Raw genomic sequence first — 72,089 nt, forward strand, 5'->3', positions numbered from 1 at the left:
CCGGCATTATTTCTGGAGAAAGAATGAATGTCAGCAGACCTGAGGAGTTAACTAGACATGCTAGTTGGGCCACAGCTCCGTGAGAGCTCAGTCAAAATGGATGCCCAGGAAGAGGAGAGCTCTACGGAGTGAAGAAGACTGAGTGGCAGATGGAGGTGCCATTCACCTCATTTTCTTGATTTCCTGTTTTTTCCCTTTGTTTCCTTTCTCACATTCTTTTTCTGTGTTGTTTGCAGGCTTCTGTTCCTGAAAGACTTGTTGCAATTGCAACAAACACTGTGGTAGAAGGTGCGTTCGCTCCAACTAAATAGTGAAAAGGAACATGGTCAGGTTTCCAACCTCCCTATCCAAGTAAAAGAAGTGAGGCTTTACCACAAGCGTACTGTGTCCAGACCACGCTAAAAAACACTATATGCTCCACTTGGTTAGACACTCACTTCGTCAAATGCTGCCAGTCTATGCAACAGGGTCCTACAGGTCCAAGGTTAGTGAAGCTCCCCTCTGTAAGGTATTTTAGTGACAGCTGAATTATAAGATACTTTAACGCTGGCACATAGTTAGAAGGTGTCCTGCTACTTTCTTATCGGTCGCCCCCAAAGCTTGTTGTCCCCCCCCCCCCCCAACCTAGTCTCCTTTTTATTTTCTTCTCCTGTAGCAGCCTTGTTCACTTCAATAGGGAAACCTGTCTACAATTCAATGGAAGATCAAAATCCTCAAGTTGGGCTTTCAAAATTGTTTAAAAAAATCCCATGTGCCTGCACTAAATGCTGCTACGAGAAAACAAACACTAGACAACTCAGAGCTAATGCTGCACTATCAAGGGGGAAGGTGGGATCCAGGTGAATAGCTGATTTTTTTTTTAAATCATCCATCAGTTGTCATCTGTTGGAGGTATTTATTACATCTCGATCTCGAGTGGCTAGCAGACAGTGCTCCATTACTCTTGTTCCTGCCTAGTTATCTTTTATGAGCTCGGCAACCATCATAAAACAGCAAAATATGTCAAAAATGCTGTTGGAAATTATAGAAATCCGGAGGAGTTCCTGGAAAAATGGAAGAGAAGTGTAAATCTTCCATGAGAAAGATGGTTCCATTTGTGTTTTCAGGATATCAATATCCTCACTACAAAGAGAGAATTATAATACTGAAATGTAATAAAGGTAAAATGTGATCAAAGCATACTGAAATGAGCTCAATTTTCTCATTTACAAAATGCAAGCATTTCATATACCAGCATTTTACAGCACATTAATGGGAAATATAATTAATGTTGAATTGCAATAGTAGTTCCATAAAAGTACAAGGCACATATGACATCCACAGGAACATCAAATTGTTTGCAAGGTAGCCTGGCAATTAGAATGGATGCCAAATGGATTTATAATGAAAGAGGACTTGAAATACAGTCGTACCCATTATATTACCATTGCAATTACCTATGATTGTATTCACTTTAATGATGGTTCTTTGGGAAGAATACTAACACCTTATTCCGAATTTTTGGCTAAAAAGCTCATACTTGGGGTGTTGAAATAAAATTGGTTTATGATTATTATGGATATTAATAGTTTCAGGATCTATATTGTAGAGAGGAAGACAGTGAGGGCACATTATATCAATAAAGTGTTTGAGTGCATTATTGAAATACTTCAGTAAAATGCTGTTTATGGTAATGAACAAAATTGCTATTAATTGCAACAGTAATTTCCTAACATTAACAAATCTGGTAATTTCAGCAAATGGCAAATTAAATATATTATGCATTTATCAAGAAAATATATAACATCTTTTTAAGTTGCCGTTAATTTTTTTTCCAAAGAAAGACTCTGTTTCCTTTAAACTAGTTGCAAAGATGCCGTGTACAATTTGTACCACAAAGAAATGCTCCTATTCTGTGCTACTACATTCGATCTTGCACATTTTAAATTTGCAGTTGAATGGAAACTCTTGAAATGTAGTATGAGTTGTAAAAACAAAATTATTTTGTTTCAGCAAGATTGGCCAGAGAAATTTTCTGGAAACCTAATAATGCTGAAAGATAAAAACTTCGCTATATGTTGCAGAAAATATGGTGTAATAGGGGAATGATAGGATGCTTTTAAATTTGTGTATTTAGAATTTTTTATTTTTGTGAACAATAAAAATTTATTGATATAGTTTCATTGAGTTTCTAGTAGGTTTCCTACTGTTTTTCTTTTTATAAGCTAGTATAGCTTTCTTCACTATCTATAATACTCATTAGCGTTATATAACCCTTTTCTAATTAGAGTATGTATTACTTTACTTTGAGGCATTTTATCATATCAGCCAAACAAGTAAATAGGCTATAATGGCATTATCGTCATTCCCAATATGAATAGAAGCAAACTGATTCCATTTAAAGGGAAGATGACATGATAGATTACTTTGGACATTATGTATGTCAACTGAAAGAGTAAAAAAGAGAAATAACTGACTCCTATTGCTTGTTGTCTTTGTTTCTTCTTTTCTCCAAAGCAAGGAGATTTATTTCAATAATTTCTGAAGAAATCAGACTGTGTTCTTTCCTCTTTCTTCTGTCAGGTATCTGTGATTTTTATAGTTTCAATTCTAATCTTTCCACACATTCCACTCTGTCCTTTATAAAACCTAATGTCCTAGCAGTTTTCTGTTGCTTATTATTTATCCAAAGTGCTGTCTTATTTCCTTCCAGTGGTTCCAGCAAACAACTATGGTCATACCGCTTATGACCATGACATTGGTTATTGTGATTATTAAGTATCTAAACATTCAGATTTTCACATAATTGATTTCAGAATGAAAAGTACGATTTTGGAGTTACTGGAAATAACTTACTTTTCCTTAATAGCCTTGTATATATTGAATTATAGTGCTGAAGCATTCATTTTTAACAAAATATATAATTCGGACTTTTTATTTTATTTGACCAACAGTGGAACAGGAAATAAGTTTGCTTATTAAGCTTTGACACTGTATATGTTTTTGAGTTTAATATTTCTGAAATGATCCAATGTATTTGAGGATTTTTTCCTTACATATTGTGCCTTTAAGGTTGGCAGAGGTGTGCAGTGAATTACAGTTCATTCAGCATGACTCCAGCCAACCAATAAGCCTATCAGAATGCAATGGACAGGCTGAATAGAAAAAGTAGAGGGCAGATAGTTTTTGTGGTGTTTGTGTGTGTGTGAGTGTGTGTAGCACTGGATAGGTAGAGGGTTGGAAGGAATTATGTATAGAGGACCTGGAACTGTCATGGTCAGTTTAGAGAGGGAGTATGAAAGACATTCCTTCCAGATCCAGCCCTTGAGCAGAGCGCGCCTTGGCAACAGACTGAAGAGCACAAGACAGAGTGAGCTACCAAGGTAAGGAGAGTTTGGCTGCAGTGAGGAGGATGCCGAGGGACTAAAATCTAACTCCTAGAAGGGCACCAGAAAAACTCCCTAGAAAAGAAACGTGGGTGGGGAAGGGAGGAAGAGGGAGTTGGAGGGGGGAACCTATACATCTAACAAACATACTCTAAATTTAGGCCGATAATCCCCCATCCAAATAATGGAGAAAGAGAGATTCATAGAGGAGACTTTCAGGAACACAATAGAATTATCCCACCCCTAGTCTGACAGTCTCTGTGGTGTCAAGGAAGATGAAAGTCTCAGGGAAGGGGACCATGAAACTAGAGCTGAGGGAAACAATCCCATAGTTGGGACCCTCCTTCCAGATGATGGCCTGCAGGCCAAATTTAAGGTAAAAGATTATAATCTACTTCATGATAGTATTCCCTGAAATGCTTCCATTCCACATGCAGCTCCAGAAAGACGGGCAGAACTGCAGGGTTTCAGTGCATGGATGAGATGATGGTGAAGGAAGGAGGGAAGGTTTATTAGGAGCTGGGGAACGTTTTGGGACAGGGGAAGCCTATATAGGAAGGATGGCTCCTCCTAAATCAAAATGGAGCCAGACTGCTGGCTTGTACAATTAAAAAGGTTGTAGAGGATTTTTTTAAACTCAGGGCTTGGGGAAAGGTGACAGGAGTGGAGGAACACATGATTCAGATGGAGACATCTCTTAGAGATGAATTTATTAAAAGGGCAACTCTATAGCTAAAGTACAGGTAGGAGCAAGTGAGGAACATTCATATATGAGTCCCATTTAAATATAAGACATGAAGGCAAGCAACTGAGTATTGACTAAATGTACAAGTGCTTTTATACAAATGCTGGAGGTCTAAATATTGGGATGGTTAAACAACAGTGTCTGGCATTAAATGAGGCTATTGAAATAGGCATTGCAGAAACTTGATAGAATGAGGATAATCAATGGGACATGGTAATACTATAGTACGAAATATCTAGGATTGACAGGGAAGGCTGTGCTGGTGGGGAAGTGGCACAACAGGTGAAAGAGTGTAGAGTCAAATATAGTAAAAATCTTAAATTAATAAAACTGTGCAATATAATCTTTATGGCTAGAGACTGCATGCTTGACAAATAAGAATATAACAGTAGGAACATACTACTGACTACATGACCAGGATGGTGATTGTGAAATGCCCAGGAAGATTGTTGAAATCCCCCAGTATTATTGCACTATCCTCATATTGACTGGGCATATGTCACCTCAGGATGGGATGAAGGGAGAAAATGTCTAGACACCATAAATGTCTGTTTAGTGGAGCAGCTTGTCCTGGAACCCACAAGGGGAGAGGCAATTCTTGATTTAGTTGTAAATGGAGCACGGAATCTGGTCCAAGAGGTGAAAATAGCTGAACTGCTCTGTAATAGACACTATACTGTAATTATATTTAACATCCTTGTAGGAGGAAAAATACCAAAGAGACCTACCACAGTAGCAGTAACTTCAAAAAAGGGTTACTATATAAAAATAAGGAAGCTAGCTAAAAAGAAATTAAAAGGAACAGTCACAAGGCTGAGATGCCTGCAAACTGCAGGTAGACTATTTAAAAACATCAGAATAGAGGCTCAAACTAAATGTATACTCCAAATAAAAAAGTAAAAAATGGTAAAAGGACCAAAAATGCCATGATGGGTAAACAGCAGAGTAAAAGAGGCGGTTAGAGGCAAAAAGGCATCTTTTAAAAATTGGAAGTCAGATTCTTGTTAGGACAATAAAAAGCACAAACTCTGACAAGTCAAGTGTAAAAATAAAATAAGACAGGCCAAGAAAGAATTTGAAGAACAACTAGCTAAACCGACAGAAACTAACAGCATTTTTTAAAAGTACATCAGAAGTAGGAAACCTGCCCAATAGTCAATGGGATCACTGGACGATCTATGTTAAAGGAACACTCAAGGAAAACAAAGACTTTACGGATAAGTTAAATGAATTCTTTACATCAGTCTTTTCTGCAGAGTATGTGGGAGAGTCACTATATCTAACCCATTCTTTTTAGATAACTGATCTGAGGCATTGTCACAGACTGAGGAGGTTTTGCAACAAATTGATAAATTAAACAATAGTAAGTCACCAAAAGCAGATGGTATTCACTCAAGAGTTCTGAAAGAACTCAAATATGAAACTGTAGAACTACTAACCGTAATCTGTAACCTATTGTTTATTCAGCATCTCTATCAGATGACTGGAGGGTAGCTAATGGAATGCCAATTTTTTTAAAAGGGCTTCAATGGCAATCCTGGTAATTATAGCCCAGTAAGACTAACTTCAGTACCAGGCAAATTGGTCGAAACTATAGTATAGAACAGAAGTATGAGACATATCAATTAACATGGTATGTTAGGGAAGAGTCAACATGGCTTTTGCAAAGGGAAATCATACCTCATCAATGTATTAGAATTCTTTGAGAGTTTCAACAAATGTGTGGATAAGGATGATCCAGTTGATATAGTGTACTTAGATTTTCAGAAAGCCTTTGACAAGGTCCTTCCCCAAAGGCTTGTAAGGAAACTAAAGTAGTCATGGGATAAGAGGGAAGGTCTTCTCATGGAATAGTAACAGGTTAAAAAATAAGAAAAAAAAGGTAGGAATAAATGGTCAGTTTTCAGAATGTGGAGCGCTAAATAGCAGTGCCCCCAGGGATCTGCAATGGGACCAGGGCTGTACAATATATCCATAAATGATCTGGAAAAGGGGGTGATTGGTGAGTTGCCAAAATGTGCAGCTGATACAAAATTATGTAAGACAATTAAGTCCAAAACTGGCTGTGAAGAGTTACAAAGGTTCTTACAAAACTGGATTACAGGGCAACAAAATGGCGAAGGAAATTCAATGTTGATCAGTACAAAGTAATGCACATTGAAAAAAATAATCCCAACTATGCATACAAAATGATGGGGACTAAATTAGCTGTTACCACTCAAGAAAGAGATCTTGGAATCATCGTAGATAGTTTTCTGCAAGCATCCGCTTGGTGTGCAGCAGTGGTCAAAAAAGCTAACAATGTTAGGAACCATTAGGAAAGGGATAGATAATAAAACAGAAAATATCATAAAACCACTATATAAATTCATGGTATGCCTACGTCTTGAGTTCTGCATGCAATTCTGGTCACTCCATCTCAAAAAATCTATATTAACTTTGGAAAAGGTACAGAGATGGGCAACAAAAATGACTAGGGGTATGGAATAGTTTCCATACAAGGAGAGATTAAAAAGACTGGGATTGCTCATCTTAAAAAAGAGGCAACTAAAGGGGGATATGATAGAGATATATAAAATCATGAATACTACAGAGAAAATGAATAGGGAAGTCTCATTTACATATTTCACATAACTCAAGAACTAGTAGCCACACAATGAAATTAATAGGCAGCATGTTTAAAATAAATGAAAGTACTTTTCATCATACAACACACAGTCAACCTGTGGAACTCATTGCCATAGGATGTTCTGAAGGCCAAAAGTATAACTGGGTTAAAAAAAGAATTAGATAAGTTCATGGAGGATAGGTTAATCAGTGGCTATTAGCCAAGATGGTCAGGGATGAAAACTCCATGCTCTGGGTGTCCCTAAACCTCTGGTTTCCAGAAGCTGGGACTGGGTGACAAAGGATGTATCATTCCAAATTGCCCTGTTCTGCTTATTCCCTTTGAAGTTTCTTGCACTGACTACTGTCAGAAGACAGGATACTGAACTAGGTGGACCATTGGTCTGGCCTAGTATGGCCATTGTTATGTTGTTATAATCAGAAAGGCAACTGATTTGTGTAGTGGATAGAGATGCCCTGGTGAAAAGAGTGATCCTGAAGGGACTGGCAACAGAGAGAAGGGATTTCCAGTGTTATCAGCCCTCACAAATTTATTGCAAATAGTGTAATTTTTCGCCCCAGCGTCAGACAGTTTTATGGTAATGTGAAAATGTTCAATTTCATGAGATTTTTGGGAAGGAAAAAGGGATGATGAGAGCAGTTCTGTTGCTTTGTGTCCTGTTGCCCAGTATGATGTGTATGAAACTAGAGATTGTGAGTTCTAATCCCGGCTCTTCTACTGACTGTTGCTAGTATTTCTTTGCTTTTATCATTCGTCTGTGTCATCCATTAGCAGCTCAACCACACAGAGAGGTTTATGACTCAGCTAGAGCTTCTGTGTTAAGAGATCTGGCTCTTCATCTCAGAGAGTGGTGTCTCATGCTTTTACATCCAGAGGGCCTAGGTTCAAGTTCTCCAAGGTGACCCAGACAAGGGCCTTGTTACATTTGGCTATGTTGTCACTACAACACAATCTGCTCCCAGAGCTGGGAAGATAAACCAAGAATCCTAATGCCTATCCGTTGCAGTCTCACAAATTTGTAACTCACTGGTAGTAAGTGAGTTTTCTTCCTCCCCCCACCCCCCCCGGCTGGTTTAGATAGAGGGTAGCAGTGTGACTTTTTCTTACTAGTTATTCCTGATGCTGACATGGGTGCAGTCTGTGAAGGTGATGAATTCAAACACTGCTTATGGAAATGTAAACAATAATAATTTGTATATGAAAGTTAATATAAGGATCCTAGAAAAATTGTTAGGCTGTTTTTATATCACAAAATATTGTATTGAGAAGTGAATTTGGATGTTGTGCTGATATTTATTTTACTATTTCATTTTTATTATTTGTGTTTGGTTAATGGGAGCTGTCCCTTTAAAAATAGATATCACACCCTGAGATTGCATTTGAGTGTGACAGCAGTGTATGGGAGAGTTTGCCTGTGTCCAGAGAGTAGAAGGTTCAAAAAGGTCAGAACTTGGTGTAATAAATTTATCTTTTCAGAAAGCAAGCCTTGTTTTCAAAGATGTAATATCAGTGCTTAGGACAGGGGACAAGATTCCCCAGAACATTGCTAATGAGCTATAGAGCCTCTTTCCCATAGGTTACCAGTTTAAATCCTGCCAAGCTCAGCAAGGAGTAACAACTGTTGTCATCTAATAGATATTTAGTAGCCCTTAGATGAAATGAGCTTGGTGAGTTCCAGTTCCAGCTCCCATCCTACAAACCCTCTACCATGATTTTCACTGTATTGACTCAACTTCATCCTGATATATATTAAACTTACACTTTTATGGACTAGTACTGGGAATGCTAGTAACCAAAACAAATATAAGGAAGGAACAGAACAATAAATTAGGGAACAGGGACAAACTGATGGGTTGGATTTTAGTGACATGTAAAGAGATGTGTAACTTGTAAAATCATATAAATAATACCAGTTGAAATATGTAACTTGGGGAGCACACCTTCTGCGTAATCACTGCACGAGATGGCTTCTCAGAGACTTGTATAAAACCTTTTCCCTGTACTATATTGATAAACCTGACTGACATTGGTTCTTTGGTCTTTTGAGTATATTTTGTAATGCACCAAAGTGTGGTCAAGCAATTGACTGTACAACTATCAACAACTAGGTTGTAAGCTCTTCGGGGCAGGGACTGCCTCAGTATTTGTACAGTATCTAGCATAATGGGGCCCACTTCTTTGTTGGGTTCTCTCATGAGAACTTCTGAAGCAGGTGCCAATATCGTTGTATTCAGCATAAATATGTGAGTTAGCACTACTGTAATTATTCTACACTCATTTGAGGTGGGCAGGGGGAATTAAAAAATCAGAAGATGGGCCAGAAAAATGACTGAATCTTTATTTTAAACCCCATAATTTTCAGGGTGTCCAACTTGTGATTTTTGAACTGGAGTTAGCCATGCTGGAGCTGGTTACAGAAAGATACATGTGTAAATTTGAAAAGGAGAGAGAGATGGGCTCGGAAAGTAGACCAAAGGAAAAAAGTCTGTCACAACAATGGATAGAAGGCTTGACAGTGGAAAGAGGGGCTTTGAAGAAAGAGGGATCCTTAAAGATGGGGTGAGAAATTGCTTAATGCAAAGGTTTTCAAACTGGGGGGTCATGGAGGAATGTCTGGGGAGGAGGTGAGCAGTGATGCCAGGTAGCTCAGGCTTTAACCCGCTCCAACGGGCTTTGGGGAGGGAGTGCCACTTCCACCCCAGACTCACCTCTTTTTGTCTGGGTTGTGGGGAGGGGGTGCAACCAAAAATTGTAACTCAAAGGCAGGAGGGGCTCAACTCAAAAAGTTTGCAAACCGCTGGCTTAACAGTTAAGGAAGAAAGAGACTGACAATGTATGACAATGCCAAGGGATTGGGTTGGTCAGGATAAAAAGGAGTCATTTTAAGGAGACAGATCTATTTAGTTGTCTGCCATGGGCAAGGAAAGAGTATTATAAAGGGAACTAATATTGTGTGATCTGTCCAGCTAAAGTGGATATATGTCTGAGTTGTACATTTTCCATTTCTGTCTATGACAAGATGTAATCTATATAGTAAAATAGTTCTCATTGCAATTCATGTTGTCTTCAATAGCCAAAGCAATAGGTTTTGTTTAAATTGTAGAATAGCTAAGATTGTTGTCAAGGTTCTGAAATGATTTAAGAACATACAGTTTCACACTTCATCCAGCCCTTTGCTTTTCTTTCCACCTCTCTAAGCTCTGTCTATCATGGCCTTCAGAAAAAGCAAAAACTCCTGCTTGCTTTGCTGTGGCCTTCTTGTGAAATCCTTATGCTTTTATTTCTCATGAAGGTTATTAATGCAATTCGCTTTTTCTTTTTTCTATTTTTTAACAGAATTTAGTGCTAGAGAAAGATACTGAACTGTCAGTCCTTGCAAATAAAGTGTTCTGTTTAGGTAGAGTGAAATTTGCCTGTATTGCCTGCACACCTCCTCACTGCAAAGGAAAGGGTCTCTGTGTTGGTCTTATGTAGGTTCTCATGGAAGGGGGTGAAGCAGGGGAGAGATTATGGGCAGGGATGCACTTAGACAATCTGAGGCTCTAGGCACAGGGACCCTGTAGTCCCATCCCTGCACTGTGGCCCTGCTGTTCACTAAAAGTCAGGTACAGCCCCCCAGGAGTGTCAGCAATCCCCTTTCATTTCAGAAACACCAGGGAAAGCAGTACCCCTGAGAGGTAAGGGTGGCAGCAGAAAGGTTTCCCAGTACTAACTCAGGAGCTGAGACCTATCTGGTTGGGTATTTGGATGAGGATATACTACACACTTCCCTCCTACCACATACAGAGTCCTCTGCTGGGCTGGTATTGGTGAGATCACTCAGAACAGTGGGACTTGGAGTAAACATCTCACTGAGATACATGGGGTCCCTCTCACAGCTATTGCTTCAGGGTCTCTTCAGACTCAGGCAGACTATTATACGTGAGGTATGTTTTCAAATTCTTTCCAACCAGGAGTGCTAGAAACCTACTTTATTAACTTTAAATGAAAGCTCCTGGTATTCTGATGTATCCGGGTGATTCCAGGAGCTCTGGCAAAACAGCTCCTGTGAAACAGAGTTGAAGGTGCTGCTATTTTAGCCACAGATGGGGCCCACACAGGAAACTTGCTACCTGTCTTTCGTTTGTGGGAGGAGGATTTCAGCTCCCAGTCTCCTCTGCATTCCATACATAAAGAGCCTGATTACTCAGGTTTTATGCTGGTGCAGTGGTTTTCACCCCTACAGAATGGGTAAGACATGTTCAGGCTTGTTCATCCTACCCCAAGAAAGTGCCTCAACATAGAGCTGGAGGGACTGCCTGGAGAGGTAGCTAGCTCAGTCTCCATGCTCCTCCATGGTCTTTAGATAGAGACCTTCAGTGGGTCTGCATGATAGATCTGATCCACAGCCCACATTACAAGGAGTGCTGAAGGCAGAAGAACTGAGCATGCAGGGACCAGAATCCTTGAAGGACATAGTGATAGAATGCATTAATATCATACAATGAAAAGAAGGGGTTTAATTTTTCAAGTTATAGTTTACCACTACCTGCTACTTAAAGCTGCCATCAAAATGATTTTAATGGTAAGCGTTTGAAAGTAGCTGGACAGAACTTTCAAACTTCACCTGCACATAAAGAAACATGATGTGTGCTGTGGTTTGTTGAAATTTCTTTTTCTTGTCACATTAGGAATATAGAAGCCAATCCAGTGCCCACGGAAGTCAGAAGAAATGCCATTTACTTTATAGGCATTGATTGGATCAGGTCCAATGTCCATGATATAGGAGTAATCAATGCAGCAAACAATGTTTTGCAGTGGTCAGATGTCCCCTTCCCATTGGTATCTAAAGCCTTGTCTACACTACGAAATTAGGTCGAATTTATAGAAGTCGGTTTTGTAGAAAGCATTTTTATACAGTCAATTGTGTGTGTCCCCACACAAATGCTCTAAGTGCATGCAGTCGGCGGAGTGTGTCCACAGTACCGAGACAACCGTCGACTTCCGGAGCTTTGAACTGTGAGTAGCTATCCCACAGTTCCCGCAGTCTCTGCCGCCCATTTGAATTCTGGGTAGAAATCCGAGTGCCTGATGGGGCTAAAACATTGTCGCGGGTGGTTCTGGGTACACATCGTCAGGCCCCCGATCCCTCCCTCCTTCCGTGAAAGCAAGGGCAGACAATCATTTTGCGCCTTTTTTCTTGAGTTACCTGTGCAGACGCCATAGCACGGCAAGCATGGAGCCCACTCAGCTAACCGTCACTGTATGTCTCCTGGGTGCTGGCAGACGTGGTACTGCATTGCTGCACAGCAGCAGTTTATTGCCTTTTGGCAGCAGACAGTGCAGTATGACTGGTAGCTGTCGTCGACGTAGTCCAGGGTGCTCTTTTAATCGGGCGCCTGGGCAAACATGGGAGTGACTCAGCCAGGTCATTTCCCTTTTAAGTTTCATCTCATGGCGATTGAGTCCTACCGGCAGTGCACTGTCTTTTAATCAGCAGCAAGCAGAAGACAATGGCCAGCAGTCATACTGCACCACCTTCTGCCGAGCACCCAGGAGATGACGATGGCTAGTGGTCATACTGCACAGCCTGCTGCCAGCAAGACGTATAAAGATAGATGAAGTGGATCAAAACAAGAAATAGACCAGATTTGTTTTATATTCATTTTCTCCTCCCTCTCTCCGTGAAATCAACGGCCTGCTAAACCCAGTTTTGAGTTCTATCCTTGAGGTTTTGAGTTCTATCCTTGAGGGGGTCATTCTGTTTCTCGCAAAGCCACCCCCTTTGTTGATTTTAATTCCCTGTAAGCCAACCCTGTAAGCCATGTTGTCAGTCACCCCTCCGTCTGCCAGAGCAACGGCAAACAATCGTTTCACGCCCTTTTTCCTGGATTGCCCGAGCAGGAGCAGATGCCATAGCACAGCAAGCATGGAGCCCGTTCAGCTCACCACAGCAGTTATGACCATTGTAAACAACTCGCGCATTATCGTGCAGTGTATGCAGAACCAGCACCTGAAAAACCAGGCGAGAAGGTGACGGCAGTGCGGTGATGAGGACATGAACACACTTTTCTCTAAAGCCGTGTTCCCCTGCAATTTGGAGATCGTGGTGTTAATGGGGCAGGCTCATGCCATGGAACGCCAATTCTGGGCCCGGGAAACAAGCACAGAGTGGTGAGACCGCATAGTGTTGCAGGTCTGGGATGATTCATAGATTCATAGATATTTAGGTCAGAAGGGACCATTATGATCATCTAGTCTGACCTCCTGCACAACGCAGGCACAGAATTTCACCCACCACTCCTGCAAAAAACCTCACACCTATATCTGTGCTATTGAAGTCCTCAAATCGTAGTTTAAAGACTTCAAGGAGCAGAGAATCCTCCAACAAGTGACCCGTGCCCCATGCTACAGAGGAAGGCGAAAAACCTCCAGGACCTCTTCCAATCTGCCCTGGAGGAAAATTCCTTCCCGACCCCAAATATGGCGATCAGTTAAACCCTGAGCATATGGGCAAGATTCATCAGCCATATACTACAGGAAATTCTTTCCTGGGTAACTCGGATCCCACCCCATCTAAGCCACCCAGTGGTTCCGAAACTTTCGCATGCGTAAGGGCACTTTCTTGGAACTTTGTGACTTGCTTTCCCCTGCCCTGAAGTGCAAGAATACCAAGATGAGAGCAGCCCTCACAGTTCACAAGCGAGTGGCAATAGCCTTGTGGAAGCTTGCAACGCCAGACAGCTACCAGTCAGTCGGTAATCAATTTGGAGTGGGCAAATCTACTGTGGGGGTTGCTGTGATCCAAGTAGCCAATGCAATCATTGAGCTGCTGCTATCAAAGGTAGTGACTCTGGGAAATGTGCAGGTCATAGTGGATGTCTTTGCTGCAGTGGGATTCCCTAACTGTGGTGGGACGATAGACGGAACGCATATCCCTATCTTGGGACCGGACCACCAGGCCAGCCAGTACATAAACCGCAAGGGGTACTTTTCAGTGGTGCTGCAAGCACTGGTGGATCACAAGGGACATTTCACCAACATCTACATGGGATGGCCGGGAAAGGTTCATGATGCTCTCGTCTTCAGGAACTCTGGTCTGTTTAAACGGCTGCAGGAAGGGATTTACTTTCCAGACCAGAAAATAACTGTTGGGGATGTTGAAATGCCTATAGTTATCCTTGGTGACCCAGCCTACCCCTTAATGCCCTGGCTCATGAAGCCGTACACAGGCACCCTGGACAGTAGGCAGGAGCTGTTCAACTATAGGCTGAGGAAGTGCAGAATGGTGGTAGAGTGTGCATTTGGAAGTTTAAAGGGTCGCTGGTGCCGTTTACTGACTCGCTCAGACCTCAGCGAAACCAATATTCCCATTGTTATTGCTGCTTGTTGTGTGCTCCACAATCTCTGTGAGAGTAAGGGGGAGACATTTATGGTGGGGTGGGAGGCTGATGCAAATCTCCTGGCCACTGAATATGCGCAGCCAGACACCAGAGCAGTTAGAAGAGCACAGCAGGAAGCAGTGCGCATCAGAGAAGCTTTGAAAACCAGTTTCATGACTGGCCAGGGTACTGTGTGATACTTCTGTTTGTTTCTCCTTGATGAAAACCCACCCCCTTGGTTGACTCTAATTCCCTGTAAGCCACCCTCCCTCCCGCCTTCAATCACAGCTTGCTTGCAAAGGAAATAAAGTCACTATCATTTAAAAAACATGTATTCTTTATTAATTGATTATAAAAATAGAGAGATAACTCACAAGGTAGTCCAGATGGGGTGTGGGAGGAGGGTGGGAGGGAAGGAAAAGGCCACTTTAAAACTTGTTGAATGCCAGCCTTCTGTTGCTTGGGCTGTCCACTGGGGTGGAGTGGTTGGGTGTCCGGAGCCTCCCACCCCGCATTCTTGGGCATCTGGGTGAGGAGGCTATGGAACTTGGAGAGGAGGGAGGGAGGTTAAACAGGGGCTGCAGCAGCAGTCTGTGATCCTGCTGCCATTCATGAACCTCCACCAGACACCGGAGCATGTCCGTTTGATCCTGCAGTAGCCCCAGCATTTCCTCATGCCTCCTCTGATCTTCCTGCCACTACCTCTCCTCACGTTCATCGGCCACCGTCCTGTACTCTGCTATTGTGTCCCTCCACACAGCTCTGTCAGTGCCGGACGACTGCATGAGCTCAGAGAACATGTCATCGCGCGTGTGTTTTTTTCGCCGCCTTATCTGAGATAGCCTTTGGGATGGAGGAGGGAGGCTTGAAACATTTGCAGCTGCTGGAGGAAAAAAGGGAGTGAAATATTTAAAAAGATACATTTTACAGAACAATGGCTATACTCTTTCACGGTGAACAACGCTATTCACATTACATAGCACATGTGATTTTGGTACAAGGTCGCAATTTGCATCTTATATCGAGTGCCTGCGGCTTTGGTATTAGAGATCACACACGCAGGGCTGGGCAACAGAATTCGACTTGCAGGCGGCCATGGTAAGCCATAGTCTTTCGGCTTCTGCAACCTTCATAACAGCAGCCCCCTTCCTTCCCATACCAAGCAAAGCCCGTTGAGTTGGCCATTTAGTGCTGCAGTTTTCCTGTTAATGTGCAGCAGTAGACACCAAAATAACCCCCTCCCCCTATCCAATTCTCTGGGATGATCGCTTTTCCCCTCCCCCCCCCACTGCCTGGCTGGTATCAGGGAAGATCTCTGCTAGCCAAACACAAACAGCTCAGCGCCAATGTCCTCCTCCCCCACCCTCCACCGCGTGGCTAACTGTGGGAAGGATTTCTTTTCAGCCACAGGGAAACAGCCCAGTAGGAATGGGCACCTCTGATTGTCCCCTTAATCAAATTCCCCTATTTCAACCAGGTTACCACGAACGATATCACTCTCCTGAGGATAACACAGAGAGATAAAGAACGGATGTTGCTTGAATGCCAGCAAACACCAGGCTTTGTCATGCAATGATACCAGATTACTTGCTACTAGCTTGGCATGGTAAAGTGTCCTACCATGGAGGACGGAATAAGGCTGCTCTCCCCAGAAACCTTCTGCAAAGGCTTTTAGAGTACCTTCAGGAGAGCTACATGGAGATGTCCCTGGAGGATTTCCACTCCATCCCCAGACACGTTAACAGACTTTTCCAGTAGGCTGTACTGGCCACGAATGCTACTTAATCATTAAAAAACACTTGCTTTTATAACATGTATTGTATTTAAAAATGTACACTCACCAGAGGTCCCTTCTCTGGCTTCGTTGGGTTGGGAGGGTATTTCAATCAGGGTGATAAAAAGATCCTGGTTGTTTGGGAGAACGGTGTGCTGTGTGCTCTCCCCAAGCTCATCCTCCTCCTCCTTATCTTCCCCATCTGCAAAATCCTCAGCCATGGCGGAGAGTACCCCACCATCGGAGTCCAAGCCAGGGGTGGGGTAGTGTTGGTGGCCCCCCGTAGAATTGCATGCAGCTCAGCGTAGCAGCGGCATGTCTGGGGCTCTGTTCTGGAGCGTCTGTTTGATTCTTTGGTTTTCTGGTACGCTTGTCTGAGCTCCTTAAGTTTTACGTAGCATCGTGTTGCGTCCCTGATGTAGCCTCTGTCCCTCATGGCCTCTGAGATTTTTTGAAATGTTTTGGCATTTCGTATTTTGGAACGTAGTTCTGATAGCATGGATTCCTCTCCCCATACAGCGATCAGATACAGTACCTCCCGTTGAGTCCATGCTGGAACTCTTTTTCGATTCTGGGACTGCCTGGTCACCTGTGCTGATGAGCTCGCCTGGCCAAACAGGAAATGAGATTCAAAAGTTCCTGCGGCTTTTCCTGTACACCTGGCCAGTGCATCCAAGTTCAGAGCGCTGTCCAGAGCGGTCACAATGGTGCACTGTGGGATAGCTCCCGGAGGCCAATACCTTTGAATTGCGTCCACACTAACCCTAATTCGAAATGGCGATGTCAATTTCAGCGCTAATCCCCTCGTTGGGGAGGAGTACAGAAATCGGTTTTAAGAGCCCTTTATGTCTAAAAAATGGCTTTGTTGTATGGACGGGTGCAGGGTTAATTCGGATTTAACGCTGCTAAATCTGACATAAACTTGTAGTGTAGACCAGGCTTAATTGTCTTAAAAAATACTTTCTGCTTCATATATTCCTGTGCAATGGACATTGTCTCTTTAAAAAGAAACTAAACCACAGCAGCTACAGTAACTGGACAGAGGGATGCACTTTATACAGCTCCAGCAGATGCGGGAAGAAGTATTGCATAAGACGGCATATCAAATGTAAAAAAAGGATAAAGCATACATTTTATATGTGTATTGTGTAATTATTTTGGTGCAATGCAGGATAGGGCCTCTAGGGCTCCCTGTTGTTGCATTTTTCACTGGACTGTTTTGTATAACTTAGAGAATAGGGCCTTGCAGGTGCTTTTTCCCACAAATGGAATGTGTACTGTAAGTCCAAAGGTATTTAAAAAGATGGAGAAAAGCATTGATACAGAAAGACAACTATGTCCTGTAGTAGAATAGGTATCAATATTAACTATTGAAAATACAAAGCTATTTGTCAGTGTGACTAATCCTACAGAAAAACAATAACAGAACTGATTAGAATTTGCTTCAAAAGGAAAACTCTTCAAAGTTCAGAATTACATACAAATCATCAAAGGTAGAAGGAAGGAAAGACAGAGTGTTACTCAGAGAACTGAGATATCACAACCTTCTGAAATATGAACAGGGGAGACCAATGCTAACATACCGGTGAAGAATGTTTATCAAAAGAATTATTGTGGCATGTGATGGGGTGTCCTCCCCACACTGGCCAGTAAGGGGCTAATAGAGCCCTAGGGAGGCTTTGCAAAAAGCAACCAATAGGAGAGGGACTGTGAGGAGTGGCCAGTCAGGGCCCAGCAGGCCCATATATAAAGCACCTCTGGGCAGAGCAGGGTCAGTAGCTGTCTGGAGCTCAAGGAGGGAGGACTGTGCCTGGAGTAGGCTGAAACCCTGTAGCACCTTGGACAGAGCAGTGCAGGCAGGAACCTGGGGAGAAGAGAGAGCGAGCGAGCTCTGGATGGGTTTCTGAGACTGAGGAGGGTGCTATGGCCATAGGGAAGTGGCCCAGGGAAATGTAGTGATAGTAGAGGCAAAAGAACACAATAACTGACTATGGTTCGGAGGGTCCCTGGGCTGGAACACTGAGAAGTGCGCAGGCCCAGGTCCCCTTCCACTAGCCACTGGGGAAGTGGCAGTACAATTGACTACAGTCGCCACCAGGGAAGTGGCTGAACTATTGATGAGATAAACCTCCCCCGGGATAGGGGGGAATATGGAGGCAATATGGATAGTGACAACGCCAGAGGTGTCAAGCCATGAAGCGGATGCCAGGGTTCCTGATGCTATGAGAGGGGTTGTAGGTGGACTGTGGAGAAGGAGTAATGGGTTGCAGACTGTGGATCGGGGTGTCGGCCTCGTGATAATCCCTAGACCAGGAGGAGGCACCAGTTCGATGGTGAGTAACGCCCAGTGACATGGCAATTCACCTCCATCGGGTAAGAGCACCAGGGAAATGCTATAGGAAAAAATAATTCAGCCTCCCTGCTAGAGGAAGAGGTGCAAGCAGCAACCAACATATCAAAACAAAAGGAAACAAAAGTCAGAATTTGGAAAAAAAATTGAAGGCCTGAGGAATGACTGTAAGAAAAAAAACCATGTGTGTCTGTACTGTATGAAATCCTCAATGCACAGTGTTCCAATATACTGTTCTGGAGATTATTTCTGTGATCACTAATGCTCTAATTTTGTCTGTTAGATAACACTGTGCAGTAGCATGACAGTTGAACAGTGTACGGTTACTGGAAAACTAGGTACTGCCTAGCAGCCCAATAGCTGATGGTTTCCAGCTCTAAGGGGGAGACTGGCTGTATTTCAATCAAGCAACAGGCAAGTGTCACAAAACGTAATTCCCGCACACATTCATAGACTACATAACTAATGAACTCTGGCCAGTAGCACATACAATTCTGTCATTGTAGTGCTACACGTGCCCACATTAAGGACCGTTTCTCTCTAAAAGGCCTTGGACCAGCTGCTTGGGAGGCTGCCTGTCTCTCCATGCAGTATCGCCATGACTGCAGTCAGTGGAGGCTTTCAGCTAGAGGACCCTTGGTATAACAGAGCTGCTGATAGATTTTGTCACAAGGGTCCCTCCACTCGACTTTAGAAATTGCTCTCCCCTTGATCCTACATTGCCCGAATCTGTTGACCTAAAAAGCATGCTGCAAGGCCCATCCATTTTTTGTCTGTCTCTTTCTGGGAAGGTTGGGGATTGAGAGTTGCAGGATCTGACACGGACTTGGTTTTCTGTTATGGTTTGCCTGATTCAATTGTGGTTGGATTTTATTACAGGGCGACACTGAGTTTTGTATTATTGTATGTGGATTACTGTATCTGTAATAGCAGTGCACCTTTTTAGGGTTTGACAAATTGAAATAAATATTGCAGGCATAAACTGAGTTAACCTAGAAAGAGGTGTCAGCTGCTTCCCTTGAAAGCACCGTGTTTCATCAATTTTCTTGTTACCCTAAACAGTGAGGGGGAAAATGCAGAAAGAAGCACCTAACATCTTTGCTTCTTTCCACCCCCAAAACCAGAGAATTAACCTTTCAGGTCTAATAACTATTACAATGTAAAAAGGCACCTTTTTTATCTCGACAATTCTTCTAAGTATATTCTGTATCACATTATTGAAAGAAAATAAAATTTGACTGCATTGTATTCCAGTTCAGACTGCAGGAGCTAACCTGTGCAAGTCAGAAAGAGCCCAGCTTGACTCTCAGACCCAAAGATGAGTTTCCAGCTCTCACAGGGAGGGACAAAATCATTTCACCTATAAGCTTAATAAATTTGCCTAGGAAAATGTGGGAGCCCTGCAGTGCTATTTCTAGAGTTGCTTTTCGTTTTATAAGCCCCCTTTAAACCCATATTTCTGCCTGAAAGTAATTTGAAGCATCCTATCTGCCAAATTTTGTGCAGCTCCCTACATGGCCAGAGAGAGTGTCACATATTTCCCCCTCTGGGGGCGTCAAAGTAGTAGGATAGTCAGCGGAGGGAGTTAGCAGTGTATTTCCCATGCCTACAGATGTGGAGGTGGGATTTGGGGAACCAGTGGTGACTTGGGGACCTGGAGAAGCCAGTGGAGAGGAAGGTGTTAGAGTGAGTCGGGGGGCAGATTGGTGCGAAGGAACCTGGGGACTCTTTTGGGGTGGGGGGAAGGGGTAGGAGAGCCAATAGCCTGTATGTTTTTGAGGGGTGTTACTCTGAGTTAAGAGAATTTGGGATCTTGGGGGATAGTTAGGAGCTCTTGCTTCCTATTATGTCTCCTGCCCCCAACCTGCCCATTTCTTCCTGCATCTTCTTTCAGTCCTGTCCTCCTTCAACTATGGTTTCCCCAACCTCTCTTCTTTTAGTTCTTGTCCCCCTTCCTTTAGCTAGTCATGCTAGGAACCAGGAGATTACAGCTGTGCTGTGGAAATGTATGACAGGTAGGGTTCCCACCTGCGTGGCTTTTTATGTGACCTGGCCATTTTTGCTACTGCCCTGCTGGTTGCAGTATATGGTGGCCAACCCTCCAGCATTATCCTGGAATCTCCAAGAATTAAAGATTATGTCATGTGATGAATACATCCAACCAAAATTGGCAACCTATTGCAGTGCGCCAGAGTTTTTTCACTTGTAAGCTGCACACATGAGCCATGGCACTGGCAGCTGCACAGCAATCTTCTAACTACCAGGCACAGGTCCCACTGCTGGGAGCACTGCTCACATGGCACCCAGGGCCCAGCTTGCATGCTGGGTCATCAACCTGCTGAAACCATGGCAACTGAGGTTCCTGCTCCTCTCAGGGCTGGGGATCAGGAAGTGGGATGGACAGACCACAGGCTTGCCAGCCAGGAGGGGTAAAGAACGGGGACCAGGGTGCAGGAGGCAGGGACTCTTGGGAGGGGACGGTAGGGTGGGCTCCCTTGAGGTCTGAGGGAGGCTCCTTGGAGGGTGGCCAATGGCTGTTGTCTCTGTGTCTTGGAGGTGGCAACCCTCGTTCAGCACCCCTGTAAAGTGTGAGCGGTATGCTCAGTTGGTGGCCGTAAAGCACCACCATCATGTGCAAACTGGCTCAAAAAGCCTTAAAGTGGCAGTTCCCGCCCCCGTCCCCCTTTTGATGTAGCCCTGAAATACCATATAGTTTCTATGGGGAATGGATCTATTTTTCATCTGTGCTATGATAGGCCCCAATGATTACTGCTAGAAAATGAATAGATGGGGTAGAACAAAGAGTGGAACTGTGTATCACTAGAACAGGTAAATTTTAGCGATGTCCATTCATATAAGGCAACAATTGTCATGTGACAAGGAAGAAGAATCATAGAGTCACTGTCCACAGTCACTGAATGAAGAAATAAGAATAAGAAAAGCTGCATTATTCTAAAAAATACTGTCTCTGTGTGTCACTGTAAAGTTTCTGCCCAGAAATTTTCCCAGCCCCCTCTCCTGCCTAGCTTCTTGCTACACATTTAAATAAACAATAATACACAGAATTTCACATCTTTCCCTCCCTAAATGGTTATATAAAAGAAAGAATTAATATTTCACAACAAAGTATAGATCCAAATGAGTGACTAGTTTCAGTACTCATCCGGATCTGGGTATCTTCTGGACTAGAGAAGGATTTTTGTCATGTTTTTTTTCACTTGTATTATTTAGTCCCAAGTGCATAGGTACCAAAAAAGGAGCAAGAGGCCCTGGATCTCTGTTAATGCTTTACCCATCATTGAACAGCATCACATGGCCCATTTGAGGGGTGATATGGTCATATATTGTAAGCTAAATGGCACTTATTATAAAGCAGTGCACAACGACTACAAAGCTTTTATGGAAGCCAAAGTCATTGCACTTGAGGAATCTTCTGCCAGGAATAACATCGCCTCCTTATAGGAAAAAAAAAAGTGTGACATCACTGATGAGAAAGGTCATTCACTCAGTGTGGTCTACTCCAATTCTGGTCAGCTAGTCAATACAGAGTGCATGGCGTGCTGGAGTGAACATTTCAGCCAGCTGCTAAATGCACCGCAAATTTCTTTGGACTCTGATATTAAAGCCACAGCTAAGTTGATGCATTTCACACAAAATGATCCTGGTGAATTCACTATTGCTGAAATCCAAGAGAGATAAACAAGCTTAAGAGAAATAAGGCAGCAGAAATCTGTGGAACTTTTAAAAAGTGCTGGACCAGCTATTTTATGGCTGCAGACACTGTGCAGTGTCATCTGGAGAACAGAGTCAGTCCTGTCTAGCAAAAAAGACATTATTTTACCACTTTGGAACTGTAGAGGCAACAAATTTTTTTAACTATCCCAGCATTACTCTTCTATTTGTCCTAGGGAAAGCTTTTGCTTCTGTTTTGTTGGTCCAAGGAGCTGATATCTTAAGGAGCAAGAGAAGACCACAGCAAGCTAGCTTCACTTTAGCTGTTCCACAACAGAACAAATCTTCACACTGTGCCAGCTTAGTGAAAAGACACAAGAATTTAAGCACCGTGTTCAAATTGCGTTTCTGGATATCAAGGCCATGTTTGACCCTGTTGACAGGGAATCACTTTGGCTAATCTTAAAACTTGCAGGCCTCCCTGACAAGCACTGTAGAATGTTCTGTTTCTTATAGGATGACTCCTCAATCTGCGTTCATGTAAATGGAGAAAAGAGCCACCTTCTTCTGAATTAGGGTAGCTGTTTGACAAGGATGTGTTGTCAACCCACTACTCTGTAATGCTGTCCTAGACTATGCCTGACATGACACTAAGTCAATGCATTTTAGGCATATGCCTTGGATAAGAACCATCTGGATGTAGATTTTTGCCGATGACACAGTGCTAGTTGTCGAATGGATGAGCTGGTTGTGGCACTTAAGGACCTGGAAAGTTCAGAGGCAAAAGTTGGCCTGAAAATTAATTGGGGTAAAACCAAAATTATTCCAGGTGATGATGAACACTTTACAGGCTCTCGCATTTTGGTCGGTGGCCATCCAGTTGCTACTGTCAGCGATTTCATCTACCTCAGCTCTGTTGTTGATAACGTGGGTGGCATCAAGAAAGAACTTGAAGTCCACACTGCAAAAGCAACCCTGGGGTGCCTCTTTAAGAATATTTTTTTTGCAAACTGAACACACTAACATGCGAAGAGACGAAGCTGAGGGTATAATACTTTTCATACAATACTGTGGTCAGTATTGCGACCTGTGGGACTGAAACATGGCCCCTCACTGTCAGGGTTGAATAAAAGGTTGGACACCATTCAGATGAAGCATCTCTGAATGATCAAACCCATCAAATGGTGTGAATTCAAGTTGAATGAAGAGATCTGCTTCCTAACTACGCAGGTTCTGCTCCCTCAGATAGCCACCCAACAGTCTCCAACGGTGGTATAGTCATCTGCCCCGAATGCCTACCAATGTCCCTGTGAGAGTCCTCTTTGACTTTGGCCCAATGAAAGCAAGATGGAAAAGACCCCTGGAAGATCTAAAACACTGATGGCTGGATGGCATCCTAGCCAATAACCTGTCAGATTTGGCCCACGGCAGAACCTCATGGAGCTGCATAATGCATTTGATGGCCTCCACGCTATCCAAGCAACAGCAAGGAAACAAACCTAACCTAAAATGGATAGACTTCTCTTCAGTAGGTTTAGTATTCTTCTGAAACAGAATTATCTCCTTTTACCAAGGTAGTGGGACAAGTACCATTTCCACTGGAGTTACACAGCAATTTAGCTGGACTTTGAATCAACTGAAGGTGCTGCTTGTTTCTTCTGTAATGAATATCTTGATCATTCTCAACCAGCCTTTATTTAAAGTCTGGCTATTATGTCCCCATGATTTTTTTTTAAAGTTACTAATTACATGCCCACCAGAATAATGGAAAGAGTAATTATCCTTATTGTGCTTAGTGACATCAAAACCTCTATTATTCTGTGATTGGAGCTGCATAATTATAGATAATTGCTGCAACTGTATTGTCTGTTCAAATATAGTTCTACAGTAATTACCTTATTTTAATTAAACATGTTTGGGATTTAAAGAGATTTCTTTTGTTTTACTATACTAAACTGAAACTCCTGTTTAGATATAAAAATGATGTAAATTGCTAACTCTGCACTGGTTCAACACAGTAACTATTGATTTAAGCTAGCATGATCTCACTTTTTCAGCGTAAAAGTCACTCAGACCAGGTTAGAAAACAGTCACTCCCAGTTCCATTACTGTCTCTACAGGACTGACTTTAATGGAGAATCCTGACAACTTTAGTCTCTTTTAGGCAAATCCTGCCCTTCCTGCAGTGAGACTGTCCGAGGTACCCAAAAGAGTTAGACTTTCCTAAAAGTGAAAAACATTTATATTTTCAACCTGTAACAAAAATACCTGAGGAACCTCAACATTTCTTTATAGAAGAGTCCTTTCTGGTTTCGTATCAGAAACAGAAAGGAGCTTTTTTGAAGGAGTAAACCTGGCTCAAATTGGGCATATAATTGACATACAATGTGCGCTTTACAAACTTAAGGGTTAGGTAATAAGACTTTACTGTACATGTCTATCAAAGGGTGCACCAAAAACATTCTTCTCCCTCCAATGTGGGCTGCATAAGGGAATCTCTTGATTTCTGTTTGTGTATTCCTTCTCACTGAGGAGCACAGGAACTGCTTACTTATGTTTCTCCATACAAGGAACAGGTTGCAAAATAGAAGTGGGTTCACAGATCTACTACATTTCCTCTCCACTCTGGGGATGCACACACAGGGGACAATTTGGCCTGAGACACAATACCTCTGGTGCCACAAAAAGGCTCCCTACACAGGGCTGTGGCATAAGTGTCCCACTCTAGTCCTAAATGGGGAATTGAAAACTCGGTGTCATAGTATATTTGTAGTTACATGGGCAGCCCAGGATTCAAGTACATTTAAATTTTACTACAGAAGCAAAGAGAAAGAAGAATGTTGGAGGCAAAAATCGTAAGTGATTAATCTCCCCCTTAAGTACTGATGTATGACCTTGTCTAATTTATTTAGGATTTACTGACAACTTGAACACACTGAAAGTGAGTGGATTATTCAATCCAATTCTTCTACAGAGTATTACAAAAACTGCATCACATAAATACAGACAGAATCCTTAGGTTCCATGAGAGGATTTGCATTCAGCAACAGGAAGATTTCCATTTCAAATAATCTTAGTCAAAAGATAAAAGAAAAGAGAAAAAAATAATTATAATGATGGCATTTAGAATATTCTTCTGTTAGGTATATATAAAACAATATACTATTCTGCCAATATCATACACATCAATGTCAATCAACATTATACATTTGACTATAATTATACACATTGTGATACAAATGTAAATGGACCTTTGAGTAGGGTTATTTGTGTTATCATTGGAGATACAGCCGAGGATTACACTGACCACTAGTCAAGATTTAGTAATAGTATGTCTCAGGGGTGGTATAATTTACTCAGCAGGTGGGGGAAGGGAGGGTGTTACACTCTGATGAAAGGTTATTTAATGATGGACAAGATAATTCAACTGTTTGTCAAAAGAATAACATAACAGGGATTTTATTTAAACTGGAACAAACAGAACTGGAGTCTACCTACCTGCAATAACTCTAAATAGATGAAGAATATATATATAATAAAAAACTTATATACACACATTATAACTTACTACTAAGCATACCTAACTAAAATAACCCTCTAACTAAAGGAATAGTTCTCTCTGTATGCACAGGCTATTTTATAGGTTGTTATTCTTTTATTATTCCGTTCGACTCCCCTCTCCCCAGATATCTCACTGGGTGCTGTCTAATGTCAAGACAGTCTTTGAGCTGCAAGCATCTCTCGTGACTTCCTGAGGAGATGGCCTTTACTCCAGTGGTGCTTGCTTGCAGGGTGCACATTAGACCAGACCCACGGGATCTGAAGGACTTTTGGTTCTCCTGTTCCAGATCCTGGGACAACACAAACCAATGAGAAGACATGCTGGAGCTGATGTTCAGTAACATACAGGAACAGATGCTCAGGAACACGCCATCAAACATGGATTGACTTGACCAGCCAGCTTTAAACTAAAAGGACTTTCTCCTGCATGTCTGTCTGTCCTGCTCAACCTCAGTTTCCCCACTTACTCTGTTTCTCTCAGTCCCGGTTTCCCTCCGTCCCTCTGGCCACCCTCTCCCTGTTTCTCTCAAATTAATCACAGACTCTCTCTTTCTCTCTGTCTCTCTCTCAAGCTCTGCACTTCCTGCCTTGCCCCCCTCTTCTCCTCCAACTGTCACTTCCCTTCCCACCGAGGGGAGAGGCCACATCTTCTCACTTTCTCAGAGGAAGAAGCTACCTCCTTTCCATAGAAAACTGACTGTGCATTCACCCTGAACACACCCTAAATTATATATCCCCGTAAAGGGTCAAGTCCCTTTACCATATTTACACAAACTTTTTTTTTTAAATAATTCAAGGTTATGTATGTAAGTTATCATGAAAATAGGATGGGTAGGTAAACTGAGGATTAAGGCAAAGGTTTTTTCAAGATTATTATATTTTAAAAAGTCCTAATGGATCTGGTGGAAATACTGATAATAGGTCCTGGGACGTTTGAGATAATTTCACATTAATTTGTATTTCTAGTTAGGCCTTATTTGCCAGCACAGCTGGAAGTGTTATTTCAAAGTGGGATGTTGAATGCTGACTTCATATTTTATTCTTAGGGTTTTTCCTCCATTGAATGTAATTAACTTTCAATATATTTTAATTTTACTATGAGCTTCCTCACTATAGCCCCAATCCCACAAAGTCTTACACGTGTTTAACTTTAAGCGTATGAGTAGTCCCACAGGGATTAAGTTAAATGCAAGAATAAGTCTTTGCAGGACCAGGGTTTATTGTCAGATTTTGTATTTACTTATATAAAGGAAGCAATGAGACTTTAAAGCCTCAATCCCTGGGAAGAGTTAGCACATGTTTAACTTCAAGCATGTGATTAGTCATGTTTAAAAACATGATTAACATGTTTAAAGTTAAGCACATGCAAAAACCTTTGCAGGTTCAGGGCCTAAGGATCAGATTTTTAAAGGTATTTAGGCACCTAAAGATGCAGATAGGTGACTAGTGGGATTTTCAGTAGTGCCTCGACACGTAATTCCCATTGAAATCAACAGGTATTGGGCATCTTGCCATTTTGAAAAATCCACCAGGCCATCTTTAGGAAGCTAACTACTTTGAAAAAGCTGGCCCTTAGACCCTCATCCTGCAATAGCCTTAAAGAAAAAAAAAAGTGTCACAAGTAAAGGGAAATATATAAAGACAATTTATATTCCTTTTAAAAGGATAAAAATCTAATCACAATTAACATACATTAAAAACTTATCATGTGAGCAATTGCTGAAGGTGCCATGGGGGCATATCGCAAGTGTGAGCTGGATCATTATTTGGAGATTGGAAGGGATTTGTCCACGGGAAAATCTATTTTAAGTTTTGGTCCACACTAAGTTTGAGAACCACTTTGCTGTGGTAGGATCCAATAGTAAAACTTCTTATTAGGATCAGCTTTTACTTTAAAGAATATATTTTGCATTGCTAGCTCTGAGGAAAATGGCATATTTTAATTGCTAAACAGCAGTGAAAGAAAGTTTGGATTAACCTCAACATGGGCAGTTCCTTTTATGCAATAAAAGAGCTTCTGGAAACTTCCTTGATTCTACTGTCCCAGCAGTAGCTTCCTTCTGTAAATAATTAAGTCAACAGTCTAGGTGCTGGGATCTAGTAAGAATGTCTATGATGTTTTGTGACAAATGACTGGCTTCTGCCTCTGTGTTATGCTGTCCCAGTGACAAATTACTGGCTAGTAACTGAAAAAATGAAATACTGGCAGCATGCCCCAAAATGAAAGTTAACTTTGCCAGAAAGAGATTCAAATAACTGGTTTATATTTGCCATTCATCAAGAAGTATGTTCTAGGTTGACTTTCTCTGTTTTGCTTTGGTGCACATGGATGGGGGTGGAACTAAGGTTAATCCTACTAAATTTCTACCAACCATACTTAGATTCATCTTATTGCTGGAGGTACATTTTTAATTTTGAGAGCTTCATATATATTTATTTACAAAAGAATGTTAAACACCAATCACAGGGATACATATATATATCTATATATCTATATATATATCTATATATATATAGATATAGATATTTTCATATATATATACACATATATAGACATTTATCTTAAAAAATATGTCTCTTTGCCCTTTTCCTTGCTGTTGGTATTTTGTTTGTTAAGGTTATTTATTTGTAATTTACGCAGTGCTATATTATTGTACGGCTGTGCCCAGATGACACCACCATTTTGGTCAGTGCTATCACAGCCTTTGATACTACCTGACTTCTTTCCTGGGAATCTGCCCACAGCAGGGAGCAGGGAAAGCAGGCTAACAGAGGACAGACAGACAGAATAGAACAATAAGATCCTGGATTCAAGATTTCCTGCTGGGAATCAGGGGGTGGGCCAGTGCTCCGCTGTGGCACCGAGCACACTCTCTCTCTCTCTCTCTCAGGTGCGTAGCTGGCTGGTCTTGCTCACATGCTCTGGGACTAATTCATAGCCATATGTGGGGTTGGGAAGGAATTTTCCCACAGGTCAGCTTGGTAGTGACCCTAGGGTTTTTCCACCTTCCTCTACAGCCAAGGGTGCAGGTCACTTGCCAGGGTCATCTGGGTATATCTCACTTAATCATTTCCCTGCCATTGGAGGGGTCTTGAGCACGGGTGCAGCTCAGTTCCTCCTTTTCTCTGTCTGTGGCACATAATAGTTTAGTCTCCTGTGGGCTGTAATATTTTGGTCTAATTTCGGCTGTTGGCTCAGTGTGCGGGTGCTGGGTGATGTGGGTGGCCTGTGATATATAGAAGGTCAGACTACGTGAGGGTCCCTTCTGGCCTTAAACTCTATGACTATGACAGAGAAAGTGTCTGGCCAGCTGGGAAGGAAAGGCTACTTCTCAGCCTACTATGGAAAGAGAAACCATGGTCAGTTAGTCACCATACAGGAAAAAAATAAAGACGTATGAAAACCTGATGACTGAGTTACATAAATATTCTTGGGTTCAGCTTTGAGGAGGTGTAGTTTAAGGTGGTAGGGCATGACTTAATGTGCTGGGCTAGCCATAACTTTCATAACTGTTTCATAACTGTCTGAATGAAAGGTAGCAACATTGGTATCAAAGCTCCATCTTCTCTGTTGACACAGAGAGAGAGGGGGGACTTCGGTTTACAGGGGTGAAAATATGTCTTCTTCTGTGATGAATTAGCCACTGGTCCAACGGGGCCTGTGCCAAGGGGCCCTGGCCAATTGGGGGGTCCCCGGAAAAATGGGTGCCTCCGTGCCCCAACCCACTCCGCCTGTTCAGTGCTCCTGCTGGGGAGTGGGGTTGGGGCACAGACAATATTGTCAGAAATTTAAGAGTGATTATGGAGAAAGCAAATTAACATGGTGTCACAGGGCGCCTGCTCCGCACTGTCCCTGAGAGGGTTAAAACCAGCCTAGGGTGGCTGAGTGGCAGGCAGCCAAAGGAGTGGCTGCAGGGGAAACAGCCAATTAGGGTGGTGCTGTAGACAATTAAGGCGGAGGCTGGGCCAGCCAATCAGGGCCCAGCCTGCCCATATGAAAGGAAGCTACAGCTCAGAATGAGTTAGTCTGCTGCAGGGAGCCCTAGAGAGAAAACTTGCTTTGTAGAGGGCTACAGAGAGACCAGCACCTGGGGAAGGGCAAGTGTTAGTAGGGACTGTAGGAACTAGAGAGAGAGCTCCTGATGGGCTGCCAGGACTTACAGGCTTGAGGCCCTGGGAAGAGGACAAAGGAGCTGGAGCCAGAGGCAAGAGCAGAGGGAAATGAGGCTGTGGGGAAGTGACCCAGGGAATAGAGATAGTGAGCTAAAAGGAAGAGGCAGCAGGAGGCTGCTTTTCTCAGGGTCCCTGGGCTGGGGACTGGAGTAGTGGGCGGGCATGCCCCCCTCCCACTAGCCGCTGAAAGAGCAGCCTGACTGTGGACTGCTATGTCGCTGCAAGGAGTGGCTGGACTCTTATTGGAGGAGTCCCCTGGAAGGGGGGGAAACCAGATGGTGATACGGCTGGAGGGCTGTGCCACGAAGCGGCCACCGAGAGAAAGGAGCTATAATGGGTCTGCAGGTGGAGGCGAGGATGGGAAGGGCACCACCACCCAAAGACGCACCCACTGGGACAGAGCTAATTCCTGAAACGCCCAGAAGGAGGCACCAGTGTGGTGAGGGACCCCGTGACACATGGGCAACGGTTAAAATGATTGCCAATGGATTAGAGACTTCTGGGAAAAGAACTACGTGCTGTGTGAGACAGTAGCAAAACTCTTGAAAATAACATGACAGTTATGCAGGTGTGTGCGAATGTTAACCTTACTAACCAAAACTGGGTCTCCGAGCCAAGTGTATGGAGCGCTTAATCAAACAAAACTCCCATTGTCTTCTATAAGAGTTTGTTCACTTAAAATCACACAGTGGTACTATTTTATTAGGATTTACTGCACAGTCCCAGACTGGTAAATATGGGAGACAATCTGATGAGCACTATTGTTGGGGTTCATACTATTGTTTTCTCAGGACAACAGCCAGAAAGAGATAAGAATGGACTGACATTAGGAAATGGGAAAGTGCAGAAATTTATCTTAATGTGCACTCTTAAACTATACACTTGTATACATAAGTGCTCTGGTGTTGAATTATACTCCATTGTTAATCAGTGGCTTTCCCTCCAATTATTGCAATACAGTGTATTCTGGGGTTTATCTACAGAGGTATGTCCTCTGCAGAGGACAAAACCATGCAAGATCATAGAATTATAAACTTTGGAGATGGACCTTGTGACAGGGTGCTGGGCAAAGTGTTGCTGATTCAGCCCTCCATCATGTCAGATCCCATTTAGGGGAATAAATTAGAGCTGGCTGGAGATAACCTGGCCCTAATTGGGGAAGAAGAGATAGCTGTTGCCTAGTTAGCCTGGGGCTGTTTAAAAGCCTTAGGGGAAGGAAGTCACACAGGTGAGTAGAAAGAAAGGGAAAAGGCAGGGAGTGGAAGCAACGAGGTAGTTCTTCCCTCCCTCCTGCCTGTAGATGGTGAAGGGCCAACTGTACATGGTGAAATCATTGTGGGAACAAGCCTGTGAATGACCTGCACCAGTGACTCTGTGGACCCAGCAGAGGCAGGAACCAGGGGGGCCCTGCCGCGCTCTGTTACAGACCTATTCAAAAAGACTGTTGCCTATAGTACATTTTCCAGTCTCCTAGAGTCCTTTAATATAAGCTTTGTCCTGAATATATATAGTTATCCTTTATTTCCTTAAAGTATAGATGGCTCCAGACCAAGATTTTCCATTTTCAAAGTAAGAGTAACCTCACCAGTGAGGGGTAAAAGTCACAGTCCAGCTTGTGAATTTTGGAAAGATAAATATTCTCTTTCAGTCTTGAAAGTTTGAACCACTTTAACTCTTAATTAGCAAAACTAACATTTCCCCCTTTCTTCACTCATTAACAGTTTGCTCACTTTCCTCACTGGAGATCTTTGGGGAAAAAGATTTTTGCTTGCATAAATATTAACTGTAAATGTAAATAAAAATTAATGTAATGTGCAATACTCTAATAAATGAGTTTTTCACCACATATAATTAGCATATTAAGATTTCACCATTCAGTTCTCTTTGCATAGATAGCAATAGTGAATAAAGATGTCATGGCTTTGATGATAGCTTTAGGCATCCTCCTTAAACTGGGTTGCAGCATATATTTGTTCAAGTATTCTATTAAACTGAGGAACAGAAGGGGTGTGTGGGGGGGGGGGAGAGTTGTTTCCTGAATCAGAAAACTCCATAGCAGCTGGAGTCTCCAAACATCAGAAAAGGACTTTTGTTTGGGTAGAAGAGCTAGCATACATTACCATCTTCTGACATCTGATATCTAAAGGAATCTTCATGTTTCCATCACTTCTTTTATTTACTATGCAAAATAGATTGAGCACCTTTAAGAACTACAAATCAGGTTTAACAATAATCATAACTATAATCACAGCTCAGTGAAATACTGTATAGAACTCATATAAAATATTAATGGGTTGTATTTCTTAGGGCTGTTATCAAATGAGAATTCTGCTCCTGACTCTTCCTACTGTAAATAATCTTTATGGCTTTCTTTTGACAATTTTTGTATCTCTTCCCATTCTACTGCTAAATGATTTACTACAAAACAATCTCCTTCAGTCATTCATTCAATATTTGTCTGTATCATTTGTCCTTTGCCAGAAAGTTGCAAATTTCTATCCCATCCTCTCCTTTGACAATATCTATTCCTCTCTTTGATATTTGCACCAGTAATCCTGTCAGGGCTTTTTCTTTATTGATGGCTATGGAAAGGAAAAAATCAGTCAGTCTCATGCTGCCAATATACTAACAATGGGCTCCTGCAAAATTATCTTTTTTAGCCTGTAATAGTTTGGTCAATATACTAGCCCAACTGGATCCTCTGCAGCTCCTCATGTCCTTCATTTCCTATCCCATAGCTCCTCCCAATCCACACTGCCTCTCAATGCTTCTTCTGGGAAAAGGCTGCATTGGGGTGTTCAGTTTTTCAATTGGTTCTCAAGGAAAACTTTGAAATAGTCCCCATCATCCCCTACCACACATTTTGTCTTTCTTTCCATCTCCTGAAAGAGATCTTCCTCTGCCTTCTCTTTCTCTTTCACATTAGCTCTCTCCCTTACCCTCCGCATAGAGGTCTATTATATTCTATATAGCTCTTATACTACACTCACCATCAGAGTCCCCGGGTGCCTTGCAGTAAGCAGCATGGGGACTAACATCAGGCATATGTTGTTCTTTCTCTCCTCCGTGGGGAGAGGAATGTGTGCAGTGGAGTGTATTGCTTTGGTAGGCTTTTAGGTTTCTTTCTTTTTCTGGTAGTAACTCTTCAAAGGTGCACTAGGACGGTGACTCAGCTTTTCAATGCCCACCAATACTATTCCAGTGGCTCACAGCTGGGGTTTAGCAGGGACCTCCCTTCATGTGTGCTGTTCATGTCGCTGCACTCAAGGCTGGAATAGTAGGAAAGGCAGAAAGTCCTCTTGCTTTTTTCTTACACCCTGGTATCGGTGCAGCTGGGAAGGAAGTGTCTCAGAATGAAAGGCACAGTGGTGGTGAAGTCTACCTGGCAGCTATCATTGCTTCTGTTCCTTCTCCACCAGTGCCTGCTCTTCCCCCATCGTCAGTTTCACTCTACCTGCTTCTTATAAACAAGTGTCTCCCATCAATCCTCTCCAGCACATCCGTGAAACAGTACCACGGTGCTGTTCGATGTCGTGGCCCATGAGAACTGAGTGATAGGCATGTAATTACATTAATTAATCATTCATTCATGTGAATTTGAGTGTTTCTATTAGGTCATAAAGAAACACTAATTTCAACTTTTTTTTGCAGATATGAAATTGTAAAAATAATGAAAATATTACAAGCCTTCTTTAGGGTAGAAAGTCTCACAGATACAACGCGTATGCCTGCACTGTAGCTATAATTTCCAACACGGTTAGATGTACACATGATGGCTTTGTTTGAGCGAGTGCACTAAAAATAGCAGTGTGGTTGCAGCGACTTGGGCAGCAGCTTGAGCTAGCTGACCAAGTATAATCACATCCGAGATCCTACATACAGACTCGCGTGGCTAGCCTTTCCTGATGCCTGTGCTACTGTAGGCAGGCTGCTATTTTTAGCACGCTGGCTTGAGCAAAGCCAGTGTGTGTACATCAACCTGAGCTGGAAATTACATCTCCAAACTGCAGCGTAGACATACAAGATATTCCTAGCTCTGACCTGCTGTGACACCTTGGTCAAGTCACTTCACTTCTCTGTGCTTCTGTTTCCCCTCTCTTGCTTAGTCTGTCTTGTTTATTTAGATTGTAAACTGTTCAGGGCAGAGACTGTCTTTTATTCTATGTTTGTACAGCACCTAGCACAATGTGGTCCCAATCTTAGTTGGGGCTGCTAGGCACTATTGTAATACAAATACGTAGTAGAGTAGATGAATGAGAAGCTAAAGGAAAGATGGAGGTGTTCAGGTAAAAGACTGGTGGCACTGAAAACATTGATAGAAAGTATTTTCAAATTTGTTTATCATGAAACCATTTAATTACTTACGGTAAAAGTTTTGGAGTGTCCAACTGGCACAGGAGCCTAAATCCCATTGAAAGTCCATGGGACTTAGGCTCCTAAGTGACTTAAGCACTTTGGAAAACTTTACCCTTCAAAAATTAGGATTTATCAAATGGAATTTATCAAGATTGCTAATGGATAAATAAGAAATAACACACTGTATGGCTTAAAGGAGAAGAAGAGAGAAGACTAGAGATGGAAGAAAGCCAATGATATAGAAAATATAGTAGAAATCAAAACAAAGGGGGAATGTGGACAGAAAAATGAATGGATATAGAATATAATTAAAGCATAAAGACCCAGAGATGTTGTGGAATTTTATGGTGAGATGCTTTTCTGACAGAAAATACAGTTTCTGTGAAATTTCAATGGGAAAATCTTGATTATTTTTTTTTGCCCAAAAGTTTAGAATTTCAGTCAGGAAAATCTAGATGAAATATTTCATTTCAGATTGAGTTGACCCAAATCAGAATATTTTGTTTTGTTGAATTGGCACAAAAGGTTTACTTTTGAATCCGGGAAATGCAATTTCATATTTTATTGAACTATACGTGCATTATCGTATAAAGTTGTAATTTGAGGCCTCATTCTTTCCTCTAGCTCCCTGGAAGACTACATCTCCTATAATACAACCTAGATTTCCTTCTAACCAATTTCTGCATAATGCATCATGGGACTCACATGACTCTGGGAGAGGTAGTCCGGCCAGGGAGCCTGTCCCACAGAGCAGAATGGGGGCATTAGGTTCCTGAATTACAGCTTGCTTATGACAATGCACCACAAGTATGAAAATTCAGTTTAATGTTAAACTGACTCAAAACAAAGAGTTTTGTGTCAGTTCAACAAACCAAATTGAAACATTTTGATTTTGGGAATATCAAAATGTTTTGTTTAGATCAAAAATGTCAAAACAAAAAGTTTCAGTATTTCTGAATGGAATTGTTTAGAATTTCTTTTGCACTAAACAGTTTAAAAAAATCTCACTGTTTTGTCCTGGTTTAGGGCAAAAGCAAATGTTGAAATGTCAGAATTTCCCATGGGATGGAAATTCTGAATTTTGCTCTGCTCTATAAAGAAATAATGGAACTACAATCCAGTAGATCCATTGGCTAACTTCAATTTGGATAAACAGTACAAAAATTCATTCAGAAACAATTCACTGAATTAGAAGCCAGGTTCAGCCTGTCCATATCCCATTATTATTCACAGTTCACCAGCACTGCTACAAGTGCAGTATTACATGCTGTTCACAAACAGCATATTTCAGGCTCATGCCTGAGATGTCTTTAAGCAAGAAATAAAATTTGTTTTGTGAGGAAACAATTTATTTTGGAAGGAAACAATATTATAAAGTCAATTCATCCAAACAGGCGACAGAAACAACATGATGAGACTGAGGTGACTGGTCTCAAAGCTCAAATAGCACATTTCACATCTCAGATAATCAACTGAATACTTATTCATGCATCTATAGATTGAACAATTTCTAATAAGAGTAATAACCATGATGGGCAATTTGCAAATAAAAAACCTGCTATCTTACCAAAAACATTATTTGTAAATATGAGTTTGACTTGCTCTAATAATAAACAGAGAACATCAATTTAAAGGAAACTTAGCGAGAGGGAGATGTACTTTCATCCAACATTAACAAAACAAAGGGGGCAAATCGATTTTGTTGTATTGTTAAATGGTTAAAAATACAATTACTTGCAAAAGGTTTTAATAGAAACCTGAAATTAGTAGTTTATGATGGTAATGCTGACAGCAAATTTGAGCAACATGTACATATTGCTCTAATTAGAGAGAAACCATATACCTTTTCTTGGTTAGCAGAAAAAATATTAAATTGTGCTCACAATAGATTATGCACAGATAAACATAAATGTGTCACAAGAAAGGAAATCAATTATTACTATTTCTAACTGGAACTCTGCTTATTGTAACCATGATATTTCTGTGATTCTAATTTCTGCTCCTGGTCTGATTTTTTTTTCAGGATGTTACCGAAAAATATCCCATACTTTTAGTGATCTTCTAGTAAACAGTGAATAAACGTCAAACCAACAGATTTTTTAAGAAGTGGTATATCATAATGGAAAAGTTCTGATTTCACAATAATAAAGTGGAGAAAGATTGTGTAAAAACAGGCTGTGGGCTATAGAGTTATTCTCCTTTATTATTCTGTCTGGATTTATAATGGAAAGAGACTCTACTATTTAGAAGGGAGGGCTTAAAGTAGAGAGTGCAGCAAGCCCTCTCTGAAAATGTTGTTGTTTCTCATTGGTAATGTGCCAGAAAACCAATATCTTTAATGAGACTGCTGATCCTTTTAGAGGTAACATGTTCATTGTCCCTTGATGGCTGCAAATTTCCATTTTAAAACTACAATGCAATGGTCTCTGAGAACTGGTGGAGTGGGAAAGGCTGGTTTAAAAGCAACAAAAGGTTGCTCACTGAGCCTTTTATTGTCAGATCTTAGGGTTCCCAGGTTTTTACATAAGTAGAAAATAAAAGCTCAGACATCAGTTCCCGAGCTACTGGGTGTGGATGTCTCTCCTCTGAGGCTGTCCCCTTTTGACAAATCAGGAGCTGCCTTTATAAAGTTCCCTGGTTAATTCTGAATTGCTGATTGGGCTTTCAGACCCCAGCCCTAATTAATTCTTCCTTAAATGGAGATCCTGGGAATTCCAGCTAGAATCTGCAAAGGCCCTGTCAAGCTGAGCTAAACACCCATATAAGGATTCTTTGTTTCTGTCTAAAATTTGCAATGCTAGTGATTTAAGGATATGTCTACATTATAGCTTATGTCAGCATAATTTATGTTGCTCGGATGTGAATAAATCACATCCTGAGTGACAGAAGTTACACCGACATAAGCACCGGTGTGGCCAGTGCTATGTCAGCTGGAGAGTTCCCACCGACATAGCTACTGCTGCTCGCCGGGGCTGAAGTAGTTAAGCCGATGGGAGAGGTCTCTCCCGTCAGTTTAGAGCATCTCCATCAGAGAGCTTACAGCAGCGCAGCTGCATCCGTGCAGATGCACTGCAGTAAACTCTTTAGTGTGGCTGTGCCCTAAGTGGCAATCGCTTGGTGGGAGGACTGTGCGTGGTTCATCTGAAGAGGGCATTCCAAATTAATTTTGAATAATAGATCCATTTGAGAAAATCACAAGCTGCTTGGAGACAACATGCAAACAAACAAAGAGCAAAATTTGTCAAATTGAAGGGAGGTGATTTTACGTCTCTATGTCCTTGAAGAGACAACTACAGGAATACTGTACCCAGTTCTGGTGTCCATGCTTTAAAAAGGATCTTGAAAAATTGGACAGAAAACAGCTAGAAGAATGATTTCAGGTCTTGAAAATCTGCCTTACCATGTGACTTTAGGAAGCTAAATCTATTTAGTTTCTCAAAGTGAAGATTAAGAGGCTTTTCTTCTCTCACTAATTTGATCAGTTAATATTATGACCTGAAAGTGTGGACTTTAAGTTGTTCATATATAATAGTATTTTACATTTCTTGTTGTATTTCTGCATCTTACACGAACCAGATCTGTCCAGCAAAGTATAAGGGCGTCTATATGAAGAATGGGAAATTAGTTGCTCCAGGGGAATGATTAGGGGCAAAGGGTTAGAAGTTCCAAAAAATAGGTTGGATATTTTTTCCATATTCCATATTTTTTCCTGTAGGATAGGGCACTGCCTTTGGAGTCAGGAGCATTGGCTCTGCAGCTGACTTATGGTGTGATTTTGAGCAAGTCACTTTGCCTTCGTTTCCCATCCCACCCATTGTCTGTCTTGTCGATTTAGGTTGCAAGTGCTTTGGGGGCAGAGATTCTTTTACTGTATGTTTGTGCAGCACCTAGCACAACTGGTCCCAATGTAAGTTGAGGCCTCTAGGAACCACAATAGTATAAGTAATTAATACCTTACTGAATTTGTCCCAGAGTCATTAACGTTCCTAAAACCAGATTCTGCCACACTTCATGTTGAGTAATTGCTTTCTCCATAAATAGTCCTATTCAGGACAATGGAACTGTTAGCAGAATAAAGCACTACTCAATGTGCTGTGAAAACACGGAGGCTAATGGGGGTGCAAAACGGTAGTATATTTAAGGAACAGATGTTTATAATTTGCGGATATGATTACTAAAAAGTAGAATAGTAGGTATCTGATAGTCATATTTTTTCCTTCTGGTTTATACTTGTTCTCTTCCCAACTGAAAAAAACTAGGAAGCACTAGATATAGTCAAGAAAGCCTCTTCTTGACTTATTCCAGTCCAATTATTTTGCTGCCTGTTTTTCTGCAGCCTGCCATCTGAGAGCAGGAAAGGAAAGAGAGGCATTGATTTCTCACTATAGGTGGCTGAATTTCACAATTTTCCAGTAGTGGGACTACTTTGTTGGTAACAGCAGGACTAGCAGAATTTTTGAAAAGTGTCCAAACTCAGTCATTAATGATTGATAGCTATCCACAACTGACTTATAAGACAAATATCCATAGGGGAAAAAAAGAGCTGAATGGGTTTTTTTTAAAAAACAAATCAACAAAGTCAGTGTCTGTGAATAAATATTGATTTCACAGAAATCCATCAATACAAAATGACATATTGACAATATTCCAAGCTAATGATGTATTTAAGGAGACACTGAAAAAACCCCCCAAGACTTTAACAAGTCTCACTCCAATTCTTGCTGGGAGATTAGTGGAGGGAAAAACAAAACAACTCAGAACCCTTGCGGTCCCATTGTATAGGAAAAGAGAGAAGGTTTTGCTGTCACTTTGGATTGAATATTAACATTCCAGGAGACAAGTAATCTGCCAATAGTAGGCAAAGTAAAATGTTGAGTGTTGATTCTCAGAGGCAAAAAGGCAAGTGTGGTGCCCAATCCCCTTTTTACCGGTGAAAACCTCTTCCAACATTTTACTGTTTCCTTTGAAAATCTCCCCTTTTCAAAGGTGGGAAAGAAAAACAGACGGTGAATAGTCTGGGAACAAGCTGTCTTAGAAAGGCAACAATATCTAGGAAAGCCATCAGCTATCATCAGAGGGAGAACTGAAATGTATCCCATCATTTAGTTGAAGCCTGACAAGTAAATTGAACAGTGTGTCAGTAGCTGTAGTAGTATCACAGACAAACAGCAGCCATATATTTTCAGTCCAAGGGGTCTTTATTGCATATGAAGAGAACAACTGAACAAGAAAAGAATAAAAGCAAAGTCTATGTTAGAGAACAAAGTGCATCTCTCCTCTCTAGCAGGCTGTATTTGAAGTGAGTGCAAAATGGCAGCTGACTGTAGCAGAAGAGAAGACTCCTAGAAATCTATTTACGTACAGCACAGTATTAACCATGCACATTTTGTGGGTCTTATCAAAACTTCTGAATCTCTTTGTGCATCACTACTGCCCATTTCATCATATCCTCATGTGAAGGAAAGATAAAGACGTGGGCATAATCTGTGGCATTGGTGGTTTTTCCTTCCACTGTGTAGTGCAATGGAAGATTTCATGCTTTAATATGGCAGCTGCCTTCTTTACTTAGTTGGGTTTGTGATAGTTGAGTTTGTGATGACCAGGAGAATTAGTTGGTAAATTGCCTGCTGGGTGTGAAGGTTGAAAACCTCTCGAGACATCTTGATAGACATATGTGAAGTGCTGTGGAACATGTAGGTACCAATGACCTAGGGAAAGGTAGGAGAGAGGTTGTGGAGGCCAAATTTGGGTTGCTAGGTAAGTGATTAAAGTCCAGGACCACCATGGTAGCATTCTCTGAAATGCTTTCAGTTCCAGGACCAGTTAGACAGACAGAACTGCGGGCTCTCAATGCGTGGATGAGGTGATGGTGTTCAGAGGAGGGATTTAGGTTTATTAGGAATTGGAGAACCTTTTGGGAAAGGAGAGGCCTATGGGGAAGGATGGGCTCCACCTAAACCAAAATGGAATCAGATTGATGGCATGTAAAATTAAAAAGATCAAAGAAGAGATTTTGAACTAAGGGCTGGGGGAAAGCTGACAGGTGTGGAGGAGCATGTGGTTCGAACAGACATCCCTTAGAGGAGGATCTATCCTAATAAAGAGGAGATGATGGAAGATGATAAAGTACAGATAGGAACTGAAAAGAAACAGTCAAATGAAGAAGAGTCCCATTCAGTTACATCACATGAAGGCAGACAACTAAATATTGACAAATTTTATAAGCGCTTGTATACAGCTGCTAGATGGGTGAACTTGAGTGCCTGGTATTGAATGAGGATATTGAAATAATAGGCATCACAGAAACTTGGCAGAATGATGATAATCAATTGGTAATGTTAGGGTACAAAATATACAGGAATGACGGAGTAGGTCGTGCTGGTGTGAGAGTGGCACTACATGTGAAAGAAAGCAGAGAGTCAGCTATAGGAACAATATTAAATGAATCAAACTGTAACATGGAATCTCTATGGATAGAAATTCCATGCTTGAATAATAAGAGTATAGCAGTAGGAATATACCACTGACCATGTGACTGGGATCGTGATGGTGTTTGTGAAATTCTCAGGGAGATTAGAGAGGCTACAAGAACAGAAAACTCAGAAATAATGGGGAATTTCAACTATCCCCATATTGACTGGGAATATATCCCCTCAGGACGGGATTCAGAAATAATATCTCTAGATACCATTAATGCTTGTGTCTTGGAGCAGCTAGTCCTGAAATCCATAAGGTGAGAGGCAATTATTAGTCCTAAATGGTGCACAGATCTGGTCCAAGAGCTGAATATAGCTGACCTGCTTTCTAACAGCAACCATAATCTAATTAAATTCAAAATCTTTGTGTGTGAGGGGAGGGGTAATACCAAAGAAACCTACCACAGTAGCATTTAATTTCAAAAAGGGGAACTACACAAAAATGAGAGAGCTAAATTAAGAGGAATAGTCACAAGAGTGAAATGCCTGCAAGCTGTATGGAAACTTTTAAAAAACACCATAACAGAGGTTCAAACTAAATTTATACCCCAAATTAAAATAAATTACAAAACCCAGGAAAAGGACAAAAAATGCCACCAGGGTTAGACAATGGATTAAAAGAGGCAGTTAGAGACAAAAAAGGCATCCTTTAAGAATTAGAAGTCAAATCTTACTGAGGAAAACAGAAAGGAGCATAATTTCCAGGAAGTCATGTGTAAAAGTATTATTAGGCAGGCCAAAAAAGAATTTGAAGAGCAACTAGCCAAAGACTAAAAGCTAACAATAAAATTTTTGTTAAATGTATTAGAAGCTGGAAACCTGCCAAGCAATCAGCAGGGCCACTGGATGATCAAGGTGCTAAAGGAACACTCAAGGAAGATAAGGCCTTTGTGGAAAAGTTAAATGAATTCTTTGCATCGATCTTCACTGAAGAGGATATAAGGGAGACCTCCATGCCTGAGCCATTCTTTTTAGATGACAAATCTGAGGAACTGTGCCAGATTGAGATGTCAGTAGAGGAGGTTTTGGAACACATTGGTATATTAAACAGTAATAAGTCCCCAGGACCAGATGGTATATACTCAAGCGTTCTGAAGGAACTCAAATATGAAATTGCAGAATTACTAACTGTAATATGTAATCTATTGCTTAAATCAGCCTCTGTACCAGATGTCTGGGGGATAGCTAATTTTAACACTGATTTTTTTTTTAAAGGCTAGAGACAATATAATACATCAGGTATTAGCTAACTAAGTAAGCACATTCCTGACCTAAGGGGATAGAACAAGAACACTCGGAGTTCTCAAGTAACTACGTAAACAAATTCCCAAGAGATGGTACAGGAACACACTGACCCCTCGTAAGATAATGATGGAACGACAGGATAATAGATGAGGATGTTTTGTTTGAACTAGCAGGTACAAGGGTGGTAACTAATAACATTTTGAATTTAATACATAATTTGTTTGTATCTATGTATAAAAGGAGAAGTCATAGGAGGGGTATCTTTGTATTGGCCTAGGGGACAGCATCATGTTATGATGTTTGAGCTGGGTATCTTGTTGCAGGCATGCATGTGTTTAGTGTACCTGTAGCTCCTGTGAAGAACTAGTACCATGTTTTGTTGACAATCAACCTGGCTGTGTGCCTTCACCACTGAACTGAGCCTGTGGTCTTTCGGTATGAGTAACATTGAGGTCTGATGAATTGCCTACTGTATTCTCTGCTAGTGCAGCTAACAAGGAGCTCCAAGAACAGTTATGAATGGTCAAAATGTCCCATTTCAACATTTTTGAAATGAAAAGTTTTAATTTTGTTTGGAAATGATTTTGTTTTGAAATTGTAATTAATTTACACTGGAAAGGGTAACTTTTTAAAAAGTTCAAAACAGAAATGAAAGATTGACCCCATCAAAAAGCTTTTTGGGATTATACATTTACAAAAATTGTCAAGATTTTGACTTTTTTTGTCCCACTTTGGGATGAGAAAACATTCCAAAATTTTGAAAACTCTTGTGGAATGGTGTGGTGGGGTGTATAGATCCCCCACTGTGTCAACCAGGAAAGAGTTAGCGGACACACCTATTACCCCTTCAGTGGTGACTAAGGGACCAATTAGCAACAGATGGCACAAAAGGCTGCTGCTCAGACACGGAAGGGCTGCTGCTTAGAGAACCTGAGAGAGGCCCCTCAGTAGCTATCTATGAAGAAGCTGTACAGGGAACTCCAGAGTGGGAGCAGTAGAGTCCATGGCCCTGTGAGAAATATGACAAATAAGAAAAAGATAGGAGCATCCCAATGGGGGATTGTAAGGAGCAATCCCTTAGCTACCTATCATAGGGTCACTGGCAGGGCCAGACTAATCCATCAATGGGCTCTTTGCAAACATGCATTTCTGAGGCCCCTACATCTAATATGAATAATAACAAATGGCTGATAAATGCAAAGAAGAAGGGGAAAACTACACTTCAGTGATGTTCCCTCCCATACATGCCCCTGCAGTAAATTCCAATCCCAGCCTGTTTGCTTGCTGCTGTTGGAGAAGGAAGCGGTTCTTTACCCAGTGCCATCCTCTCTTCTTTGCTCTGTTGGGACTGGTAAAGTGAGTCTCAGTTGCATGTGAGGACTATCTTTGCCCACCCCTGATGGAGGGGTGACCAGGCCAAATTTGAATGGTGTTCTGACCTCATGTGCCAGGTCCCGATGCCACTCATTCAAGTGACTGAAGTGCTTTCAGTTCATGTACAAATCCATATCAGTTAAAAAACAAAACAAATTTTTGCCCAATTGCCCCACAGATTTTGGCCCTGGCACATGCCTAGTTTGCCTGTGTTATTCCGTCTCATGTCACTGGGCTGGAACCCAGAGGAGAGGGCTGGCCTGGGCTCCCCTTCCCCTCCCACTCCTCCAGCAAGAGGGGAAACACAAACTTTAGGGACTAAAGGAGACAGAGACCTTGCAGCCTGGCATAAAGGCCATTAGACTTTGTGTTGTTCTGTTTGGACTTTTCTGTTATCCCAGAAGGGGACTAACTGGAAGGTGTCTTGACTGGGGGGCCAGGACATGGAAGCTGCAGACTGCTACAGCACCAGATGACAGATAATAGGGGACATTAGAGAAGAAGAACTTCTGCAACATTATGTCCTGGCATGAGGGGGTGCTCTGGCAGTGAGTTCACCCATGGCAGATGGGAGATCTGTTTCCTGCTCAGCTTCACAAGGCAGTCCACATGAGACCTCCTCAATGACTGACCTAGATCATAAGTCTGGCGAGGGGGACAATAAGCTGTGCAGGGCTGCTACTCCATGCAGCCCCAGGAGCAGGTGGGTGGAAGGGAGGGATGGAAACAGATGTGTAGTGGGTAAAGTCTTGGCTCCCCTCTCCTGTGCCCTCCCCTCCCCCCCACCAGCCAGAAGAAATTAGCCGACATGAGGGCAGATGTATGTTGTACCCTTTAAAGGTGAAAGGGAACAAGGGAAACAGGGAACATAATGTGTTTCTCTGAGTCAGTTCCTTTTCAAGACCCTCCTGTGCTGGCATAGCTATCTATCTCTTACCTAGGGTTGGGAGGTAGGTCAAATCTAGCCCATAATTTCTATGGTATACCAGCATGCTTCAAATATGATTATTCTTACCACATCGTACTGTATGTTGTATTCTTTCTCTGAACAATTTGGAGGCAATTTTTTTTGCTTTAAAATTTCTTAAGGTGTATGTCATTAGTATCGCTACTTACCATTTGCAAAATAAACTTAACATTGCCACTGAGCTTTTTCTGTGTACCAGTAGCTATACTTAGTTAAATCTTCCTGGTGACACGCCAAATATGTAGAAGCAAATAACTGCATGTTTCATCAACACAGGCAGGAATGGAAATCTCTGTGATGAGATACATATTAATGTGTTACATACCTCTGTGACAATAGGTCGGTATAATAACATCCTCTACAGTTAAGCAAACAGGAAAATGACAGTCCATTGATCAATTCTTGTACAGAAAATGGAATGTGCTCAGAAAATAACATGCAGCCATTCATCTTATAACCCCAAGAAAGTAATATTTGTTTTATTGTTTGTTTATGTAACTGACAATTACAAAATAAGTAATGTAGAAAGATAAAACATAGCTTAAAGGATCTATAAAAATACCCCAAGTACATTAGGTATCTGGGTCTGCTGTCCTGAAACAATATCTCATTGTATTCTTATGAAACTTCAGCATGCTTACAGCTCAGTCTGAAAGAAACAGGCTGGCTTTGATTTTAAGAATGAGTCTCATTACATTATGTGAAGGAAGGAAAGAAGCATTATTTTTACAATTTAGCCAGTTCACCTTGCTCTTTAAATGGTTTCAGGTAAAGAGCAGTACCAATCTTCAAAGTCAAAAATCTTGTCACATTCAAGATTCTAAGGCCAGAAGGGACCGCTGTGTTCTAGCCTGACCTGTATAATACAAGCCACAGAACTTCCCCCAAATAATTCCTACAGCAGATCTTTAAGAAAAACATCCAGTCTTGATTTAACAATTGTCAGTGATGGAGACTCTACCGTGACCCTTGGTAAATTGTTCCCATGGTTAATTACTCTCACTGATAAAAATGTACACCCTATTTCCAGTCTGAATTTGTCTAGCTTCAACTTCCAGCCATTGGATCGCTATACTTTTCTCTGCCAGACCGAAGAGTCCTTTATTAAATATTCGTTCCCCATGTAGGTTCTTATAAACTGTAATTGTCACCATCTAATCTATTTAACAAAGAGAAGGTTGAGCTCCTTGAGTCTAAAAGATTAGAAAGCATAGTTTAGAGAGATGGTGATTCTCGTGTTGCTTCTCCAATTTATCAACAGCCTTAAACTGTGGGCAACAGAACTGGACACAGGATTCCAGCAAAAGTCACGCCAGTACCAAACACAGAGGTAAAATAACCTCTCTATTACTACTTGAGATTCTCCTGTTTGTACATCCAAAGATCTCATTAGTTGGGGCATGTCTTTTGAACTCGATGCTATGAGGAAAATTTTTGTATGATTATGTAATTGAAAGCTGTATCCTAATGCAAACACTCAAAGGGGGAGAATTAAGTTTGCACATTCAGCTCTTACTGAGGCATTTCCTGGCTTTTGAGCAGGACTGGGTGAATAATACACAAGAAATAATACCTCAAAATTAAGCCTCCTTTTTAATTGTAAAATATCGGCATAGATCATGATCAGGTCACCCAAGTTCAAGAAAGATGAATTCAAACTCGGACAGGTGTAGAAAAAGCCCCCTGGGATGATCAGGAGAATGCACAACCTATGTTATGGAGGAGACTAAAATAACTTGGCTTGTTGAGTTTAGCAAAACAAAGGCTGAGCAGATATGGTTGCTCTCTATAAATACATCGGAAGGTAAACATCAGTGAAAGGGATGGTGAAAAGCCCTCTAAGCTAAAGGACAACCTTGGCACAAGAACAAATGGATATAAACTGGCCATGAATAAATTTAGACTGGAAATTAGAAGATGGTTTCTAACTATCAGAGGAGTGAGGTTCTGGAACAGTCTCTGTATAGGAGTAGTGGGGGCAAACCACCTACCTTAACTAGTTTTAGTTTTATGATTTACTCAAATTTATTTCTTGTTTCAACTCACTCCTTGACTTTATTGTCTCTTTATTTAACGTCTATGACTTGATCACAAATACTTCTCTGTGAATAATCTGTCTGGTTTTTTTTTTTTAGATAAGCAGGTAGGTTATTTACGAGTAGTCAGAGAAGTCACACTCTATTATTTCTGTTCTTTCGATGAGTGATCAAGTTCTTCTGTCTTGAATGATCAGCAAATACATATACATGCACACTTGAAATTCTCATTTTGTGAACATTTGTGCCACTAACACTCAATAACAAGAGCATTTATGAAAGTGAACAAAAAAGAGATACGAGCTTAGATGAAGTAGATTAATTTAATTTTAAAAAATGGAGAAATATTAGTGAAAATGTTTTTTGTGTTCCAGCTTCAGTTTTTAGTTCTTAATTGTACAATGCTCTTGAATTAAATAGATGCATGATGTATCTCTAACCTTAAATAGAGAGTTCAGTGGGACTGGTCACATGCTTTAAAGTTAAGCACATGTCTAAATCTTTGGAGGACTGGAGCCTTAATTTCCATGTTCCTGCTGAGCTAAAATACTGAAATTTAGCACACTCATTTATAATAGGCTACTGAATACAGCATACATTTCAATTTAAAATATGATTTTTCTATAAGACGTCACCAAAAGGTAATTCATTAGTCTTTTATATTGGATTTCCATTGTTCAAATGCCCTTACATATGTAATAGAAGTAAATAAATATAAACATTTATCTGTTCTGTGAATTGGTATGAAGGTCAAGACATGAAGATCATCTGAGTTCTACTTGTCTGATTTTAGATAAGAAAACCTCCATAAATGTTTATTTGACAGAGTGATTACAAAAATCAAATGAACATCAGTGATGCATGCAACCACCTAAGAGGCAAGTGGATAGATTAGATATTCCATTACAATTGGCATTTGGTGGAAGGGGGTTAGTTGAGTGACAGAAAGCTGCCAGAATGGATCTGCAGCACTTCCCCCCCATATCATCTCCAGTTCCCAATGTAAAGGATGAGTCAGGGGAAGGAGGGAACATGTCTTTACTGTAAGAGGGTGATCAGGACCACAGTTTGGTCTGAAAGTCTCTCCCAGACAAGATAGACATAATATATCATTCTTTGTTTCTGAGGTTAGTATTTACAACCTATTTCGTTTAGTTTTATACCAGCCCAAATTATTCATACTTAGTATTTTATAAGAAGGACATGATTGACCCTAAGGAAAAAAGTTGACCTTTTATTGAACTGGACAAATTGTAACTTCCATAGGATCCTGACTCTTGATATTCCACCATATCACTTTTCTTCCCCCTATTAGGGAAAGATTATATGTTTGCAGCCCTTAAAGTAAGGCCTTCCAGCTGGGATGTGTGTTAGGATGTGCCCATATTTTGCTCTGATAGCTTTGAGATCTTCCATTGTTGTTTGCAGTGTTGTTGTAGCCATGTAGGTCCCAGGATTTTAGAGAGACAAGGTGGGTGAGGTAAATATATTTTTATTGGACCAACTTCTGTTGGTGAGAGACACCAGCTTTCTAGCTTACACAAAGCTTTTCTTCAGGTCTGGGAAAGGTACTCAGTGTCACAACTAAATAGAAGGTGGAACAGATTGTTTAGCATAAATAGTTAACACATATTCTAAGAGATCATTAAAGGGGAAGTTGCCCGTTAAAGGTGCCACCCTCCCGCTCCTCTGAACTGAGTGGGAGCCGTCTTCTTGGACCATCCCATTTCTTCTGCACCCTTCACTTTCTTCTGCACCTGGACTTTCTCTTGCTGCCCCCAGCAGCTCTGGGCCTGGGATCTCCTTATCTCCGTGCGTTAGGATCTCTTGATCTGCCCCAAGCTCCCTGAATGCTTATAGCATGAACCCGGAGGCCACCTCCATTGGGTTCTTCATTTGAAAACCAGTTCCCTTTCTCTTTTCCCAATACCACATATTGATAGGCATACTCCCATACTGTCTTCTAGATTCTGTCTCCCCTTGCACCAGGGTCCCCTCCAAGGGTGAGGCCACTTCACCCTTTCTAGATTCTGTGATTCCTCCAACAGAGACCCGCTTATTTACTTTCATAACTGGCACTTTTCTATTTGCTAGTCCTATTCTACATGGGGGTTCCCTGCTTGACGTTCACTGAAGGGACTCCTCTGTCCAGTTCTGTGCTATTTTTGCTCTATCACTGCGATCACCGGCAGCAGGTTGGCCATGGTATTCATCTCTCTTCCAGATGTTGCCTGTTGCTGCTTTTGTGTTGCTGCCTGTTGTTGCAGAATCCAAAGGAGTTCCTCCATTCCCGCCCCGCCCCCATTTCAGTGGGGTTTCCAAAACCCCCCCACTTCTGATACCAAATTGTAACAGGCCGCTCACCTCTGGAATGCTTCTCAGCAGCGAGGTGCAGTATCACAGTCCTTTTCCTGCCCCTGGTGTACCTTGCTGTCAGCAAGCTGACCTTGTTGGGTCTTCAGTGGCCCGCCTCTCCAGCCTGGGGCAGGGTGTAGTAGGACCACAGAGCCTCTAGCAGGAAGCAACAAAGGCCAGCCAGACCCTATCACACCTCTGCAATTTATCAACATTCTTCTTGAATTGTGGGCACCAAAACTGGACACCATATTCCAGCAGGGGTCACACCTGTGTCAAATAGAGAGGTAAAATAACCTACTTGAGATTCCCCTGTTTATATATCCCAGGATCTCATTAGCTCTTATGACCACAGTGTCGCACTGCAAGCTCATGTTGAGCTGATTATCTACCCCACTCTCAAAATCTCTTTCAGAGGTACTACTTCCAGAATAGTCTCTATATTGTAAGTATGGCCTAAATTCTTTATTCCTAGATGTATACATTTACATTTAGCCGGAAATTACCAAACAGTCCAGATTGCTCTTGTTGTTATTTACCACTCACCCAATTTTTGTGTGATTGCTAAACTTTGTCAGTGATTATTTTACATTTTCTTCCAGGTCATTGATAAAAATGTTGAATAGCATAGGGCCAATAACTGATCCCTGTGGGACCCCACTAGTAACAGTCCTGCTTGATGATGATTCCCCATTTACAAGTCCCATATCAGCGGTCCATTATCTTGCCTGGGATCAATGTCAGGCTGACTGGCCTATAATTACCCAGGTCATCCTGTTTACCCTTTTAAAAAGTTGGCACAACATTAGCTTTATTCCAGTCATGTGGAATTTCACTGGTGCTCCAAGACTAGTTGACAATCAACATTAATGGTCTAGCATGCTCCTCAGCCAGCTCTTTTAAAATTCTTGGATGCAAAGTTCTCTGGGTCTGCTGATTTAAAAATGTCTATCTTTAGTAGCTTTAGTTTAACATTCTCTGGAGATACTACTGGAATGGAAAGACATTACCATCACCATATGATAAGTTTATATAATCTCCCCCCAATACAGAACAGAAATATTTATTTATCACAACTGATAATTCTACCATTTCCAACTAGTAAAGGACCAATACCATTGTCAGGATTCTTTTTTGTTCCTCATATATCTTTAAAATATTCTTACTTATTGTCCTTAACTCTGTTGGTCATAGATTTGCTTGTGTCCCTCGGTTTCCCTTTTCACTTTTCTAAAATTCATAACTTCTGATATATAATCACTAGTATTAACTTCCCTTTTCTTTCATTTGTTATATTATTCTTTTAATTTTTTATGGCTGCCTTCACTTCAGCTGTAAACCCCTCCCCCCCCCTTTTTTAAACCAGCATGGACTTTGGCCACGGTTGTGCGATTATGGCTTTTTGGGCATCTAGTAAGGCAACGATTCTCAAAATTCATTGCACCGTGACCCCACTTCTGAGAACTACTACACTAAAATTACTACACAACCCCAGGAGGGGTGACCGAAGCCCAAGCCCACCTCCACCCCGCCACCCTGGGCTGGGGGGAGCAAAGCTGAAGCCCAAGGGCTTCTGCCCTGGGCAGGAAGCATGTAACTTTAGCTCCCCTTCCTCAGCCCTGGGCAGTGGGTCTTGGCCTCAGGCTCAGGCTTTGGCCTCAGCCCTAGGCCCCAACAAGTCTAACCCTAGCCTTGGCAACCCCATTAAAATGGGGTCGTGACCCACTTTGGGGTCCCAACCCACAGTTTGAAAACCCCTGTAGTAAGGTGTTCTTAAATGATTCCCAATTATCATTTACATTTTTCTGATTAGAATGTACCTCCCAGCTGATTTGGCTCATAATTGTTTTCAGCTTTGTGAAATTCACCCTACTGAAGCACCAAGTATTTATATTACTGCTGTGGACTTTATTCTGCTTGCACATTATAAATGTGATGAAGTCAAGATCACTTGTGCCTAAGCTACCAATAATTTTTAGTTCTGTGATCCATTCCTCTTTATCTGTTAGGACCAGATCTAATCAAGATTTCCCCTTATGTTGGCTGCAATGCTTTCTGAGTTAGAAAATCATCATCTATAATATTTAGAAATTCTGAGGATGTTTTAGTACTGGTAGCATGAGACCTCCAGCATACGTCATTTAAATTGAAGTCCTGCATGACTGCAAAGCTTTTGTTAGGTATGTAAGGAAGCGGTCATTCTGTTCCTAGTGTGATTTGGTGGTCTGTAGCAGTCACACACCTGTACCGCATCTTGTACTTTATCTGTTAGGACATTGATTCACCCTGGACCAGGACCCCATTGTGCTAGATGCTGTACAAACACAGGATAAAAAGACAGTCTTGTCCCAAAGAGCGTCCAATCTGAATTTAAGACCAGAGACAATATATGGATACAGACAGACAGGTAAAACAATGAAACAATTGTTTCCTTGCGTATTATCATGCTGTTTGTTCATTCTAATTTTGGTAAATGGGACAATTTCCAAACCGAGGATTTCCTAAACTGCTGACTCTTTTCTCAGGATTAATAGACAGCTGAAATAGTCTTAAATCTCTCCTTTTGATGTTCTTAGTTTTATTGTATCATTCAGACTATTAGAAACTATTTTATGAGTCCCATTTCCCCCCTCTCTCTAGGATAATTGGAATATTTATATTAGAAACTACTTTCAGTGGGTATGTTATATGTGTAAAAAGATTGATTTTAAAAAAGCAACTGCTAACCCCTAATAAGAATAAAATTGTTAAATATGTAATTTTGCTGGGCAGTAATGTTTTTTACTTCAGTTTTACACTGTTTTCAATATAAATTAATCTGCTGATCTGCTGATTACTCAATTTACATAAATCTATTGAACTGTTGACTGATTTATCTATCCAGCCATATCCATTTCATAGTCACATTTATCAATGTAGTCTCTTTCAAGCTGCACTTCTGTCAGGGTTTACAGTTCTCCCTAACAAAACTCCTCTTCCTTAAAGCAGAACTTTTTATGCAGGGTTTGTTTATTTTCAACTTTACAAATCCTAGGATGGAATCCTTTCTTATGCTAGCACAGTCTAATCCTGTGAACTTTTATTCACACAAATATTCCTATTAAAGTCAAAACTAATGAATATTTGGTCCCAGTTCTGCTCCCAGTTTCATGTATAAAACTCAATGGGAGTTTCACTCAAATGAGTGGAGGTCAAACTGGGTGTCAAACTGGGTCTTTTAGACCGTGGTCTTGCCAAGTTTTACACATGTGCTTAACTGTGATTACACTGAAATCAATAGGAATAAACATTTTGCATAAATATGAGCACACATTTGCGTCTTTGCTGGATTGGAGCCCAAGACTTGGAGTCATAGAATCATAGAATCATAGAATATCAGGGTTGGAAGGGACCTCAGAAGGTCATCTAGTCCAACCCCCTGCTCGAAGCAGGACCAATTCCCAGTTAAATCATCCCAGCCACGGCTTTGTCAAGCCTGACCTTAAAAACCTCTAAGGAAGGAGATTCTACCACCTCCCTAGGTAACGCATTCCAGTGTTTCACCACCCTCTTAGTGAAAAAGTTTTTCCTAATATCCAATCTAAACCTCCCCCATTGCAACTTGAGACCATTACTCCTCGTTCTGTCATCTGCTACCATTGAGAACAGTCTAGAGCCATCCTCTTTGGAACCCCCTTTCAGGTAGTTGAAAGCAGCTATCAAATCCCCCCTCATTCTTCTCTTCTGCAGACTAAACAATCCCAGCTCCCTCAGCCTCTCCTCATAAGTCATGTTCTCTAGACCCCTAATCATTTTTGTTGCCCTTCGCTGGACTCTCTCCAATTTATCCACGTCCTTCTTGTAGTGTGGGGCCCAAAACTGGGCACAGTACTCCAGATGAGGCCTCACCAGTGTCGAATAGAGGAGAACGATCACGTCCCTCGATCTCCTCGCTATGCCCCTACTTATACATCCCAAAATGCCATTGGCCTTCTTGGCAACAAGGGCACACTGCTGACTCATATCCAGCTTGTCGTCCACTGTAACCCCTAGGTCCTTTTCCGCAGAACTGCTGCCTAGCCATTCGGTCCCTAGTCTGTAGCGGTGCATTGGATTCTTCCATCCTAAGTGCAGGACCCTGCACTTATCCTTATTGAACCTCATCAGATTTCTTTTGGCCCAATCCTCCAATTTGTCTAGGTCCTTCTGTATCCTATCCCTCCCCTCCAGCGTATCCTCCCAGTTTAGTATCATCCGCAAATTTGCTGAGAGTGCAATCCACACCATCCTCCAGATCATTTATGAAGATATTGAACAAAACCGGCCCCAGGACCGACCCCTGGGGCACTCCACTTGACACCGGCTGCCACCTAGACATGGAGCCATTGATCACTACCCGTTGAGCCCAACAATCTAGCCAGCTTTCTACCCACCTTATAGTGCATTCATCCAGCCCATACTTCCTTAACTTGCTGACAAGAATACTGTGGGAGACCGTCAACAACCCCAATCCTGCAAACACATTCACCCATACATGCCATTACAGAGGTGAATGGCTAATTGAAATCAATTGGCTTGCCGTATACATTGAATAAGAAAGATATTTAGAATTGTGTGTGTGTGTGTGGGGGGAACAGTATAATTTGTAATGATGTAGAAATATTTTAAATGATGGTTGCTACAGTTTGAAGTTAGGCGAGAATGTAATAATAATGAGGAGTCCTTGTTTTTGCTGATACAGACTAACATGGCTACCCCTCTGAGAATGTAATAGAACCTAATGGGATTTTTTAAAACTATGTATGATCCTATACTCCTTAGACAAGCTAACCCTGCCTAATTATTTGTCTATACAAAATATATGAGAAATTATTTGAATCTGAACTTCCCCACACATGAAACACTTTTGGCTCTAGGTTTTGTTTTGGGCCCGCCTCTATCAAATATTGAACCTAATCCTCTGCACTGAATAGGGCTTTTAGAAAAAAATGCCACACTATGGTTATTTATCTTTTTTTAATTTCATTTTTAAAAAAATTAATGCATATAAAAATAAGCATAGAAGCTATGGAGAAAGTGAGGCAGTGGCATAGAGCAAATAGAAATAATGACTATTGTATGCAGTCTTAAAGAAAAACATACCATTATCAGTCATAGCAAGCAAGGTGACATTTATGGCATTATATAACTAATCATAAAATAGTTAATAAAAAGGTGAGTCTAATTTCCTTAATTTTACCAACTGAATCATAGAATGGAATATCAGGGTTGGAAAGGACCTCAGGAGGTCATCTAGTCCAACTCCCTGCTCAAAGCAGGACTAATCCCCAACTAAATCATCCCAGCCAGGGCTTTGTCAAGTCTGACCTTAAAAACTTCTAAGGAAGGGGATTCCACCACCTCCCTAGGTAACCCATTCCAGTGTTTTACCACCCTCCTAGTGAAAAAGTTTTTCCTAATATCTAACCTAAACCTCCCCCACTGCAACTTGAGACCATTACTCCTTGTTCTGTCATCTGCTACCACTGAGAACAGTCTAGATCCATCCTCTTTGGAACCCCCTTTCAGGTAGTTGAAAGCAGCTATCAAATCTCCCCTCATTCTTCTCTTCTGCAGACTAAACAATCCCAGTTCCCTCAGCCTCTCCTCATAAGTCATGTGTTCCAGTCCCCTAATCAACTGAGTCAGGATTAATCAACAAAGGAGCGTTTCTGTGCATTAGAGCTCAAACTATAACAATAAATCACAAAACAATCAACATCTTTTATCTATTAATCCTCATTTAAGCCCTGATTCTGCAAAGGTTTACACATTTGCTCAACTTTACACATTGTGAGCAGTCACATGTGCTTCAAGGAGTGGGACCATAGAGACTGATCCAACTCCATTAAAGTTACTCCACTGACTTAAGTGGGAGTTGGACCAGACCTTTTTCCAGCTTGTAAAAATATTACAGACCCTTCCTAGCTCAAAGGTGGAGTTCAGAAATAAAATACAATAACTTTAAGAAGAAAATTATTTTTACTGGCCTCAACAAGCAACTGCCACCCTCAAAACAAGAAAAGTGGGAAATCAAAAGAAAGATTGCTTAAAAGTGAAATCCAGGACTTTTCACATCTCACCCTTTTGGCTAAGATCAAGTACTGTGCAGTCCTTTTTAAAATGCATAGTTCAGCCCTACATCATAAAGAATACAGGGCTGAATCATGAAGTTCATAAGTTGTATTAAGGTAACTTTAGAATAGGCTTGTCTTTTAGGTAGGTCAATTTCTTACAGTCCCTTTTATCATCTTTACTGTGAGCAGTTTAAAAATAAATTCTGTGACAATTTTCACTGTTCAGATTTATTTTGCTGATTTCCCCCCTTCTGCATTTTTCTCTGTCCCATATTCTCTACGTTTTTGGGTGCATTCTCACTTTTTCTCTTCATGTATAGCATTTTTCATTTCCCCTGTCTGCTTCTTTCTTTCTTTCTTTCTTTCTTTCTTTCTTTCTTTCTTTCTTTCTTTCTTTCTTTCTTTCTTTTCTGCTCAGTGTCCTTCTACTCTATTAAGGGTGTGATAGAAGTCTGATATGATATATATATCTTACAATGTTTGAACTCTGGCCTGGTTCAGCAGAGCTCTGAACCCCATACTTAATTTTAAAGCAGGCGTTTAAGTGCTCTGCTGAACTGGGGCCCTTGAAATATGGCTGACATCTAACAAGATGAAATTCATCTTGGAAGAATAGGCGGCTGGGTCTTTACTCTGTCAACACTGGCTGAGGGCAAGTAAGCTGAGGCTCCTTCAAAGATACTGACGGTCAAAAGACCACTCAGCCTTGGGCTTGAAGAAGAAGAGGTGAAAAGGCTGGGGCACTCCAATCATCCCTTATCTGCCTTTTTGAAGGAGTGGATATCAGTGCTTGTAAAAGGGATCAGGTCTTTAGAAAGCATTGTTTAGCAGCTGAAGTACTAATTTAGTGAGCTTGATATTACTCTCACTTATATTATAAACAGGGCTGGAAGCCACATTATTAAGGCTGTCTGACACTTCCCATAATAAGATCATGGTTTCGGTTGCTTACAACTTTGCCAAACTTTAGTCATTCAAGTTAGAATTTTCCATGCCAGGTGTCTACCATTTCCAAGAACGAGGCTTGGGGAAAAATGTTTATCAATATTTAAAAAAAAAAATTCTGGCAACCTTTTCCGTAGAAAGCTGCAGCATGGCAGATTGCTTCACCCTTGAGTGACAATTCAGTAAAGATCTCCATACTAAAATCCCTATCATATATGTCTTCCACATGGCCTTTACAGGCATCACAGTCCCTTTCCTTTGCTCCTAACACAAAGTCAGTTCATGCTGACCCTTTCCCTGGGCTGAGCCCCTGTGCATCAGTTGTTCTGTTCTTGGGTTTAGGGTGCAGGTGCTGGCTAGTGTTGGTGGCCTATGATACGCAGGAGGTCAGGCTAGATCAGTTCTCAAATTTTTGTACTGGTGATCCCTTTCACACAGCAAGCCTCTGAGTGTGACACCCCCCCTTATAAATTAAAACAAATTTTTTATATTTAATATTATTATAAATGCTGGAGGTGAAACAGGGTTTGGGGGTGGTGGCTGACAGCTCACAACTCCCCCCATAATAACCTCATGACCCCCTGAAGGGGTCACGACCCCCAGTTTGAGAACCCCTGGGCTAAATCTGGTGGTCCCTTCTGGCCTTAAACTCTGTGATCTTGGCTGCAACAGCGTATCTAATGCTGATCCTTTAGAAGACATTGTAGGCCTGCTGCCTGGCTACTCTCATAGACTTGAGTGTGCTCTACACTTCTGAAAACTAGGCCATTTGTATAGGTGCTTATCTAGATGTCCTATGACTTAACTCTTTCTCTGTGTAACCCACTCAGAGAAACACTCTGTCCCCCATTAGTGGTGGCTGGGCCACAGATAGAGGTTGAGCCTGCTCTAGCCTTAGCTAACAAAGAGCTCTTTTAGCTTAGACAGTAGAGACCCATGCATTTAAATCCAAAGATCCTCAGGTTCAATCACCACTGCTGATGGCCCAACCCACTGATATCGTTTTGTCTTCAATTTTATGCTTCCTAATTTTTTTGCTCCACCTTTACAGATATTTATAGTGTTAATCTCTCTTTCTTTTACTGTCCTTGTTTAACGCTCCTTTTCATGGTATTTTAGTATCATAATAATGACCTGGCTGGTATATGTGTGTCATCACTGCTCTTAACTGGGTGGGATCAGAGTAGCTCAGCTGTGTGTCATAGACCCTTAATTGTTAACAGCTACCACATTTTCCATCTGTGGATTGCTCAGGAACTGATAACTGTGAATGCTCATTTCGGATTTGCTGTTTTCTGTTCAAGCTGTGCAAATGGTCACCAAAGTCACCTTGTACTGTTTCTGCTCCCTCGCTGAGAAACGGTAACATCTTTGGTTGCAAATATGCATTCTTATGTGAACATGCATATTCTTGTGCAAGCATACCTGTTTGCAGTAATATAGATTTCCCCCAAACATTACTGTAAATACAACCCCACTTATCCTGGGAGTGTTTGCAAACAACAAATACACGGAGGTCATGAATATCATTGACCTGGATAGGTTTCATTTGCACAAATGTTCACTGACACCCTTTCCATTGTTTGTCCAACTCTAATTGCAACCATAGCCTCTTCTAAGGAGTTAAATTCAGTGTTACTCAGCTGGTATGCAGTAATTAGAAGACCTGGGATGTTGTAGGTATAATAGTACCGACCTCCTTTGTAAAGCCCTTTGAGCTGTACTGATGAAAAGTGCTGTATAAGAGCTAGGTGGTATTGTTTGATTAAGTATTTCTGAAAGTATAATTCTTACTCAAGCAATTTAATTTCTGAAAAGTGACATCTCCCTAGGTTGTAACTGAAGAATTTTTTAGTTTGTATGCAGTAAAATCATGTACAAAAAGGAGATGACTTTAATCTAGCTAACTCCATTTAGACTGGCTACTTGAATCTCTGTCTGTGGTGACTTCCATCTTGCCAAATGAGGAGGGGAAAGCTGCCAACAGACTGACACTGCCTGTACATTATTATTGTCATTTCCTTCCTGTGCCCCTCAGGGATTATTTTGGAGTCTAAGAAATGCTAATTTATATTTATAGTCATTTTGTCAGACTGAAGAACAGACAAATTAAAACTGTTCTAATATGATTTCAGGCACAGCAGAGAGGCAGCAAAGTCAGGTGCTATATAAAATTTTAAATGAAACAACCACCATTTTTGGTTTATTAGTTTGTTCTTCAACTCTTCTATGATAAACAGATGGTGGTTGTTATCTCTGAAAACTACACCCTCCCCTCAATTCCTAGCCACTTTCCTTCCCTCACACACAGGCAACTAATTCCCTTCCCTTCCAGTACACACAGGTGATTTACTGCAATGTTTTCCCTTTGTGGTACACCAAAGCAAAGTATGTAAGTAACTGTATAGGCAAAAATCCTGACAGCAGAATTGGGGAGTTCGTGTAACTTTCAGACTTGAACAGACAGTTAAAATGTTAACCCTTAAATCCCACAAACCAATCTAGAACCCTTTCCCTGTCTTCTCATAACCTGCCATTCCTCACAGGGACTCTTGCCACACATTGGGAGTTAAGGTTAAAATAAAGTATCCTGAGGTACACTGTATCCCTAAAAGTTCACTGACATGTAATGCTCTGTTTAAAACTTCAGCTTTACTTGTATGTAGAATATTTCATGGAAATATGGGAATTGCCATACACACCAGAATAAATCAATAGTCCATCTAATCTGATATCATGCTACCATCAAGGCTGGAAATTCTAGCCTTTGCAGTAAAGCTGGTGTCTACATTCAAGCATGGTGAATATGGTATAAGGGGTATGTCTACACACCAATGTAAGCCTAGGGTTAATGGGACTTGAATCAGCTGACCCCTGTCAGTGAACCCTGGACCTGAGCATCTACATTGCATTTTAACCCTAGGTTAAGGGTTTTATGACACATGCTTGAACCTAGGGCTCTGACATCCACACAGCAACGTACAGATCTGAGTTAAAGTAACCCGTCCCAGTGTGCCTGGCACCCCCCCACCCCACAGTGTTGACACTCTAGCCCTATGAATGAGCTGCACTATGGGAAACCTCTACTGCCCACTCTGTTTCCTAGCTGGCGGTGCTATTGATGGGACTCATAGGCCTCTTATGAGCACCTGAGTACCTAAACCACACAATTGGCTCCTTTGGTGGCTGTCTGAGTAGAATGACTGCAATTTGAGAAGGCTTTACGCTGAACTACCGTCTAATCTGAGAACTGCGTTCTCCGCCTCTAGGCTGAGTCACATTGGCAGGAAAATGCCCAGGTGCACCTGTTCTGAGGGCAGTTAGGACATCAGTCTCCAGGACTGTCAGACAATTAAAATGAAACTTTGCAATTTTTTTAAAAATGGGATGTTCAAGGAAGGTGTTTTAGTTTGTTTTTTTGTCTGTCAGCAAACCAAGCAGGTTGCCTGGGGCAGCAAATGTAAAGGGGCTGCAGGAGTTCAGGCTCTGGGGCAGCAATCTGCCCTCGGCGGCAGTGGGAATTCGGCAGCCGGTCTGTCACAGTGTGTTTCACACTCAGCAGCAATTCAGCGGCGGGATCGCGACTCTTCTTCAGTCGCTGGTGGCAATTCGGTGACCGCACAATCACTCCACGTCCGTGTTCGGCGGCAAGCGTTTTTGTTTTGTTTTTTTTGCCGCTTGGGGAGGCAAAAATGCTGGAGCCGGCCCTGCTGGGAGCAAGGGCTAGAGAGTGGAGCAAGACCAAGCATTTGCCCCGCAGGGAGGGCAGAGCTTCCAGCTCAGCACAGCTGGGGTGTGGGGGGAATGACCCACAACATCCTGGCAGCCGGGAGCCACCTCCTGCCTGTCAGCTTTGCTCCCTGCTCCAGGCAAGCTCTGCGCAGCAGTGAGGAGGAGCCGGAACTGCTGCTTTGGGAGGTTGCAGGGAAGTTTTAGGGCTGGTTCCCACTTGCCACCCTGACTTCTGCCCGGGCACCCCCGCACACACAGCCCCAGGGAGGCCAGAGAGCAGAGCAGGACCAAGCGGCTTCCCTGCAGGGAAGGGGAGCAGCCAGAGTGCAGGGGTCATCCCTTCCCCGGCCATGCTGAGCCTCTGCCATTCCCCCACCCTGCAGGACAGTCACTTGGTCCCGCTTGACTCTCTGGCCCCTCTGCTCTCCAAAATACGAAAATGGATCCTAAGGCATGGGTATATTGTCTACGTGAATCAAGTATGTTTAATCCTGGCAAATACAAGAAGCAGTCACTAATGCCCTACAAGTCCGTTGTGAGGATGTATATTTTCTATTAAATCTTGGGATTTCCCCCCCCCCCACTTTCCTCCTGTTCAGGCTTCAGGCTTTTCTTTCCACCCCCAAAGAATTGTGGTTTGGGCTCATTGGCCCTAATGTCTTCCTCTCCTGGAATATGTTTCAGAGAAGTCTACAGTTTTTTCTTTCCTCCTCTCTTCCATAAGGAATTGGCAGGGGGGAGGGACTGCAGGACTCTCTTCTGCTAACCCCTTCAGCAACAGTAACAGGAAGGCTAGATTTCCTCTTCAGTGGCAGATATTTATTTCTCTATCATTGTTCTTAGGCCTTTTTAATGCTGAGGAATCCATTATCCAAAAACATTACTGTATTCTCTAATACTCTCAAACTCTGCAGTAACACTGCTTACATTTCATATTAATGGTACTTAAATCGTTTGTAAAGGGCTAATAAATGACGAATAGCAGTTTATAAACATGTTACAGGCATGAGTAGTATGCACTATAGATGATAAGCACATCAATAGAAGTTGCTATATATGGTTATAATAAAAGCAACCTATTAACCAGATGGATTCTATAACAATATAACAGTAGGGATCTATTACCGACCACCTGACAGGACAGTGACAGTGACAATGAAATGCTAAGGGAGATTAGAGAGGCTATCAAAATTAAAAACTCAATAATAGTGGGGGATTTCAATTATCCCCATATTGATTGGATACATGTCACCTCAGGATGAAATGCAGAGACAAAATTTCTCGATACTTTAAATGATTGCTTCTTGGAGCAGCTGGTACAGGAACCCACAAGGGGAGAGGCAACAATCGATCTAGTCCTGAGTGGAGCTCAGGATCTGGTCCAAGAGGTAACTACAACAGGACCGCTTGGAAATAGTGACCATAATATAATAACATTTAACATTCCTGTGGTGGGAAGAACACCTCAACAGCCCAACACTGTGGCATTTAATTTCAGAAAGGGGAACTATGCAAAAATGAGGAGGTTAATTAAACAGAAATTAAAAGGCACAGTGACTAGAGTGAAATCCCTGCAAGCTGCATGGACACTTTTCAAAGACACCATAATAGAGGCTCAATTTAAATGTATACCCCAAATTAAAAAAAACACAGTAAAAGAACTAAAAAAGAGTTTAGTGGCTTAAAAACCATGTAAAAGAAGCAGTGAGAGATAAAAGGCAACTTTTTAAAAAGTGGAAGTCAAATCCTAGTGAGGTAAATAGAAAGGAGCATAAACACTGCCAAATTAAATGTAAAAATGTAATAAGAAAAGCCAAAAAGGAGTTTGAAGAACAGCTAGCCAAAACCTCAAAAGGTAATAAAAAAATGTTTTTTAAAGTACATCAGAAGCGGGAAGCCTGCTAAACAACCAGTGGGGCCCCGTACGATCGAGATACAAAAGGAGCACTTAAAGATGATAAAGTCATTGCAGAGAAACTAAATGAATTCTGTGCTTCAGTCTTCACGGCTGAGGATGTTAGGGAGATTCCCAAACCTGAGCCATCTTTTGTAGGTGACAAATCTGAGGAATTGTCACAGATTGAAGTGTCACTAGAGGAGGTTTTGGAATTAATTGAGAAACTTAACAGTAACAAGTCCCTGGGACCGGATGGCATTCACCCAAGAGTTCTGAAAGAACTCAGATGTGAAATTGCGGAACTATCAACCGCATGTTTGTGGTTTGTAACCTGTCCTTTAAATCAGCTACTGTACCCAATGACTGGAAGATAGCTAGTGTAATGCCAATATTTAAGAAGGGCTCTAAGAGGTGATCCTGACAATTACAGACCGGTAAGTCTAACGTTAGTACCGGGCAAATTAGTTGAAACAATAGTAAAGAATAAAATTTTCAGACACCCATAAACCGCCCGGGGTACTTTTCAATGGTGCTGCAAGCACTGGTGGATCACAAGGGACATTTCACCAACATCAATGTGGAATGGCCGGGAAAGGTACACGACACACGCATCTTCAGGAACTCTGGTCTGTTTCAACAGCTGCAGCAAGGGACTTACTTTCCAGACCAGAAAATAACCGTTGGGGATGTTGAAATGCCTATAGTTATCTTTGGGGACCCAGCCTACCCCTTAATGCCATGGCTCATGAAGCCATACACAGGCAGCCTGGACAGCAGTCAGGAGCTGTTCAGCTATAGGCTGAGCAAGTGCAGAATGGTGGTAGAATATGCATTTGGACATTTAAAAGCACGCTGGCGCAGTTTACTGACTCGGTTAGACCTCAGCGAAAACAATATTCCCATTGTTATTACTGCTTGCTGTGCACTCCACAATATCTGTGAGAGTAAGGGGGAGACATTTATGGCGGGGTGGGAGGTTGAGGCAAATTGCCTGGCCGCTGATTACGCGCAGCCAGACACCAGGGCGGTTAGAAGAGTACAGGAGGGCGCTGTGCGCATCAGAGAAGCTTTGAAAACCAGTTTCATGGGTGGCCAGGCTACAGTGTGACCGTTCTGTTTGTTTCTCCTTGATGAAAACCCGCCCCCTTGGTTCACTTTACTTCCCTGTAAGCCAACTGCCCTTCCCTCCCCCCTTCGATCACCGCTTGCAGAGGCAATAAAGTCATTGTTGTTTCAAATTCATGCATTCTTTATTAATTCATCACACAAATGGGGGGATAACTGCCAAGGTAGCCCGGGAAGGGTGGGGGAGGAGGGAAGCACTTGGTGGGGTGGGGGAGGAGGGAAGGACAAGGCCACACTGCACTTTAAAACTTATTGAATGCCAGCTTTCTGTTGCTTGAGCAGTCCTCTGGGGTGGTGTGCTTGGGTGCCTTCTGTCAGCAAGCTGACGCCACCTATCATCTTCAACCCGCCACCTGTCCTCCCCTTCATATTGTGCTTTCCTGGAGTCTGACATTGCTTGCCTCCACGCATTCTGCTGGGATCTTTCAGTGTGGGAGGACTCCATGAGCTCAGAGAACATTTAATTGCGAGTGGATTTTTTTGCCTTCTAATCTTTGCTAGCCTCTGGGATAGAGATGATAGTGTGAGTGTTGAAACATTTGCAGCTGCGGGAGGGGAAAAAAAGGGAGAGTAGTAGTTAAAAAGACACATTTTAGAAAACAATAGACCGACTGTTTTACGGTGAACCTTGCTGTTAACATTACATAGCAGATGTGCTTTCGGTACAAGGTCGCATTTTGCCTTTTATATTGAGGGTCTGCCGGTTTGGTGTGAGAGATCACACATGCAGGGCCGGGCAACAGAATTCGGCTTGCAGGCAGACATTGTAAGCCACAGTCTTTTGGCTTCTTTAACTTTCCTAACATGTGGGAATGGTTTCAAACAGCAGCGCCCTCATTTCCCATACCAAGCAGCCGTTGGGTTGGCCATTTAAAATGGGTTGGCAATTTAAAAGGAGGGGCTGCAGTTTTTGGGTTAATGTGCAGCACAAACCCAACTAACACCCCCCCCCCCAATTCTCAGGGATGATCGCTTCACCCCTCCCCGCACCGCGTGAACAGTGAGGAATATTTCTTTTCAGCCACAGGCACACAGCCCAGCGGGAACAGCCACCTCTGAATGTCCCCTTAATAAAATTACCCTATTTCAACTAGGTGACCATGAGGAGTGACCATCCAGGAGAGCTTTATGGAGATCATAGAATCATAGAATATCAGGGTTGGGAGGGACCTCAGGAGGTCATCTAGTCCAACCCCCTGCTCAAAGAAGGACCAATCCCCAACTAAATCATCCCAGCCAGGGCTTTGTCAAGCCTGACCTTAAACACTTCGAAGGAAGGAGATTCCACCACCTCCCTAGGTAACCCATTCCAGTGTTTCACCACCCTCCTAGTGAAAAAGTTTTTCCTAATATCCAACCTAAACCTCCCCCACTGCAACTTGAGACCATTACTCCTTGTTCTGTCATCTGTTACCACTGAGAACAGTCTAGATCCATCCTCTTTGGAACCCCCTTTCAGGTAGTTGAAAGCAGCTATCAAATCCCCCCTCATTCTTCTCTTCTGCAGACTAAACAATCCCAGTTCCCTCAGCCTCTCCTCATAAGTCATGTGTTCCAGACCTGTAATAATTTTTATTGCCCTCCACTGAACGTTTTCCAATTTTTCCACATCCTTCTTGTAGTGTGGGGCCCAAAACTGGGCACAGTACTCCAGATGAGGCCTCACCAATGTCGAATAGAGGGGAATGATCACATCCCTTGATCTGCTCGCTATGCCCCTACTTATACAGCCCAAAATGCCATTGGTCTTCCTGGCAACAAGGGCACACTGTTGACTCAGATCCAGCTTCTCATCCACTGTAACCCCTAGGTCCTTTTCTGCAGAACTGGTCCCTAGTCTGTAGCGGTGCGTGGGATTCTTCCGTCCTAAGTGCAGGACTCTGCACTTGTCCTTGTTGAACCTCATCAGATTTCTTTTGGCCCAATCCTCTCATTTGTCTAGGTCCCTCTGTATCCTATCCCTACCCTCCAGTGTATCTACCTCTCCTCCCAGATTTCCCTGGAGGATTTCCGCTCCATCCCCAGACAAATTAACAAACTTTTCCAGTAGCTGTACTGGCCGCGAATGCATCCCAAGTCTTTAGGACAAATTAATCATTAAACACGCTTACTTTTAAAGCATGTATTATATTTACAAAGGTAAACTCACCAGAGGTCCCTTCTCCACCTGGCGGGTCTGGGTTTGGGGAGTACTGGCTCCAGGTCCAGGGTGAGAAACAGTTCCTGGCTCTCGGGGAAAACGGTTTCTCCACTTGCTTGCTGTGTGCTATCTTCAACCTCCTCCTCCTCCTCATCCCCAAAATGTGCATCCCTGTTGCATGATAATCCATTGATGGAGTCAAAGCACAGGAGTGGGGTAGTGGTGGCTGCACCCCCTAGAATGGCATGCAGCTCATCATAGAAGCGGCATGTCTGGGGCTCTGACCCCAAGTGGCCATTTGCCTCTCTGGTTTTTTGGTAGGCTTGCCTGAGCTGCAGTCCCTGTTATATCATCTGTCCTTCATGCCCTTGGAGATTTTTTCAAATGTTTGGGCATTTTGTCTTTCGAAACGGAGTTCTGATAGCACGGATTTGTCTCCCCATACAGCGATCAGATCCCATACCTCCCGTTAGGTCCATGCTGGAGCTCTTTTGCGATTCTAGGACTCCATCATGGTCACCTCTGCTGATGAGAGCTGCACTCACCTGAAGCTTGCCATGCTGGCCAAACAGGAAATGAGATTCAAAAGTTCATGGGCCTTTTCCTGTCTACCTGGCCAGTGCATCTGAGTGGAGAGCGCTGTCCAGAGCGCTGTCCTGTCACAATGGAGCACTCTGGGATAGCTCCCGGAGGCCAATACCTTCGAATTGCGACCACACTACCCCAGCAAGGTCGATTTCAGCGTTAATCCCCTCGTTGGAGGAGGAGTACAGAAATAGATTTTAAGAGCCATTTAAGTAAAAAAAATGGCTTCGTTGTGTGGACGGGTGCAGGGTTAAATCGATCTAATGCTGCTAAATTCGACCTAAACTCGTAGTGTAGACCAGGGCTTAGATTTCCAGAAAGCCTTTGACAAGGTCCCTCACCAAAGGCTCTTACATAAATTAAGTTGTCATGGGATAAGAGGGAAGATCCTTTCATGGATTGAGAACTGGTTAAAAGACAGGGAACAAAGGGTAGGAATAAATGATAAAGTTTCAGAATGGAGAGGGGTAACTAGTGGTGTTCCCCAAGGGTCAGTCCTCGGACCAGTCCTATTCAACTTATTCATAAATGATCTGGAGAAAGGGGTAAACAGTGAGGTGGCAAAGTTTGCAGATGATACTAAACTGCTCAAGATAGTTAAGACCAAAGCAGACTGTGAAGAACTTCAAAAAGATCTCACAAAACTAAGTGATTGGGCAACAAAATGGCAAATGAAATTTAATGTGGATAAATGTAAAGTAATGCACATTGGAAAAAATAACCCCAGCTATACATACAATATGATGGGGGCTAATTTAGCTACAACTAATCAGGAGACAGGTCTTGGAGTCATCATGGATAGTTCTCTGAAGCCATCCATGCAGTGTGTAGCGGCAGTCAAAAAAGCAAACAGGATGTTAGGAATAATTAAAAAAGGGATAGAGAATAAGACGGAGAATATCTTATCGCCCTTATATAAATCCATGGTACGCCCACATCTTTAATACTGTGTACAGATATGGTCTCCTCATCTCAAAAAAGATATACTGGCATTAGAAAAGGTTCATAAAAGGGCAACTAAAATGATTAGGGGTTTGGAACGGGTCCCATATGAGGAGAGATTAAAGAGGCTAGGACTTTTCATCTTGGAAAAGAGGAGAGTAAGAGGGGATATGATAGAGATCTATAAAATCATGAGTGGTGTGGAGAAAGTGAATAAGGAAAAGTTATTTACTTGCTCCCATAATATAAGAACTAGGGGCCACCAAACGAAATTAATGGGTAGCAAGCTTAAAACAAATAAAAAGAAGTTCTTCTTTACTGAGCGCATAGTCACCCTGTGGAACTCCTTGCCTGAGGAGGTTGTGACAGGTAGGACTATAACAGGGTTTAAAAGAGAACTGGATAAATTCATGGAGGTTAAGTCCATTAATGGCTATTAGCCAGGATGGGTAAGGAATGGTGTCCCTAGCCTCTGTTTGTCAGAGGGTGGAGATGGATGGCAGGAGAGAGATCACTTGATCATTACCTGTTAGGTTCACTCCCTCTGAGGCACCTGGCATTGGCCACTGTCGGTAGACAGGATACTGGGCTGGATGGACCTTTGGTCTGACCCAGTTTGGCCGTTCTTATGGTCTTTAATCTTTAATCTTTAATCATTGATAAATGATCTACAAAAATATTGACTAATCATTTAAGTTTATAAAAACTATTTATAAATATGGCCTTAATATAAAGTCTGACCGAATCAGTCACTCTTAGAACACAGGAGAACTTTTCTGTGAGGGTAAGCAGATAGCGGCTGACAGCACTATTTGCTTGATATGCTAAGAAACTGCTGGGAGTAACAGGCCAGAACATCCCATGTTTTTCTTGGTTGGCACTGGCTGTTGAGAGCTACTGACACCTGCTGCTTCCCACTGCCTCATCTGAAGTCACAGATGAAATCTGACATAGTATATTTCCCTGAATACATGTGCCAAGTCCCATTCATTTTGGATTAAGGGTGAATACTATTTCTCATTGTGTGCTCATATTCATCCCGTCAGATTCACTGGCAGACGCCAAGAGGTTAATAAACTCCAACATGTTAACATCCACCACCAAAAATTGACAAACTATAATTATCTCTGTATTTTTTTCTCTATGTGCTGTCATGTCTATGCTCTTCTTCCCTCTGTAATAATTATTTGAGACTTTTTGTTTATTATTATTATTATTTATAGCTCAATACTGTGGGATGTGTTTTATCTTTTTTTTTCATTTCCTCGATTTTTTCCCCTTTTATCTCAGCTGCTTTAAAAATGCACTTCTGCACTACACAGCAGATTGAACATTCTCTTTCAATCTGTTCCAATGAGATGGTTCTGAGATTATTTGCCATGGTACGCTTTATGACCTCCACTTTTATTTCTCTCAATAGCTTAAGACAATGGGGGTGTGGGATGAACTGAAGGGGTAGCTCAGTTCAGGTTTTGGTCCCAAAGAAGTCAGTTTTGAGTAATAACAATATAATCTTATTGGCAAGAAGTTAAAATTTCCGACAGAGAAAATTCAGAAGGGAAAAATCTCATTTTTCTTTTGTTCATTTTTTTGGTCTAATAAGGGGAGATAATTTTATAACAGGGCTTCTCACCTGTAGCCCTCCACCTACATAGGTGGGCGTGTGTTGAATGGCTATTGAGTTTCTTAGTAGGGCATAGGACCAGTTCTGGAAACCTTACTTACAGGGGTCACCCATTGGCTTTGATTATTTTATTGGCTTCAGTGCCACTACTCCCATGAGGAAAGATAACTCACGCGAGTGAGATTTGCAGGAATATGCCTAAAATGTGTTTGAGTCCATGGATTTTTTCAGAAGTGCTTAAGTGACTTAGGAGCCTATGTACAATTTTCAAAAGGGACTTAGGCCCAGATCCTCAAAGGTATTTAGGTTCCCAATGGGAATTAGGCAGCTAAATCTCTGGACGTTAAACACTTAAGAGCCTGTGGGTATGCCTGCACTTTGAACTGGAGATGTACATTCCAGCTTGAGGAGGCATAACCATGGTAGCTCTGATTGAGCTAGTGCACTAAAAATGAAGTATAGTTGCAGTGGCATGTGCTGCAGGAGGGGTTAGCGCAATGAGTATGTAAACGTCCAAGCCCTTGGGTAGATACTCAGGGTGGATAGCCCCTCCCATTGCTTGTGCAACCATGGTTACACTCTACTTTCAGTGTGTTAGCTCAGAGCTTGCGCGGGTATGTCTTCTCGGGCTGGAATTTTCACCTTCCAGTGCAAACAGACCTTAAGTTTGATTGAAAGTCCATGGAAGTGAGGCCTCTAAATGCCTATCATTTTTAAAAATGGGATTTAGACTATGCAAAAAAGGGTGTGTTCTTAACTCGGGTTCGCTAACATGGGTTAAAATAGCAACAAAGGGCACAGCAACGTGGCTTTCAACTTGGGTTAGCAGCTCAAGTTAAAGTCTACGGGGAGCCTCGGGTTGGACTGTGCTGCTAACTCAAGTTAAAAGCTGAGTTGCTGTGTCTTCATTGATATTTTAACCCAAGTGAGCTAATGTGTGGTAGCAAAAACTTTCCAGCCCATATACCAGACTGACACATTCCTAGCAAAGAGTAACACTGTTTGCTTAACTATAAATAAGTAAATAAACATTGAATAGGTAAAATGTTAAGAGTACCCCTTCATATACAAAATTTTTCACATAACTGGGTAGATACATAACGCTACCTGCAGGTAAGCATGGAATTGGTATTACATGCTGATTTTGGGGTAATTTGCTATGTTTGATAGGGTCAATTGCTTTTGCTACTTTTCTTTAATCTTGGGCAGCTGGCAAGTTGATGGCCTGGGCATGGCTGCACTTCATTGTCAGAAGAGACAAGTCTGAGCGCTGACTACAGTGCTCTCACTGAACTGTGCCTGGTTAACTGGCTCCAGATGGAAAGGTTTGCTTACTTTCTTGGATTGAGACAAGGCTCGGGAAGAGGAAGAAGCCAATGGGAAAAATAAATTGGGAAACATTCCCTCAGTTTTCTCACTGTCTAAGCAGAGTGCACAAGGAAGTAAATTTAAGTCTTAAATGTTTTTTTTTTAATCAGACAGCCCAGATCACTCAGATCCAGATTACAGTTTGCCTCTTGGTGCTCTGGTGCTTTTATATCGACTTTTCTCTTCAGTGCCTCATGACGCAATGCCAAAGGAATTGAATCAGTATATTTTCCCTTTGGGATTATACCAGAAATCTTGGAAACCTTGCAGATGCACATATTAGGCCTCCAGATCTTCAGTGTTCACATAAAATGGACAAGGAATACAGCATTCTTAAAGGAAAAGCAACATGCTCTGCTGATGAAAGCGCTTTGTGCTGGTTTGATACCTCTGTGGAAATGCAGAAAGGTCTGTCTGAAGTAGCTTGTACCTAGAGACAAAATATAGCAGGGATGTTTTTGAGGAGTGGCTAATGTGCATCGGTATTCTGCCATTGTGTGCAATACTTTCTTTCTCTACATTCTGCACGTGTGTTCAATTTCCCGCGTTCTCACTATTTCTCTTTCTAGTATTCTACCTAGGTACAGAAAAACCAGTGGGCCTGATTCTCATTTATACTAAGGCCCCTTTAAACTGCTCTGGCGGCATAAAGAGACCTTAAAAGAGCCCACTTTATGGCCTCTTCACTCTGCCAGAGCAGTGTAAATTGGCTGTTGTGCAAATGGGACAAAACCAGAGAGGCAAAGAGCTCCTATCATTGCCATTACAATCAGTGGGAGCTGAAAGTGTCCAGCACCTTCCAGGAAGCCTCTTCATGTGACCGTTTTCAGCCAGTCCTGAGAAGATCTTGTTCTTATAGGTAACCATGGGTATAGCAATTTCCAGCCGTTGATGTATTTCTTTTCAAATGAAGGGGCAGGAGGGACTGAAGGGTGCAGGAGACTAGTAAAACTGCTTGAAAGCCAGTGCAGGTTGAACATGTCTAGTTCTGCGTCCACACAGGCTTCCTGCGCTACAAATGTGTTCTCTCCTCCTTTAGTTCTATCTGTACTGCTATCATCCTCCTCACCACAGGATCTCAGCACCTCCCAATTATTAATGTATTTATCCTCACAACACAGTGCTATTCTCCCCATTCTATCAATGGGGAACTGAGGCACAGAAAAGCTAAGGGACTAAGTCCATGGCAGAGCAGGACAATGTCAGTAGTCCCAGTCTCTAGGTGGGGAACTGATGCACAAAGTAACTTGTTAAAGGTCACATTGGATGCCTGTGGCAGAATGAGAGCTGAATCCTGATCTCAAGAGTCCCAGTCCATGGCTTTAACCACAAGACCATCCTTCCTTCAATAGTTCTGTTTGCAGGGCAGCTTGTCGTATTCACCACAAATGGCTTTTAAATATGCTATTGGATCCTTTGAACTGCCACAATGTTAGACAGTGAATTTTGGGATCTAGATAGGGCTGTCAAAAATTAATTATGAGATTAAAAAAAATAGTCACAATTAATCGCACTTTTAATTGCACTGTTAAACAATAATAGAATATCGCTTATTTAAATATTTTTTGATGTTTTCTACATTTTCAAATATATTGATTTCAGTTACAACACAGAATACAAAGTACAGTGCTTACTTTATATTTTTTATCTTTTTTACAGTGCAAATATTTGTAAATAAAAGAAATCGTATTTTTCAATTCATCTCACACAAGTACTGTAGTGCAATCTTTTATCGTGACAGAGCAATTTACAAATGTAGAATTATTTTTTTACATAACTGCACTTAAACCCCCCCCCCCACAATGTAAAACCATAGAGCCTACAAGTTCACTCAGTCCTACTTCTTGTTCAGCCAAAGGCTAAGACAAACACGTTTGTTTACATTTACGGGAAATAATGCTGCCCGCTTCTCATTTGCGTCACCTGAAAGTGAGGATGGATGTTTGTATGGCACTGTTGTAGCCAACATTGCAAGGTACTTACATGTCAGATATGCTAAACATTTTTATTTATTTACCACCATTCCAGAGGACATGCTTCCATGCTGACGACAGGTTCTGCTTGTTAACAATCCAAAGCAGTGTGGACCAACTCACGTTCGTTTTCATCATTTGAGTCAGTTGCCACCAACAGAAGGTTGATTTTTCTTTTTTGACGGTTCAGGTTCTGTAGTTTCCACATTGGAGTGTTGCTCTTTTAAGACTTCCGACAGTATGCTCCACACCTCATCCCTCTCAGATTTTGGAAGGCACCACAGGCTCTTAAACCTTGGGTTGAGTGCTGTAGCTATCTTTAGAAATGTCATATTGGTACCTTCTTTGCGCTTTGTCAGATCTGCAGTGAAAGTGTCCTTAAATTGAACAACATGTGCTGGGTCATCATCCAAGACTGCTATAACACAAAATATATGAAAAAATGTGGGTAAAGCCATGGAGCAAGAGACATACAATTCTCCTCCAAAAAGTTCAGTCAAAAATTTTAAGTAGCACATTATTTTTAATGTGCGTCATCCTCATGGAAGCATGTCTTCTGGAATGGTGGTCAAAGCATGAAGGGACGTATGAATGTTTTGCATATCTGGCACATGCGGGCTACAACATGCAATGCTGGCTACAACAGTGCCATACAAATGCCTGTTCTCACTTTCAGGTGACACTGTAAATAAGAAGCGAGCAGCATTATTTCCCAAAAATGTAAACAAACTTGTTTGTCTTAGTGATTGACTGACTGAACAAGAAGTAGGTCTAACTGGACCTGTAGGCTCTAAAATTTTACATTGTGTGGGTTTTTGTTTTTTGAGTGCAGTTATGTTTAAAAAAATAATTCTACATTTGTAAGTTGCACTTTCACAATAAAGAGATTGCACTAGTACTTGTATAATATTTCTCTTGTTTATCAAAAATAATATAAAGTGAGCACTGTACACTTTGTATTCTGTGTTGTAATTGAAATCAATATATTTGAAAAATGTAGAAAAAACATCCAAAATATTTATAATAAATTTAAATTGGTATTCTAATATCGTTTAGCAGTGTGCTTAAAACTGTGATTAATCGCGACCAATTTGTTTAGTTTAGTTAATTTGTTTTGCGTTAATCGCTTGAGTCAGCTGCAGTTAATTGACAGTCGTCATTTTAGAGTTTTTGCAAAGGGACCTGACCTACTTTTCTTTACAAGGGTTTCTTTTCTTGGTTGTT

Source organism: Chelonia mydas, chromosome 3 (assembly GCF_015237465.2).
Source record: "Chelonia mydas isolate rCheMyd1 chromosome 3, rCheMyd1.pri.v2, whole genome shotgun sequence".
In the NCBI taxonomy this organism is placed as follows: domain Eukaryota; kingdom Metazoa; phylum Chordata; order Testudines; family Cheloniidae; genus Chelonia; species Chelonia mydas.